A 72,089-nucleotide genomic window follows, 5' to 3' on the forward strand; every position below is an offset into this window, starting at 1 on the left:
TTGTCAAATTAGTTTAATTATTTGAAGCTCTTTAGCATAATTACAGTGTGTTTTTTTCTCTTTTAGAATCAAGTACCATCACCCAGAAGCATTAAGCAAACTAAACAAATAATCCTCCGTGTTTTCCAATGTGCAATAAACAACTAAACACCAGACTCGTCTTTTTCAAGTTTCATGGCTAAACTAAATTGATGTGACCTCAATGGTTCCAGAGCTCGGAGAGGTTGAGGTGGTTTTACATGGAAATGCTTCTACCCTTTCTGCAGCCAGGGCCTCATTATCCCCGACTATAACGGCCAAACAGAAAGAGTCAAGTAAGAACATTTTTAAACCCTTCAGATCCTCACTCGTAGTGTCCAAGCCTATTAGATCACTGTGACACATGGAAATGAGGTCATGTACTCTCTGTGGGGCAATCCTTAGCCATATTTCTGGGATTTCTCCTCAGAGGGAGTGGGAGACAGAGAAAGAATGAGATGGTGAGAGAGAGAGAGAGATGGGGAATAAGTCCCAGAGAGGATCATTAAAAAGTGAAAAACCCTGACCAACTGGTCCTTTCAGCCCTTTGCGTCATGACAAATGTTCTGAATATATAGATCTGAGAGAAGCTCTGTGTTCCTTTCAGAGAGAGGATGAATCTAAAACTTTGGTCGCTGCTCACTACTTCATTGTACTACAAATAGCCTTTGATTGTGATATTTTACATTATAACTTGCATGCATAAAACATTAATTAGCTTAAGCAAGGGCATGAGGCTGGTTGAACTGCTGTCACCTCTGACTTTGACGGCTCGAGCAATTTTGGTCATGTTGCTGCTATTTCTACTATAGGAGCACTGTACAAAGGCACATAGGCGAATATGGTTGCTGTATGCTGCACTATGGCGCAGATTTACCAAACTCTCTACTCCAATATAACAGAGCAGATTTTGCAACAGCACCATCATTTAAATTTCAGGAATAATCATAGCTGAAATGCTGGGATAGCCGCCATTGGAGCATGTGCGATCACCATCTTTTAGAGGTGTTAACAATCTGATTATTTCTCCTCTCAAGCTATTTGGTAAAACAACACATCCTAACATCTCCTCTGCCCTGCAGCTGATGCAGCATGGAGACACTGTGAGGTGTTTCCTGAAAATTTAAAAAAGGCAACAGAGGGGACAGTTTGGTCGAAGAGGCCTGTTGTTCTGTTAATTTCATTCACTTGACCAAACGTGCAATAAAGAAGAAAAAGGTCATTTCAAGCGATCAGATGCCATTACAGTATAGCTTTAACCTTTAAAAAATGCTGAGATTCATCTTCTGTATGTCATGTGTCTTTGAGAAGAGAAGAGGATCAAGATAAGACATACTATGCAGTAAATGTTATTAATGAGAGCATTAACACACACACACACACTCACACACACACGGTGTGTTTAGACAAATGCAAAGAGAAGCACAATGGACAGAAGTCTCATACCACAGTGAAACCTACCAATGGCAGCTGGAGAGCAGTGATTTAGCCTTAATTGCTGGATTAATTTTGATGCTCATCCATCCTGATAATAAATCATACTTTCATTTCAACTATGACAACTTCTGAACTGATGAATCTAAAATGAACATGACCAGTGTATTATGACATCTGGGTTTGTCCCAAGTGAAATGTGAGGAGTTATGTGTCATTCTGTCATGGATATGTGGCATGTTTGATCATAAAAGGCATTCACAATAGATCTGTGCCGGTGTCTCCCTGTCAATGTCACTATCAGGAGTCATGCTATAGGCTTTAGCTTCTTGATGTGCTGCACATGATCATTTATTCACGGCATGGAGGCACAAGTGAGTTCAGTCAGAGATGAGGCAAAGATAACACTTGATTACATACACACAAAGGTAGTCAGGATGTTTTTCTTAAAAACAAAACACAATTTTAGAATCAAATAGCTCATAATACACTGTGGAGGAGAAAGCCTGACCTTTATCCTTTTAGTTAATTTTGCAGATGCTCTCCCTGCATCAACTTCAGATGGATATTTCATCAAGAAGGTGGCATTATAAGCAATCCTGAGCTTGGATTGTGATACAAACAAGCTCTTCACCAATAGACGAGTAATTATATATAAGAGATTTGTATTTTAACAGTTCCTAGGTGCGTTGAGAATTTGTCTACCTCATCAATTAGAAATAGCTTGTTAATAACACCTAAAACAGGTGCAGACTCCACTCTGATGGTTGGTCTTTCTTAGCCTCGCCGTAAAATGAGTCACACGATTCTAAAATGTAAATGTGCTACGCTGTGTGTTGATTTCTAACTGCCTCCACTATCATTACGAGCCAAAGTCTGTTCATTTAATTTGAAAGTCCCAAGTGCCAGAATTTACCGATATTGAGCTCCTTACAATTTTAGCATTTTACTCCCATGTCTACTCTAAAGTAGTAAATACCATAACCATCTCCTTCGATAGTGCCACTGCAGGAAAATAAAAGCCTTAAGGCTGCCTCCACATTTAATACTCTACAAACAACTTTTATTGCTCCTTTATGCCTCTATGAAGTAGTGGACCTGCTTCACAAGTGATTGAAATGGCTATAAATGTTGGGTTGCGGCAAAAGGAGACAGGCCTCCTTTCTAAGAAGTGCAGTGACTGTGCCTGTACTCTGTCAAGCAAATCTACACCTCGTTAAATTCACCAAAATCTGTGGCCATTTATTCTTTAATTAAAAGGAAGACCCAAAGAGGCTTGCCCTTCTACTTGCATTAAAAGCTTTTGATTATGCAGTCAGTCATGTTTAATTCACAGCATATTTCAGTGTCAAAAGATACATTGCACAGTCATGAAATATTGAGAAGGCCCCTGGAGGCAAAGATCGCAAGCTTGCTCTCTCAAAAAGATCAAAAAAATGAGATAACACACCAGCGCACATCCAGGGCAGCGGTGTATCTCCTTGATCCTCTTATCTCAAGCTGCAACGCAACAACATACTCCATCGACAGAGCATGACCAGCATGGATGTGAAAGGAACTGCTGCTCACAACATGGTCATACAGGCACACGCACTCACAAACACACATGGGCGACTGGGGGGCTTGTCAGAGATAAAGTTACAGTACATCACACACACAAACAGCGTCGCCATCCTGCTACTACAGCTGCTCTCTTAGTTCAAATCATATGCAAATTAGACGTAATGAAAGTGGTATGGCATTTGCCATTGCCATACCATAGCATCAATCATGTAACAAAGAAATAAAAGCCTTGACGCTGCAGAAATTGCAGCTGAGGACGAGGGTGCAGAGGAGGAAGAGTTAATTGGTACAGAACAGAGTTGCCATATCGTCACATGTTGGCTTCAGTCAACAGAATACAACAAAATCTGTTATGAATACTGTCAGGAATGCACTGGATTTGACCATCGCTGCCCTGATACCAACCCGAAAACCTAAACTTAGGTAATCATACTGATACAGAGTACTGATCTGACACGAGTGACTTTTTATCCCAACTTTTAAGTCTGTATGGCAGAAACTGATCATCACTTTTCCACTGTGTGTATATGGTAATGTGAGGCAGTTACTACACATCAATTCTTCTATTCAGATTTTTTAGGTAGAACGCCATCTTGCCCTAACTTAGCTTGCCTGCCTGGCTGCCTGCACAGAGGAGCAGCTGTGTGCATGCCCCTTGAATCGGGTTGTGGGTTGCCAGGTTGTGGTGACAGATGTGTTGAAGTTACATGTAGCGTGTAGACAGTGCATGCAGATTGTGTTTCATACATTATCTGGTGACTGATGTCAAATAAATATACAAAACATATGGATTCATGAATGATTATTGAGAATAAAGTTTGAGGGCCATGCAAATTTTGGGAGTCTCCCAGAAGAAACAACAAAACAGGAGATGGCTTTGAATTCTGGGATAAATGGCAGTACCAGCAGGTATGGTCATTGCCAAGTTAAACATGGAATAAAAGTAGATTAATGTTTGAAAATGTCAAAAAAAGAAAAAAAAAACTGTACAAAACTATCATGCTTCATATGTTTTGTTTGTTACGTCTGGTTTCAAAGGCCTCCTACTACTTTCAGGTGAAAATGCATTTATGGTCACAGACGTGCAGGAAGTGATGTGTGTTGGTGGAAGCTTGCGCATCAACGTTGGTTCATCACAGCAAATGAATGAAGCAGAGCAACTGAATCAAATGTGTATCAGTCATGGCTGATATCCAATCTGCTTAATAAGGTCAGTGTCAGTGATGTGCTGGAATGGATCGGTGCAGCCTCATGGCGCACAATTTAGTGTTTGGCCAAGAAAAGGCAAGGACAGACGAAGCTCACATTTCAACCCTTAAACATCCCACAGATGGAACAACTGAAGCCACACAGATCTTTTCACTATTTTATTAAAATGTGAAAGACGAACCTATTTTACTGTGATTGTTTACTTTAGCAAACAAATGTGAAAAGGAGTTCTTAGTCGGGACGCAGTGTAAAACGGGGGTGTAAATCAGGGTTTTATAAACAAAATCTTACACAGAATCTATGATTTTCTGTTTATTGTTAAGTGTGCAAAATTATTAAGAAGTCAACTGCAAACCCTGAGTATCACAGGTGAAAGAAGGAAGCAGATGTTTTCAAAATGAAATTATTTAATTTGCCCTTAGCGACGTAAATGTGACGTTAAATCTTCATATGGATTTCAAGTCATGTCGCCCTGCCGACTTCTGAATAAGGAGTTCAACACGCCTTTCAAAATCAAAATAAATGCAGCGCATTTCATTTTTACAAGCTTAATATAGGTAATCTTGATTAAAGTCACCCTCTGGGAGAATCATTCAATGACACGTCTGATGTGTTTTGGTTGATGGCATTAGAAGAACGATTTAAACTGCATCACACATGTGAATCACAATCTCTGGTTAAACTGTTTAAATTCATGAGGTGGTTAAAGAAATGACTTTCTTGTTACAGCTAAGTCATGTCACCACCGTTGCTTTAGCCATTCTACCTTATGTAATCCCCAGGGTTGATTAATTCAAAAAATAGATCTCTGGCAAGGGCCAATCTCGCCATGCTCTGCTCTTTTCACAGAAAAAGCTGATCTAAAAGCTTGCCTCCTAGAAATCTCCTCTGAAACCATGTGTGAAATTGTTTTCAATCTAGACCGTGTACATTGACAGCTAGTAAGTAGGATTTTTGGAGGGTTTACAACACAGATTATACCTGTCTCCACCTCTAACATGATTGAAATGTTAGGAAGAGGTGAGCAAAGTCAACTGTAGCTAAAGAGGACATTGAAATACACGAAGATGAAAGTGACATAAGAATGACTTTCATTTCTCCTGGTTTAGCCTGACCATAGTTCAAAATCTGACTGCGGAGTTTAGAAAAGGGCATAAGTTCATCGAGGTGGAAAGTGGGCTTTTGAAAGGTTGCTGTGAAGGTCAGGAAGGCTTTTCATAAGACTGCTGTTTTTCTGCCGTTCCCTCTGAGCTGAACACTGGGGGAATATTTGTTGTCTGAGCAATCCTAAACATCATAAAATATTTATGAAATCTTTTTCATATCTCACTGTCATCTATCTATAGGGGTAGCAAGACCCCCGTGGGGGTTACCATATACAGTACACTATGTCTGTGCAAGTGAGAGACGGAGCTGGGGGGTAGCTAACACACATTTCTAGGCACGCCTGTGATTTGCAGAACTACTAACTTAATGAAGTATTTCTAAGTTCAGTTGTAAGTTCAACCTTGGCTCAATTTCAAGAGAAGAGAAGAGGTCCCAACAGACCATCAGAAATGTTTCAGGTCGACCATTTTTCCATATTTGGCATTGTAATATTTCTGCATCCTCCATTTCCAACCTTACCAAATGTGTTTTAGGTAAGAAAGTTATTAGTTTTTAACCTTTCACCCTCCACTGTTCACCATCAGGACTCTTCCACTATGTAGAATTTCAATGAACTTTACTGGCCCAACTGCTTAGTTCTCCCAGGTCTCACCAACCCTCCACATAAAAACCCACTTAGCCTGTCAAAGTCAAACACACACTAGTTGCTCATCACGAGCCGATGAAGGCGACAAAACATCTACCAAACCGTGGATGCAGTTGTATATTTTTAGGAGCTGGTATGAAAAACAGGGATTAAAGACAAATGAATGTTGTAGTTGTATTTGACAGGTGGTCAGAGGCACGGCTCCGATGAGATGCAGCAGATTCAGAAAGAGGTTCCACCCCACAATCTATCAAAATGTTCTTTAAATCCAGTTTATTTTTCCAAGCGACTGAGCCGCACAGGAAATAGCAGGCGTTTCACAACATCTGCGTAATGCTTAATGCCTAAAATAGGTACAGTACATTGTGTTCTCGAACAATCCAAAAACATTGGATTTAAACTGGCATCAGGAGCCTTCCTCCTCCACGTGTTGCTGTGAAATCACCCACAATGCCCAGCCTGCTAACCTTTGGCCAGAGATGCTGTAAATGGGAACAAGCGGAGATAGTATGGAAAGGGAAGTCAAACAGTCTGCAGCCTTGCCCCTAATCCCATCACTGAACACCTTTCAAACAATTTACATAAGCAAAGTCCAAGTCTTGGACTAAGCTCTTTCAGCTCATGCACTACACTTATCCTCTAAAGTCATCCACTTTGGGCTGAAGTCATTTGGCACATATAGAGAGACAAAACAGCTCCTGATCCTGGATTCAAGAAGGGTTGAGGCTATTCTGTCTGACCTGACCATGTAGAGTCTGCTGATTGTTGCAGCGGCTTTAAGTCAGCATGGCATTGGCCCCTGGGAGGTGACACACACAGTCTTCCTCAAAGGCCACAAACAGGTGAGGAGACTTTATTTGGCTCTGGCCAGAGGGTGTCTGTCTGCTGACACGTAAGCAGCAGCGTAAGGACCCATGCACGAACGGCGATACAAACACTCGCCGACTTCAGCATCTGCACGCACACACACACACACACACACACACACACACACACACACACACACACACACACACACACACACACACACACACACACACACACCCTCTGTCCTCTCTCTCCCTCTGTCTCCCACGTGCACGTGCAGACACATGCACACCTGATATGAGTCAGGGCTGAAGAGGAGCAAGAGGTAGTAGGCAAGGACAAACTTTCCCTCAGGTGTTTGACTGTCATGGCAGCAAATGGGCAGCTCAAAACAATAGACTTGCACCCCTCGCATTCAATCTCGTCAAAATGCTTCATGCTCAAGCAGTAACAAATACGGATTTGTTGTTTTGAGCATTGATGTGTCTAAAGGAATGACAACTACACAATGAAAAGCTGAATTATGTATTTTTTTTAAAAAACATTATCCATGTAAAAAAGAAATCTTTATTTTACTTTAGTTTATTTTAGCACTGGGTGATGCAGATATACAAACTGAAGTGCTGGCATACAAAGTCAGCGTGTGCTTGGGGTTTTTAGGTTGTTGGGGGTTTTTTTTGATAATTTTGTTTGTTTGTTTGTTTTGTTTTCATGTCATCTTCTCCCTCTGTTGAGATGTCCTTGAGCAAGCACTTATGCACTGCTCCAGTGAATGTGCTCTCTGGCTATACAAGACAGAAGCCCACAGCCAGCTGCACAGTTAGGCTTTGCGTCGTGTGAATGGGTGAAACTGTATATTGAAAAGAGAAAAGGTCACTGCTACAACACTTGGTTCTAAAACAACTGGGACACTGTGTGAAACGTAAATAAAACAGAATGCTTTAATTTGCTTTGGTAAATTGTCACATTCTGTTTTATACACGTTTTACACAAAATCCCACTTTTTTTATATGAATTCAGATTTTCGGTGGTCTGAGAAATAACTTCAGCTTGAAGAAGAAAAATATTCATTTGAAAATAATGAAAAACACTGCAAACAGATATATGGTTGTCATGCACTGTATTATATACTGTTTTTATTGTTTATAATATAACCATTGATGTTGAATTCTTTCTATGAATGCTGGGAAACATTTGCTGTGACAGGAACATCTCAGCCTCGGCTACAGGATGTCATGTGAATCTCAGGACTGCCTGTTGTCATTATTTACAGTGTTAATAAAGCTTTTCTAATGGCCTAGTTGACTGCTGCTCCTCGGCTGTGTGTAATCCATCAAAGAGTGATGGATTAGAGAAACACACACACAAACACATGGACGTACGCCAAAGCACAGATGTTATTATGCAAAAAAAATGGAAGATGCTAAGATTAATAATTCAGTCTTTTTAAATGACAAATGGGTTTTATTGTCATCATATATTCTCACACCCACTAGTCCAGACACACATTTCAACACGACACACACACACAGACCCACAGTGCTTCCCAGCATAATCTCATCTTAAATGTCACTTAAACATCAGCTGTGGGAGGGGCGCTTCTTCAAACTGTCATCACTGTGCACTACAGCAGAGGGGGATACGCCTCTACTAATTATGAGAAATGAGAAATGTCTACATTTACACATCAAATATGATCATCCACAGTGGATTTTGCCCATCTGAAACATTTGTTGACGGTGCTCCATGCAAACATTTCATACTCCATCATACTCCCTTGTGAACAAACCCCTGAGATATGCTCCCAACCTACAGGGGGGGAACCACACTCCCTAAATGAGCACCCTGTCCTAAGGTAAGGAGGACCACATAACTCTTATTCATTCATTTATTTCTTTATTTCTTTATTTATTGGGGGGGGGGGGGGGGCTCCAACACAACACTTCAGGAAGGGAGAGAGTTCAGCCTGTCCAAGAGTTTGGTTCCCGAGCTGTTGCTGTGTAGAGCAGTCAGCCAGGCAATATGTACAGTATTTGGTATCGATCCACCTCCTGAACTAGCTCCGGCTGCTTCGCCAACAGAGCGGAGACGTTCCAAGACACTGTTTTTGTTGCCACAGGCAGTCACTGACTGTCAGTGCACTAGACTCTTTGCTGAAACTTGCAGGTGGTAAGCCCACACACACTGGTCTTACATTGCTCCTTCAGGCTTTGCCTCAGTGGGCCTCAGACTATTAGAACAGGTATTAAACACTTTCCACCAAGCTTGCCTCCCAGTCCTGGATTTCTGTCATGATTGAAAACATTTCCTTTAACTTTCAAGTCTTGGTGGTCCAACCCTGCTATTGGTGGTTGGCAATGTGAAAAATTTGTCAGTCTGTCAGTGCATCCACCCATAAAGCAGCTGGTTAGACTGCTATGAAATGTATTGTGGTCCCAAGAGAAAGCATTCCCAATTATTTTTACAACCTTTCAACACCTGAACTTAGTTGCTGGTATTGTTCCTCCTGTCAATATACGGGGTGTACACCTATTTCAAGTGGTGGTGGACAAAATCCACAGTCCACATTTTGTGCACAAATGCGTTGTAAAGTTCAGCTTAAGCTATTACGAGGTTTGAGCAATCAGAGTTAGATGAATCAAGTTTCAGTCTCTTTAGTGGGAAATTCGCTCTTTGTGCATTGACAGTGCTTGCTGGCCGAGCTGTGGCAGAGAGATAGCAAACCTAGCCACAAATTAGCCTCACCTCACCCCTTTGGGTGAACTTAATAAAGTTTTTGGTACAGGACAAGAACTGTGGTTTATACGGGCATGTTTTTGGAACGCCGGGCATCATATACAGTGTTCCAAAATATGACTGAAAATGGCTTCAAAATAAAGGAAATTACTGCAAATTGACCTGACCTGACAAAAGCCCTGCACACACACACACACACACACACACACACACACACACACACACGAAAACACACACACATGAAAGCACACACACACGAAAACACACACACAATCCTACAATCCTAGCTGAGTCAGTAGAAAGGCAGATCGGACACACTTGCCAGAGTCTGATCAATGCACCTTATAACTAATGGAAATAGGCTCTTGATAGGAATCTAATGGAGGCTCACTTAAGCAATTTATACTTAAACATGCTATTACATGCTGTTCCTGTAAAAGCAGCACATTACCAGGAGACAGCACTTACTATGGATTCCTGTACCTATTCCCCCGCAGCTCAACAGACCTCTCCTGCAGTCGGTCAACGGGGAGGTGAAATGACTAACCTCTCTATAGACAAATGGAAATCTGCTGCCATCTATCACATCTTTAATTGTATTAGGTATTCACTGTTTGCTGGATTCTATTTACAACAAACAACCTTGTAGTTCTACTATTAGACCAGATACTCAGTCTTGGATACACTTAATTGGATGGAAATTAAAACATAAAATGTCAACATTCAGATGTCAACGAGAGGAAGAAGGTTTACATGTTTTCCTATGGCCTAAATGAGCTTAAGGGTGTTTTTTTTTGGAAAATTTAAGGCTGCCTCTGTGACCAACAAGCTACCAGGTTTCAGTCTGGAAAAACAACTACAGAATCGATGGAGCTCGGCAGGTGGAACTCGACAAATCAGTGACTCAATGGGAACAAGTTGCATAATGACGTGACACAGCGTCTCTCAAAACTTGTGAACAACTTTTTAATCTGCAGCATTTTAGATTGACGCATTCAACTCTAAATGATGCATGACTGTGTAGCTGCGTGGCCTGTTTCTCACTTTAAATGTCCTCAGATATACTCCACCGACTCAGGAGAAAAGACCACTGCTTATGAAGTTAAGGAGCACTCAATTTCTTGAAATTATTGCAGCATGGAGGCTTAATATATGAGGTGACTGAAATATTTTCATAGTACTCCTGTATGAAATTGTATGATCTGTAATACCAGCACGACAAACAAGAATGTACACATATCTCCTCTGTCCACAAACTCCAAAAACTGTCTTGTTATCCACCAAGTCTTTGCAAGGATGAAACCTCATTAAAGGGACAAGAGTTGCATGAGACAGCAAAGGAAAGCTTTCTTAAAGCCTGCCTTTGAAGTTGAAGTTGAAGTGCAGCGTAACACACGCACACGTACACACACACACACGTGCTGCCTTTAAAGGCGTTTGCATAGGGGAAAAGCATACACTCAAACACAAACAATGCATACCACAAAAAGCACACAGGATGGAGCCGAATGCCACACAACAACCGCTAAACAACAGCTGAATCAATGCTGCTGCCTGGGTGCCTTGGGAGCAGAGCCTAGAATAAATGACTCGACATCAAAACCCCTCACATCTTCCATATCCCTGCAGACACTTCACCAACCCACCCACCCAACCAAACAACCAACCAATGGAACAAAAGCATTGTGCTCCTCGCAGAGGCTGTTCATTAACAGCTTGTTTGTGTGTTTGTGGCACCCTGCACTTCAAAGCCTCATCTGATTCCTCCCACCATCACTGAGAGAGAAAATAAGCCTTTGTCAAAGGAGAAGGACAGCCGAGCATCATCCATAAGTTACAATTTTGGGTAACAAGCAGACTGGCCTTGCAAATCCAAAAACCCAGACAGAATTTTCATGAAATGCTGACCTGAGAGGGAAACTGTCAGACTTGTGGTCCAACAGCAGCAACAGAAAGCAGATATCTTAAAATACTATCTTTCGCAGTAATTAAACCACTCTTCAACTCTCGTCTTGCTCCTTAAAAATGAGGTAAATGATGAGATAAAAGAGAAGAAGAAAGCAAAGAGTTGTAACTCAGACAGATCGATAGATGCAGCACTGTAGACGGACACACACAGACAGACAGACAGAGGATTAATCAGGACCACACTTCCCTCATCTGCCCATCTTGACACACCAGATTGTTTCATTTGACATTGGGAGGATAAACACCACCCCCTGCTGGTGACTGCTCTGGCCAGGTGTTGAGGGAGCTATTACAGTCCGGTGAAGACAGCTTGAGGCACAGGTGGCAAAACAAATACGGATGCTGTGCAGCCCGAAATGGCCAGTCACACTTGAGGACTTCATTTGTCATGTGGAGAGACGGAGTAACGACCGTCTCCACTCACCTTTCATTCTGTCTTCATCAGCCTGAGGTGACCCGCATATGGGGAAAAGAGAGGAAAATGAAGAAAGGCGAGGCGAGGCGTGATGCATGCAACAAGTAAATATAACATACTTTAAATTGAAGGCAGCTGCTCGAGAAGGCGCACCACTGTGGGAAATGAATAAAGGGCCCGGCCTATCAAGACAATCGAGCAGGCAGGGATTTGATGGTTGGTTGAAGGTTACTCCAACATGAATGTCAAACAACTGCAAGCCAAATGACACACATTTACTAAGACATGCAAGAGCAATTCTGCGTTGTCATGCCAAATGATTTCACTTGCGTGTACAGATTTTCAGCGCAGATTAAATCCTTTGTGTTTCAAATAAACGATGATTGAAGATTAGTTACACAGGAGAGGACATACCCCAATCCGAACCACTGAGTCAAAGAGCCAAATTTAACAGAAAGGCATTTTTTTTTTTTTAGGTCAGGGCATTTCTCTGCCTCCAAAGCCACTCTCCTTTCCATAGTGCTGATATCTGTATGTGACACGAAGCGTTTCCAGATGATAATCTTCTTAAAAACATCCGCTTAAACATGCATATCTGGAGCATAAGATATAATCTGATTTTGCAACATTTTTGATTTGTAAATAATTACAACCACTCATCTTCATCAAGGCAATCATTTCTATGCAAATCGTCAAAACAGAGGAAGAGATATTAGACTGTGTGTGTGTGTGTGTGTGTGTGTGTGTGTGCTTGTGTGCTAACCCTCCCAAAATTTGACTGTAAGGTGTATAAATCGTTTTTTATGTCTTTCAGCATATTTTCTATATCAATGACAGACAAGCTTTGGGAATATGATTTTAGCTAATTGCTGGAGATGAAAGAGGAAGGGAAGGGATTTCTGATGACATGGGGATTCACTGAAGAGAGAGGGGATGTGTATTGTCTCAAAAATAGAGCCTTAAGCTGCATGCTTGCAGTGTAGACAAAATAGATTTCCTGTCAGGAGTCATTCTTTTCCAGATCTATACAGCTTACCTCCATTAGTGTGTACTTACTGTATACAATAAATATGCAAGGGATTAGATTCTCCTCTGTTAGCACTTCTCAAAGTTCAAAAGACACGTGCAGGTCTGAATCGGAGAACTCTGCCTAGATGGACGAGGAACCACTTATATATTTCAAACTAACATATGACTACATGAGTTATCTGAAGGCAAAACACACCATGTTTGCTGGAGAGACAAATGGACTGATGAAACTTTGCCTCACACTAGTAAAAGGTTGGATGGATGGCTTTAAAGACAAACTGTTAATGTGTTGGAAAGACTTGTAGTGAAGTAATTAACCCAATTTGATATTCAGCCATTTATATTACTTATATATCAGATGCAGGAGGCTATACACAGGTAAACAAAGCCAGTACGAATTCTGAAACACAAACCAATTTTGGTGCACAGACTGAATATTATGATATTAGAACAGTTTTGCTAAGGCAAGTAAAGAGTTGGTTAAGTTTAGAACACTTAAGGAGGTTTTCTTGTAAGCAGAGCTATGTTTACATTCAGTGTTCCCCAACAACATGGGGACCTACTTGTGGAAACATTGTTCCATGGAGCTACTAGTGTTCAAAGGTACCCACCACAGGGTAAAGTTAAATAACCTGACTGACAGCCTTGCATGTTTGCAGCAGCAGTGTGCTGTAAGAGAACCTTGAAGAAGCAATTATAGTAATAGACAAACGCATTCAGGAAATCTTGAATTCAATGTTGCATTGGCTATTAATGCCACAGTGTGCTTGGGCTTGGCCAGCTGTGTAGATTTCTGGCACAGCTTCCACTACATCAGATGCATTTCTACCCAGTTTTGTGCCTAAAATGAATCAGTTTGAGGCTAGTTTTATGAAAGCAAGAACTACGAAATAGTTTCCTCCCCCCTCTGGTGTGGTGTCTCATTAAATGAATAGACTTTAACTGCCCAGTGGTTTCAGCCATGGGTTTGACAGTCAATGTAACAATAGCTATCAAACCACTGCCTGTTTTTCAGGACAGGATAGGACAGGATAGTGAAGATTTGCAGCTTCATATTTTGTCTTTAATTTGCCAAACATCAAAGCTGTGCAAGAAGAAAGACAATTACCTTTTCCACCCACATGTTTTCTTTTTTTCCCAGGCAGCAGCTTGTCCTGCTGAATAACTGTATGGATAAGCTGAAAGGTATCTTTTGTCTGGGCGGTTTGATAGAAAGACACTTATCTTCTCAAGGATTCCCCTGTCAACTCAGCATAATCCTGCTCTGAACTTTTAGGAGCATTATGAAACTCATAAGCCTATTGTCAGGTTGTCAGGTAAAAGCAAAACAAATATGTGTGATGATGATTCTGCATATTCTTCAACAAATCAGCATCTGAAATGTTTTCTTTGGAGACATCCAGGCCTCTATTTTATCAGCTATCCTATCCACTCAGTCACATCAAAAACAAAGTCCGCTTGTATGTGCATGAACAATGAGGGAGGATGCACACTTGATACTTTTAAGTCAAGCTAGAGGCTCTACTGATGGTGGTCTGTTGGTCAGTTGGTTTGACTGCCATGACATTTTAATATTTGTGTTCCCCAGAGGAGGGATCCAATGACTTTGGTGATCCCTTCCTTTAGCGCCACCCTAATGCTGTTAAATATCTAACAACCTGTTGGATGGATTGGCACTGATGTTTTTAGATATTCATGGTTTCCAGAGGATCCAGGTGAGTTACTTTGAGACCCCCTGACCTTTCCTCTGGCACCACCTTGGGATGTTGTTTGGAATTGTTCCTGCTAAGCACATGAGCATATAATAATGGTGATCAAAGGTACTTTAACTGCTTAAAATGCTGCATTTAACTGGCTTTGTGACAATAATGTAACTACTACCAAAGCTGTGAATGACAATTCATCATAAGCGTTCCTTTTATGACCATTCTGAGAGAATTCTGAAAAGCACAAGCTGACTGTTGAAAAATGTCGATGAGCCGCAGTGAGCAGATGGCTCGTGAATAATGTTGCATATACAGCGAGTCAAAGAGACTCAGATGTTTTTTGCAGGAGGAGTCTTCTTAAAAAAGTACAAATGAATATTTGACTTGACAAAAGCTGTCAAGGAAGCAAAGTGATGCAGGTCAAGACACCAAACCCTCAAAGTGCTCCAGATGAGCAGGTCGCAACTTTGCACGGCAGCTTCCTGCCATCAGTGTATCAGCGTTTAGGGGAGGCAGTGAAACCAAGAACGAACAAAAGAATGAAGTTATGTGTGGGAAAGTTTTGTTGAAAACTACTCTTTTTAACATTTATCCTTTATAGTGGTAAAAGCAGACCATCCTGCATGTTGCATAAAAGACTGTCATTGAAAACACAGGCCACAGCAGGAAGCAGGGAGACATTATCCTCGCATTTCTTCTGATGGTTTCACCAGCTTGCTTCAGGATAATGTATGTCAGTCACCTGAAATATGCATGAGGGCCGCTCTTATGAATCTGGAGATGTTTGTTATTCCATTGTGGGTTTCAAAAGTTAATTCTCAAATAAGTGTAAGAGAGTCAGCTAAAAAAAAGTCAGAGCTCTTTTTTTTCCCCCCTGAGTGTTAAGAATTGCTCTGGGGAAGAGTTTGTTTATCGTTGTGAAATGACTGAGAATGCAAGCACTTAATGAGCAAGAAAACGGATGCTTCTCAGGGAGAAAATCTCAAGTTAAGGGACGTGGGTTTGCGTTATGTCTGTATACAGTAAGTCTAAGAATATGAGATTATATGCTTTCTGTTTATTGTGAGTGCATGATTCCAATCTATATTTGTGTATGTATAAAAGACCGACAGAGCTTTATTACAAGTGCGTGTTTCCATCAAATGCTGTTTACTTGTTATGGATGCTATTATTAGTTTTAATCTTCACTTTAAAATATGCAGTTCTGACCAGAGGCGCACAGGCAATTACTACGACTGTTCTAGCCTTTGAGGCCACACATGGGCTCACCTTAATATTAAACAGCATAATATAAATGTGTTGCTCTATTGTAAACTCTATACATGCAGATTTCTCCAAACCTCTGATCTCGTCTGCAAGTTATGAGCGCAGCAGAAAGGGCAGAGTGGATGAATAATAGCTGGAGCCTGTTGTGAAGACAGCGCTCATCCTCAGTGCAGCTCGTACAGTTAAGACAGTGGAATATAAGGAAATATTTTTAACATGATGATCACTTTCATTTTGAACCTATTGCTTTTGTTTGAAGTGTAATAGTGTGCGAGAATATTACAGCTGCTGAATGTCAAGACATTTTAAAGTTCTATCATTAATTTTCACCTGGAAAGGTTTTAAAGTAAACCTTTGTGAAGTGTCTTTAAAGCACAAAACAAAACAACACATAAATGTTAATTTAAAAAGAATTTTTACACTTTATATTAAGGTGCATACTCAACATTAACTACTTGCTTATTAGAATTCATTTTCATAGCGTATTGGTTCTTTATTACTAAGCACTTATCAATACCTTATTCTGGAGATTTGCGTTATTAAGGGTTAGGGTTAAGCTATTAAGATTATAATTCATGTACAACAACTTCCTTACATAGTATCAATAAGGAGTATTTACATAGGAGGTTATTGAGGGAAAACATTTACTTAATGGTCTTGTCGTTTTAGAATATAGTCTTGCAGAATAAGCCATTAATAAGTGCTTTATAGTCACCAATAAATAGCCAATATGCTACTAATATGTATGCTGATAAGCACTTCAGTAATGCTGAATATGTGTACCAAAATATGAAGCATTACCATATCATTAATAAGTAAGACACAAAATATTACAGTATCTGTATTAACAGCTAAATCAGGTCAGAAGTACATATGCAGGCATGTTCTTCATAGACAATCATTACTGGTGTGTACAATGAAGATGTTTTTGTACTTCTGTACTTCTGCATGTTTCTTTGGAATTTTTCTGCACTGCTCTAGACATCCAACAAAAATGACATAAAAGCAAGATTTCCTTTTGTGAAAACTGTGATTCATGCCTGTGTTTTTTAGTTAGAGTTGTGCTCCTCACATCTTTCTGTGTGCCGTCTCTTTGCAGCTCCGTGTGCCTCGCACAAGGGAAGTGAAAAAAAAGTTATTATCTATACACGTTGCGCATTATAAATGCAGTCCATTAAAATCCATGACAGTGAAAAATCATTTCCCTAAATAAAAACGTGCGATTGACAAATGTTTGTGTTTAGCTCTTTAGTTGTGCTGTGCATCATTAATGTCAGGAACATCAAGGCTAACAGTAATGAAGATGATAATTTATCTTTATCATGTCCTTTGTTACTTTTTTTTTTTTTTTTTTTTTTTTTAAACATATAGAAAGGGGCTGAGACCTTTGTTCCTTTGACAGCACACAAAGAAATAAACTGCAAGAAAACAAAGACAAAAGGACTGGGGATGAATACTGGCTCAGATTTCACACTCTGAATGAAAGAGGGTTTGTAGATCAAGGACTTGCATATGCATTTGGTTTATTCTATTGATGAACACCCTACAAACTGACACTGGTGATCTACAATTCATTCTATTCTTTCAATCTTTCAAGGGCGTCTGTCTTTTAAACAAGTATGGGGATGCAAGTCGCTTCAAGCCTCTTCTTTTTTCCCCCCAGTGTTTGAAAAAGCTTTGTAGCTGGCTCATCATGGATAAGTATGTTCATGAGAAATGCCATTTGGTGGCTGCCTCTGTCTACAGAGCCTTGCAATTATTCCATCATTAGCAGCACACTGATAATCATGGTGGTATTCGTGCCATTTGTTCCCAGCATGCCATTCCTCCTCTGTACCAGAGATTGTGCATTTTTTTTTATTCTCCTTACATATCCTTCTTCTTGGTATTGCTATGAAGCAGAAGTTTCTGTATAAGCAATGCAGAGCTAGCCCATGTGACAGCATTCACAGCTGCTGTTGCTCCCATGTAGCAAAGACCCTTATGTGGCTCCCCAATCAGATGATAATGAATGGAGCAATTAGCAGTGATTATTAAGTGCTTTGTGGGGCTTCCCTTTACCAATTTATCATGCAAGCATGTTCGATTTATCAGACCACCTCGAGACATACGGTATGATGATGACAGGCAGCCACACACAGTAGCTGGGTGCTCCCCGTTACACTTGGCAGAAAGTGTGGAGGGACTGCAACGATGCTAAGTCCTTGTCTGTCTATTATGTTGCCAGGATTGAGGACATCATGCCTCGCCTCCCAACACCATACGATAAGATAAGGGTACAGTATTTACTCACTAAAGCATACACAGCACAGGTAAACATGACAAAAACACAATCCTGCAGCCTATTCGATCTGCCAAATGAGCCTTGTTGATGAGGAAGCATACCGTCACTCCATCCAATGATATATACTATTGATTCAGTCATACCTTACTTGTCCACTGCATGCAAGGTTCATTACGTTACTCAAACACCCTATGAAGGCTTCATTAGGCTGCTGTAGCCATTGTATAATTTATGTTGAGAGTTTGCTTCTGCAGACCCACTGAGTGTCAAGGTCGTTTTCATCCGAGCTGTGACCCAGAAGGGCTGGCTGTCCCGCAGGATAGACTGATGTTTGTTTTGGAGTGCCTGTTGTGTTTGATCAGGATGGGAGGTGGAGAACAGATAACAGGTCGACTGGATGCATCCCCCAAATGACTGATTACTGTCCTCCTTATGCTGCGCCTGGTCACTTAAGGAAGCACCGCATCTCCTTCTTCAGAATCAGCTTGGGTGTGTCACAGTCTCATTTGATATCAGTCGTGGCGACCAGAGGAGAAGTGAAGGGTTTGTGGGAGACGATTTCTGAGTGTTTGATGTAACCGCAGTGAATCAAGATCAAAAGCTAGCGGTGGTGGTAATGATACACACTTGGCAATCTGTCAAGCTGTGTTGTCTGGCAGAGGCACATCAGACTAATCACTCTTGAAACTGTCCCTCATTGTTGCGTTGGCAATATCCTGGACGTCATATTGATCGCATTTAATGCCTCTCCAAGAACTTGCAAACTGACACTTTCTTATTTAAAATGTCAAAGCATCCACTGCACAAGCAGAACACTGCTCATAAAGGAAATCAATTCGGGGTGTCAAAAAGTTCTGATCCTGACAATGAGTTTGGTGCTGAGCCAAGTCATTTGAGATTAGCTAGAACTTTCTTGGGTAAAGCACTGGCTAAAACATGAGTGTACTGAAGCAATTCAGCACCAGTTTATGAGAGCGTGGCATGATTCTGACTTCTTTGTTAGCATGTTGGGTTGCAGAGTGCCAGAGCAAATGGTCTACAGGGGAGTGAATTCAGGTTGAGATCTAATGCATTTAGCTCAAGCTCTTATTCAGTGACACTGCAGATTGACTTAGCAGGTAGTAATTTACTCTCTTGCCCAAGGACAGGCCGACGTGACCAAACTTGAGCTTCGATGAGCAGTTTGCTGAGACAGAAATTCTGCTATCTCATTAAAACCACAGCTTGCACTTTCATGTCAAGCAAATGCATCCTCAATAGCCCAGAAGCTGAATGTTAGCCAAACTGCAAAAACATGGAGGTGAGAGCCAACTAAGCCCGCTGGACCAGACCAAATCCTTAAACTCCATCCTTGGATATACAGGTGATCCTTAGAATTTTCATACCTCACGTACAAGTTTGGCACCGCATTAAAAAGGGCCAGAATTGCTGTATTAGTATTTGAGCTTCGATCATTCACACCTGTCCATGATTCTCACTGGCTTAAAGGCAGTCAGCAGTATTAATGTCCATTTCCCCTACAAGTCCCTATTTTCACCATGCTGCTATGATGGCTGATGGCGTGCTTGGTTCTTAACATTAACTAGCCAGGACACCTAAGTTACCATCCTGATCTGAAATACTGAATGGTTTAACTGCATTATGTGTCTTTAATTGCTAATTTACACATCAAATATGTAACGCTAATCATTTGAGGTAGTGATTTAAGTTAAACCTGATATGATGTACTTTCAGGAATAGTTCTTATTCAACCGTGCATGAGGGATTGAAGGTGTTTCGTTATTAATAAAATGCTGGCAGTTCTTTGAAAAAGACACTGAGGAGGGAAAGTGTAATACGAGCAACAGGACAGAGACAGTGAGCGTAAGAGAGACATACGGGGCAAGAAAGTTAGTGTGCTGGTAGAGGTAATCAATTTTTTACAATATCAAAGGCTCAGACAGGCATGAAACAGATATCAAACTGTTTCAAAACGTCCACGGTGAGGGGAGCAAAAGGATGTAACCGTATTAAAAAAAAAAAAAATCAGTCTCAGCTTGCACTGGAAGATATGCTGGTGCACTCCATACTAAATATGCTTGACCTCGATGATTTCCCCTGACTTTCTTTCACACCCAGTGGTGCAAAGTTGAAGTGAAGTTTGTAGAAAGCCGTCCCCTGAGTCTCAGCACTGGGGCGATGCTTTCTCAATTCTCTCTGCCGTGAAAAAGTAATCGAAACGGCCCAGTGTCACTTCAAATAGGTCTCCATTACAAAGCACTCTTAAGGAAAGGAGCTCAGTGTTCATCAGTGTTGGTTCAATGTCTGTGCACGCACATGCAAATGTACATGTGAGTGTACATTAAACTGATTGTTCAGCTGTGTTAATATTAGTTTTTAATAAGTTTCAAGAGTTCTGCACTTTCAGTTAAAGGCACCAGCAACAGATTGTCTAACATGATGAAGCTTTCTATGAAGGTATGAGGGCTATTCTTTGTACTTGATACGAGTCCAAATCCCATTTACATTTTCCTTGATCCACTTCAAAAGAGGCTTTTACTTTGATGAGTCTTAAGTAGTTGAAGTTCTTAAAGTTTACTGTGATCATTCGATTCTGACTTCTGCTTTGGTGGGTGTGGAAACATATTAATAATGCATCTTGAAGCATCATCTTTATTGCATCTGTTCGGAATTTGCATATATATTGGATTATCATTAGATTATTATCACAGCCGCCATCACGACATAATTTATAATTAATGAGTAACAAGTGACAGAGTTTGCTGTGAATCACATGACGCCAGTTAAGAGATATTAGCTAACGGAGGAGGTTCAGTTCAATATCAAAGGCACGAGGCAATTGTGTTGCACTTGCATCATTATTAAAAGTAATATTCAAGTTATACTCAACTTTAATTAAAGAGCTCTTGTTTAAAGGATCAGTTTAGATTTTTTTCAACTCTTTCATATGCTATATTGAAACAGCACTGGTCGTTCTGCACAAAAACGCATCCCAAATCGTCTGAAGCTAATACAAGACGACGAGCTAATATGAGCAGCCTGTGTTTGCCAGATCAAGTTATTATTAAAGTTGCGGTCTCCTTCGAGAACATGCTGGAAAAACAGACAGAGAGCATTTTGTGTCCGTCCTTACAATTGAGAGGGTGTGAAGTTAAATAGGAGAAGCGGCCAAGTTTTAAATTCACAGCTGAGGTGTCACATAGAGACATAAACAAACAGTCCAGACCCACATGGGGTCTGAGCACGGTTAGCTAGCTAGAGTTCACATCAGCACGGTTAGCTGCATTAGCCATCTGTGTCAAATAAACACAGCCTGCAGAAACACTCCAGCAGTGAGGTGAAAGTTCACTTTATGAGAATCACGAACCTAAGAATTGGAAAAACTCCAAAGCTATCCTTAAACTTTTTTCCCATGATGATACAGGAATCAAGTTACATCCAGTCCATCAGAATCACTTTAAATTCATACCAACTCTCTGACTAGTCTTACATTACCTATGGTGTAAAATGTGTTTTGGTTGAAAGGGAAATGGTACTGTCTTGAGGAAAACCCTGCAGAGAAAGTGAAAGGGAAAGAGAAAGACAGCGTGAACTGGCACAGAAAACCCCCAACCATAACTGGGTGTCCCAGAACATGCTAATCCTGACAGATTATGGTTCAGAATCAGTTTGATTGAGGTTAGAGTTCAACACAAGTTGAACTCTGAATTAACGCCTTTCACCGGAAAGTGGGTCATTCAACTAAACCCTGAGCACAGTCTTTCAAACACATTTCAGCAGCAACATCAGCAAAGTGAGCAAATATCATTTAGGTGCCACACATCTGAGGAGTGGGATTTGGCTTGAGAAGGCATCGCTCTGTGAAAATGAAAATCCCTCGATTGCTTTGTCTGTTGTTCTGAATTTGCTGCCAACCTGTTGCTCGCTTTTTGTCCTTCTTCAAGCAGAAAGCTCCAGGATGGAACCAGCGCATTGCATTGCTGTGCCGCAAACAGGAAGCAGGAACAGGTTAGTTCACATCTGTGTTTGGAGATGAGGAGATGCTTTAATCTGTCAACAGTTAAATGTTCACTTTTTTTAAGAACTTTCTCTAAAGGTGTTTTATCTCCCATTAAGCACATTAGTTCTTTAAAAAATAAACTTTTTTACGATTGAGGAAATTTTTTCCACTAAGTTTCCATCAGCCTGCTCTAATGCGATACTTCAAAATGTGCATAAAAATGCGTTGATGGAAACGTTTATTTCCACGGAGCTGTTTTATTGCGTTGATTATGTTTGATCATCTCTTCTTGTGGAGCAGAAAAGGTTCACAGATTTTATTTTATTTTTTTATAACAAGGACAGAAAAGTTTGGTGCAGCATAATGTCAGATTCGTTTTGTTTTAAAGTCAGCTTTGATCTGCATATGCTCTGTGCATAAATGACACCTCAAAGACCCCAAAGACAGTACATGGCGCACATAATGCAACCAAATGCAAGAATCTATTCTGACATTTTCAAGACCTTTCTCTTTTTTTTCCCCTCTCTCACCACCCAAGGTTCATTGTAACAGCCGTGTGACAAACTGTCAGCAAACATCAAATCCACTGTGTGCTGCTGTGCGGTGTCAACAACACAGAAACCTGCACTCGCCCACAATCCGTCAACCATGACGGAGGGACATCAAATAGCACAGCGGCTGCCACATTCATCACAAAAACCTGCACACTGAGACGACTGCTTCAGCCCACCTTTCTTCCACCCACTGTTGTGCTCTCACCTTTATTCAGCCACAGCAGTTGTTTTCCCTCTCTGCATGTCTGTCACTGCGGTCGCAATCACATGTGTGTATATATGCATATGTAAGCATGCATATGCACATGCATGTACACTGACAACATCGCTCTGTTTCAACACGCCCCTGCCAGTTACAGTATCATGTGCAGACGAAGAATACTCACATCTTCCCATGTGTGCAGTGTCTGTTCCTAGACATGACAGGAGCCATTGTGTGCTATTGTATGAGTACTCTCTCAAATGTCAAAAGGATTATGGCTCTGTAATAGTGAGTTAAGAAACCCTGGGTGGAAGAAAACGACATTTTACTTCCAGAGCTTTCGAGACACCGAACTGTCTAAATGTTGCACGATTTTTAGATTTTTAATTTCACTAAAGAATTATTTCAGGTTGACATGTTTTTATTGGTTTGGGGCTTGAAAACGGCAAATTGTTTTCAAAGTTACATGAGTACAAAAGTCACAGTGTCTTTTAAAAAGGGGTGTCCCCAGTGTTGTGCAGAGGCTTGATTAAAGCATTTGAATATGAGCTGTGAGGACAAAGGTCGGCTCAAGGCTCAGTACAACACAAGGTTTATAACTCTCCTAAGAGTGACTGCTAAATGAGTAACCAAGGCCACAGAGGGTTAATGTTACTAATATACACTGTTAATTAAATCAGCAAAAAGCTCAACTCACCTCATACAGCGTGAGGTGGTCTGTCCCACCTGTGACTTTTGTGCTGGAAAGTAATTAGACTTGTGGTATCTATTATCCATTAGGTGGTGAAGGGCACTAGTGGAAATATGCTCACAAACATTAATTTGATCGAATGTTGATGTGCAGCAATGAATTATTTATAATTTTACTTGATGTTGGCTCCATTTTCAGGGTGATGTGGCACTTTTAAATCTTACATTTATTTGATAGGACAAAACAGATTTGGTTTAAAAACCAAAAAAAAAAAAAAAGTCCCATTTTTCCAAATGCTGCCATCTTCTTCAAGGTGAAGCGGTTCCATCCTGCTACAGCTGACCTGTTCTGACATGGGGAGGTGCCTATCGAGGCATAAGGGGCTTGTTATTTTCCCAGCAGGCACCTCATTAGAGTCCGTATGACCTTTTACAATTGAACAGACCATTGGTTGTGCAGCGTTTGAATACAGATATCCATTCTGAAGAAAGGACATTTTGCCTTGTTTTAAGAAAGTGCTGCCAACCTGAACACTGGTTCCCGCTTGCACGGATCAATTATGCTGCACCTCTGGCAAGTTTGGTTTTGTGGCAAAATATTCTTTAGGGTTATGACACAGAATGTTTGAACCAGATTTGGTACAAACTGCTTGTCAGGTATTTCAAGATATTACTCTTTTACTAATACTGACTAATAATAACACGAAGAACACAAGATAAATTGCAAATCCTCTCAAAAACAGATTTTAATATCCGTAATGAAGCGTTGGATTCATGGCGAGCGTGTTTTTCCTGCAATGACCCGAGAATGGCAGAATGCTGTTGTGTCCTGTCCCTGTCCTTGGTAAGCCTGCTGTTTTGCATCTTGCATATCATTAGCACAAAAAGCACTTAACAGTCTCTGCAGGAGAGGTTTGTAACCTACTGTAGACGACCTTCACCTACACCAAGTGCATAATTTGCACATCTTGGTCACAGTGTTTTTAGCTGGATTTATTTTTTTATTCCTCTTTGTACTCGTGTTCATTTTGCTCTTTTTATACAGTGTACAGTGTAGAGTAAGATACTTACGTCTTTTTTTGTGTAGCCCAAGCAGGACTGTGTGATAACATAGGACAATATGCACAAGCACCCGGTATTAAATGAATGGATGTCAAAAACAATCTATTTGATCATGTCTTTGACTTAACATGCTACAGATTTAATCTTTCTCCAGGACACTTCAGTGGATTTAAGGACAGTTTCCTCCATCTCACTGAAGGATGGTTTCTCCGTCCATGAGCCAACCTGCACCTGCTTCCTGAACTTTCACTTCCCTCCAACTAAAGTGCTGTTCATCTGTCATGACCTCATACTGCATCTCTCAGTTCACCTCTGTAAGGCTGCACGCTGTGCTAAGAAGAGGTAATGGACTAACCCAGCCCAGTGACACAGAGGGCCACAACAGCAAATGAAAAGGCTGTTTAAATTTGCCCCCAGTTTAAGATCTCTGTGATATGGTGGGATGCACACATAACTGCAGGGATCAGGAACATCTAGATTGAGGAAAGATGCCCTTGGCTTAGCAATAGACTCTCTCCCTCTGGCATCAGCAATTAAGTTTTTTTCTATCACAGATTTAACTTACCGTTTGATTCTGACAAATCTTCAGTTATATCCATATAAGTGGTTCTATTAAAAGGGGAGCTCCACATGAACTAATTTTAATCACATACATTATTGTTGCCATATAATGTTAGTACAAGCCATTATTCCAGCAACACACACCGTACAGTGAACGCGTGCCAAGTATGAATAGCTTAACACTGGCTGACTCACACACGTATCTGCTGGTAGCCTGATCAGCGCATGAACGAGACAGACCCTGCTGATAACTGTGTTATATTCAGAGTTCAACAAGATATTTAAGGCTGATGAACAGTTAAGTTAACTACAATGAACAGCAGGGATACGGCTATGTGCTGACACTCCCCCACAGACACAGACACGCAGTGGGAGAGCCTCTCATAGCAGAGCTGCTATCCCAGCTATAACCCGGGTACCCACAGTGTAACTCTCTCAAAGGGCCATAAACATACTTCTAGCGACTGTCAAAGCGGCAACAGACTATCTCTTCTTCCAGCAGAGAAACAGGGAGTCCAACAGTTGCTGCACATGTCTGGTTAGCTCTGATTACCAGCTCTAAGTCGCTGTGGTCCCGGCTGCACTGAGTGGTGGTCAGTCAGTATCCCTGTGTCCACATTATGTAGTCACTGCCTCAAACATGCTGGCAGGGAGCATTGCGGCAGAATCAAAGGGTTGAAATGACCCTTTAAACGATAACATCAGTGGCTATGAGGTTCCAGCTGTGGTAGGATGTTTTCAGCGGGAGGAACAATCAAAAGATTAGACACGCTAACACGTCACATTTAGGGTTAATATCTCTGGAAAGCAAAACTATTTCATTAGTTTGTTAACTTGTGTCGATGCCATTCCCAATACTGTGCCCTTTTGTTCCTTTCATATGCAAATATTCTAAAATGCAGTTCTGAATATGTGAAATCTTTCTCTGTTTTCAACAGAAACATTTTTATACCACCACAGGATGGAAATAGATCAATATATCCAATGGTTTATTTTCAATTTCATGCTTTTCTGGTTCCATCAAAATGTGTCAGTGGGTGATAAATCCCAGGCCCTCACTACTGCAGTGTCAACAGGATTTGCTGACTGAATCCCCCGCTGTCATTCTCACATCATAAACATATTCAGGATCCTTATTTATCCTACATGTGCTAATCAGGGTCATGACTTCTGTGTAAATGTGACAGACGGGGAAAGTCTTGCAGGTTTATTTTAACTCAGGGAGACATGGCGATGACGAAAGTGATTCTGATGTGATAGAAAATTCAAGCAGCGGTGTCCACTGTGTCACAAGTACCTGCTTTCCTATTAATAATAATCATATTTATTGCAATAGTCTAACAGCATAACACATATGCATATGGTAGAGTTTACACCCTCATGGAATTACTTGATAGGCTTGCAAGATTATTTTTGAATACATGCTGGTGTAAGAGACTAATTTAAATGCAAACAAGCTGATTCATTGCTTTCTCTCCCCTCAAATATGCATGTTTTAGGCAAAGAAGCACAACTAAGTTATTCACACCCTTGGGACATAAACAGACTTCAAAAGAAGCATGATTTGCTTGGCCATTTCCAACAGAACCAAAGTGAAACAGAAAAGACAACATTTGTGTTGAATTGCAATGAAACAATGTATTTTCCTCAACACATTTCCATACGGAGACGTTTGACTCTGCATAAAAACTGAGGAAACTTTTATAGCACTTTGAATGACCCGCTGAATTATTCTTCTCCAAAAACAATAATGCTGGGACAATATGGCAACCCAGCAGACGACAGTTAATTAAAAGTTAATCAACATGACCGTTCGCCTCTCTCTGTGGCCTGAGTCCTCAGCTGACTAAAGTGACCCTGCCTTTCTGATGGAAAGGATGAAAATGGGCCTTGACCCAAGGCCAACATTATGATGATTAGCCTGACAAGTTAAATTCCTCCCTGGAGGTCTCTAATACAACCTCAATTAAACTGTCCCAGTGCCTGGACAACCCGAGGCACGCCGGACTCTCTGGTCTTCAGTTTATCATCACCGCTCATCATCATGTGTGCGCGATCACGCCCATTTTCATCTCTGGACATTTTAATTTCACACGCTTTCAGTTTTTACTGTTGAAATCCAGTCTTTGATTCATGAGTTACCCGACGCATCAGTGGAGAGTCTTCATTAGAAATGCATGTTACCGCTACTTTTCACTTTGAATTGTGGTCCGTTCCATAGAGTGGTTAAAGACTATCATGAAATAGAAATAACAGTATTATATATGGGGAGAAAGTGGATTTTTAATTTCAGTCATTGCAGGAGCCAGTGCTATATGAAATACTCCTCATGTGGAAATAATTAAACCAAATATTTTTTTTTTTGTGAGGAAATTAAAGAGCAGCTCAACTTTTCTCTCTCTCCTGATTTAAATGTATGACTCTATTGTTTTATTCACATGATTTATTTATTTCCAATCTGGCATGGAGTTTGAATGAACCCAGTCTGAGGTAAGCTCTGATGCAGTTTACAGAGATGTGTTTTCCCTCTTTAGTGTTAACACCTGCAACCCACTCGCTCCTCACACTCCTTTTTAAAGACTGAAGGAGAGCAGGAGAGGCAGAGAGGGGAGGAGATGAGAGAGGATTCAAGCATTATACAAAAAGGAAAACACCAAAAGAGCACCAGCACAAAAATAACTGCAGGACTAACAAATAAGGGAGAGGTGGTGAATCTTAAAATCAGCAGCAAAGCATTATTTAAATCTGCTCTCTCAGGGGGTTTGGTGAGAACCCAAAGCGGTAACCTGATGGAGGAACAGGTATCTCAACAACTTAAAGAGACACCATGTTTGTCTGGAATAGATTTTCTCACTCGAGACTGACAGGGTTGTTTTTTTGTTTGGCTTCTTGACGGTGATACCATCACACCGATGGGTGACAAATTAAAATGAAAACCAACATAGCGTGCAGATAAGGCCGCCAGTGCAGCTTCAACATTCGTCCAGATCGATTCTTTGAGTCTCTGAACTGCCCTGGAGGGACAAACATCATTCGTCCAGCAGATATTTCTTCAGTTTGGGCCAGATGGATAAACTGTGCATGTGAGCACACCTCACGCAGACTTCAGACCAGTCATTTATTTTCTAAAGTGATCTGATGGTGAGAATAGTATTATTGGTATACACTTTATATTAAGGTGCACATATTAGCCATTAACTAGCTGCTTATTTGCATGTATATTAGGAGCATATTGGCTCTTTATTAGACATAATTAACATCATATTTTACATCTACTAACATGAACTAATAGCGCTCCCTCAATAAACTCCTAATTACTGCTAATTGATAGGAAGTAAAAACCTTGAATGAATGAATTCTGATCATAATAACATAACCCAAACCCCTAACAACCCTAACATGTAGAATAAGGCATTAATAAGTGCTTTATTAGGACTATTAAAGAGCTAATATGCTACTAATATGAATGGTAAAAAGCAACAAGTTAATGGTGAATATGTGGACTTTAATATAAAGTGTTACCAGCTGATTGAGTAAGTAAATAAGGTGAGCGACTGAATAATAAAACCTAATTTGTTTTGGTTTGAAGCCAATTTCACACAGCGATCTGTAAAACATCCATCAGAGGTGCATTTGTAAACTTAACTTTGATTACTGATGTGTGATTAGTGTTGTCTCTCTTTTTATTTGCATCGCAGAGTCTCAACATCAGTGCTATAAACTCATTGATCTCAGATGTTTAATGATGACTGAGATGTCACTGTAGATTACTGTTTGCAGGTACAATGGGATGAATTCATGATACAAGCTATCAATAGCCAGGGCTGTGCATATTGGCCCGGTGTAAAGATGGCTGCACTGGCCTTGTTGCATCTTTCTGCGGGCTGAGGTATTGGTATGCAAAAGGTCGGTTAAGGGTGTGCCTGCATCCATTTATGATGAACAGCAGGAGGAGAAATCAGGCTCAGGCACATGTGCCCAGTTTCTCAATGATATCTAAAACATGCACACATGCAGCTTTACAAATCTGAGGCCAAGAATATGTTTACATACATTTCTTTCTGCATTCACAAAATTCTATGCATGTTTTGATGATCAGTCCAAAATGTGACCCAGTCTTAATAGCTGGTGACTGTCGTGGGGCCATGTCCTGTATGGAAGTATGTACATTTTTTTGCTGCATCATTTATGAAGGTTTTCCCTCTAATTTGTCACCTGTCTGTATATTTTTCTGAAATTATTAGATTATTATGCTAATGTGCCTCTGAATGATAAATGGGAGTGGAGGAGATTTGCATTTGAAATAATGCCTCATCATCCGTACAAGCACAGTGGCTGTATTTGGGGGGTTTTTGAGTATTTAGTGAAATTAAAGGCTGTTCAGCGATAAGTGTTATGGCGCTGTAACCCTTGAAAGTACATGCTCAAAAGAAAATCATTACAGGCTAATCTGCGTTCTCTGCACTACTGCACTGCAAACAACGCAGTAAACCGATAAACAACAGCGCTTGTGTTTTACTTGATTTGAACAGTTCTTCACAACACAAAGGATTTCACAGAAGGAAGACATTTGTTGATTGTATCAGAATCTTTCTGTGGCTACTATAACCAAACCAGCGTCATGTAATCAATATCTAAAGACCAATGGACAGGAATATGGCAGGAATATATTGGTGTCACTCAGCAGTGACTTCTCTCATTTCCTCATTGTGCGTCGAGCCGCTCTGAGGAGGAACTCGGTCATTTGCATGTAATATCTTCCCGGGCCAATTGGTATTCTGCCCGAACCCGAGAAGAAACGCAGCTCAAGCTCTCTCAGTCAGTTCCATTCTGACTGGTCTATCACAAGCTAAAGAAGGACAAAACATGCTAGCATGCGGAGATACAGATCACTTTCCACTATCAATTGCCATCGTAACACATACAATATTTTAATCAGTTATGATGATGTTATTACCCTCATTATTGCCTTCTCCTGTCATCCCCATCATCATCTGAACACCTGGTGACCCCGCACTGATGAAGCCGCTCGAAATGGGATTCAGGCACCCTGACCCCGGAGGATCGCGTCTGCAATTAATCACTCAGTGCTTTCAAACACAAACAGCCTGTTAATGTCCATTAGGAGTTTAAATGTGGACACTCTGTTCATGTTTAGGGGAGCTGTTGCTTTTTATGGGACAGTTATGAAACTGGACATTTTGAACGTTCAGTTGATAATGTTTCTGTCACTCTGAAGGCAGGTTGCGTGTGTTGTAAAACTGATAACTGCACATCAAATACATTATAATCAGATAACTTTTACAACAATTACAACAGTACAATTATTTTTTAAAGGTTGCATTTAAGGAATTTTTAGCTCAGCATTCATTCCCTTTATTTTTATCTCATATGTCAGGGCATTGGACCACTGAAAGCTCTGGGTCGAGGGTGACATAGCACTAGTAAGGCAGTGCTTGTTTTTGGCTCATCCATTTGCCAACATGGCGGTCACAAATCTTCTCATATCACTAAACTGTAGACTGAAATATGTCTGTGAAAACATTTTAGGCAAGAAACAGGCAATGCAGTAACGGAATCTTGATTCCCATTTTATCAGCTCTGCCTAGTCTGACAGTTTGATCTGATTTTTGCAAGCCTCGTGTGTCACGTTGCATAAAACTTTGCAGAAAGTTTATTTGCATAAAGTTGAACACGAGTCGTGATTATGCAAATTCAGATACGCACCAAGCGACCGGATCTCTGCTCTCCAGAGAAAATGAATAGGGTTGTTCAACTTGGCATCCGTCCATGGATCTAGTGTGTCTGTACCTTCAGACGTGTCATATATAGTTATTTAAAGGACAAGTTGTGCTACTCAGAAATGCTATCATTTGACATTTGACAGTTAACAACACAAACACATTGTCCTTTTACTGACAAAAAGTGAATGGTAGACATGTAAATAATGATTATTTGATATAAACAATCACTAATATGGTTGTGGGTCCCACAGCCATACAGTTATATCAGATTTCCTATTTTCTTTATTACATGCTCTCTGAGGTGTCCTATTTTGGAAATAAAAAAGATAAAAATGTCAACCAGCAACAACAAATGAAGCTGTTTTCATTTTAACCTCAGATAAGGATGACAAGAGCCAAGTGAAAGGGAATCAAGCTGTCAAAGTGTTTGCACTGAACCAAAAGTAATAAAGCGGTGCCCACGGGACTGTGGCCATACATTTATTCATCTGTGAAACCACAAAAGCACAAGCAAGTATGTAAAAATGGACACAAACACAGATCAGAAGGGACAGAGAGGCAATTCACAATGCACAGTTCAACCTCTCCGCACACATGCTCACTTATTTAGAGGCACATGTACACATGGTACATGCACACATGAACACACACATCGTATAACGCCTTCGGCGCAAGCCACATCTCACATTTTGCACTCTAGTAGCCATGGTCAAAGGAGACAAACAGGTCATCCGAACCAACATTACAGGACAATTTCTGTGAATCCATATAATCTCCTGCATTCGACCAATTACCCACATGTGTGGGCAGCACTGAGGCAGACACAGGGACAGGCGTAAAGATTGGCAAGCTTTGATTCCTGCCTCTTGTGGCCGCCGCTACTGTAGTCGAGCTTCACAGATGTCAGCCACTTGATTAATCCTCCCGCTGGCTGACTCCCTCCCTTTCCAAACGCACCCACCCCCAAAATGTGCAGCACAAACAACAGCAGCGAAGGTAGCCATCCAGTTAGCAGCAGGACGCTAACAAGTGTATGATGGAAACTAGAATAGTGTTTATTTCTTTTTTCAGTTAAACCAATGTCACAGGGGTTGATTTTGAGTGGTTTAACTTGATTACATCCAGTAAAATATCAGCGCAGAACTCATTTGTTGTGCAAGACATTTGACAATTTATTACTGACGGAAATTAAGTTTTCCCCTATGGGAAATTATGTTGAGACACTTCCTCAGTGCAATCATGAGGTTTTAGGAGTCTGTTTGGAGGGACACTGTGATTGCATTCCAAGCTGCATGCTGCCGAGGACAAGTGTAATTGGTTGCTTGCTAATGAACCCCAAAATACCTGAGGTCAAAACGGGCTCTGCCAAACGAGTCTAAGAAGAGGCCTCAAACAGCCTCTGAGTAAATAAAAATGAATGGAATGCGAGAGAATCTAATGATGCACGATTGAACAAAGATGTCTGCATGAGTGAACCTGTTATATATGCTGTATAAAAAGCTAATTACAAATGTACATCTTGAAGTTGTTTGGAACCTCTAACCACAAATCATGTGCATGCCAACATTCTCCAGGGTGAGAAATGGTAGAGGCTGTAGCTTGTATTTCAATGACAGAAAGACACTAGTGTTAATTAAACAATGCTCTGCACTGTAAATGGATAGCACAACATTCAGATGGCTGAGCCAAGTATGAGGAAATGACTGGGATTAAGGACATGGACATGGGGACACAGTAAAAACAGGTGGAAGGCTTGACGTGGTGGAAGGTAGCAGGGATGGGTGATGATAATGCAATGCATCTGTGGAGACTCTGAATATGTGTGTGTGTGTGTGTGTGTGTGTGTGTGTGTGTGTTTGCGTTTGTGTGTGTGTGATTGGCTGCCGGAGCGAAAGCAGGGTGCAGACGAGCAGAGCAGAGGTTCAGTGCGGTGGGAAGGTTTGATTAGATTCTGGGGTCTAGCTTGTGTGGCTAAATTAGCGCGCATGGGTTGCTGTGTGTGTGTGCGCGTGCGTGTATTCGATGACATGTGGTGAAGATGGAGTGAGGCTATAAACCAGGTGGCTGTGACTGTTGGAGGGTTTTAATATATGTGGGGGAGCTTGGAAGACAACAGGGAGCTTAGAAAGGTGGTATTAAAAGGGCGGGGCTGGGTAGCAGGACGAACTTAGAGAGAAAACATGAAAGTCGGGCGTGTCTCAGTGAGGGCTCAGCGTTTGCGTGTGTTGATACTGATAGCGTTGCGAAACATGATCACTTTTGCTGTGTCTATTAGCAATGAGATAAGAAAGGATTCAGCTCTGGCAGAGGGAAAAGAAAGCGTGTGCAGCCAAGTCACTCACATCGGGAAATGGTGTCTTTATATAAGTGCGTTATAAATATGTATAATTTAGAGATGAAAAATAAAATGAACTGCAAGCAGCAAAAGGAATTAGAATAAACACGGCCGAGCTAATATTTTGGAGCCCCATTAAAATTGATGTTTTCATAGGAGCTCATGCCTTGATATACTTGCTTAATGCATCCAGGTCACTGCATCAGCTGATGTTTGTTTATAGAAATAAAAATGTCTATGCAAAGTTTTAAAAAGGCAAATAAAATCCGATTAAGGGTTTATTATGTATCCCAGATGAAGTGGCAACTACGTTATCCTTGATGGAATATTTTTTAAGATAATGAGTTAATGACGCTTATAGTAAAAGGTGATTTTAGTCATTTAACTGATGCCCATAATATACAACAGGATAGTGTGCACGTAGATCATCCCTAAAACAAATGAGTCGGGTTCAATTTCAGGTCACAATTCTGCTCCATGGCTGCTCTGAAATCCTGCCAGGGGAGGAAAAGAATAAAAAGACTTCTCCTCCAGGGATTAATAAAGCATCACAGTCCTATTAATGATAAATAACAATAACAATGATGGTACTATCCTCATGGGGGTGGAAGAGCCCACAGAATGTTCCCAGGACATTTGGTGAGTTTGGGCACAGGCAGGAAATGCAAATAGAGAAGGATATGAAGGGTATCGTGGGATTTTAACTCATTTGGGAGCAGGGGGAGCTAAATAGAAGCAGGAAGCGAGTGGAAGGAAGGGGACGAGAACAGAAGAGAGAGATGAGAGGTAAAATGGGAAGTAAGAGGGTAAGCGGGGAGAGACAGAGCGAAGAATAAGGAGAGACAGAGGGAGAGGGGAAGGAAGGGGTGGTGAAAGGTGGACATCGCATGGCACATGGCACGGTGCGGCTGTGTGTCCTGGCACGACTGCAGGACAGAGCAGTACACCTGCTCTGAGTCCAATCCCTGTGGATCTTCAGGCAGACTGTCATCCCGCACACACACAAACACACACACTCAAAAACACACTCACTCATTTTATTCAGTACACACACGTGCAGATGCTGTCATGCGCATATTTTGATTCTGCATCCACGAAGCCACAGAAATAATGTGTTTTTTCCCACTGCAGGCTGTTGTTTTTATTCCTGTTCTCCATGAGTTGTCTTTTGCTTTTTGGTTATGGAGCGTCGAAGGCTGCACTTATTAGTGACAGCAGCGGCTAAAATCCTAATTTATAAATAAAGCAGCAATTTGCGGGTTCAAGCTCTTTTGCTCTCAATAGAAGGAAGCAGCGCAATGGGCAAAAATTAAAGCTGGAGGCAGCAATGAGTGGCTCTCAGGTTTCACGACGCAAAGCAAAGCCATTTCAGATAGTTTATTCAGACAAGCAGTGAAACCAATCACACACTTGATTCATCACCTGAAGCCTGAAGCATTCCAATAACTACGCACTCAAAGTTACATCATTTGAACGAAATGAAAAGGTGTCTTGGACTTATGAGGAAATATGTGACAGGCCACACCCTCGCACCAATCAACACTTCAGATTTTGGCTAATACTTGCCCCCAGAGTATGCACGCTGAAATTCCGTCCACTGGGTCTGGTATTGGTATTTATGACTCCCCCCTATGGGTCGGGCTCAAAATGCGAATTACAGCGCCACCATCTGACCCATTGGGCTCATATTTCTTGGGAAGCACTTGCGTGTCATTTCCCATTATAGGCTTGAGTTTCATGTTTTTAACTCATTCCAGCTTACTGCAATTTGAGCTGCACCATGAGGCAACAACAAATAATAAAACCGGCACGAACACAAAAGGGTTCTGCCCCTTAAGGGCGTGAACTTTAGTAAAGAAATGAAAGCACACATGCATTTCCAGACAGCACATACACACTACTGCTATACATTCAGGCAGATCCATCCTCCATTCACATGACTCATCTGTTCCCGGCGCTCTGTGAGTGTATATACGTAAATGTGTGGAACACTGCGGCCTCAAATGACAGCATTAGTGGGTCTGATGGGGACTGTTATGTAAAGCAGTATTTTGGGTTTACATTGATAAGAGCAGAACAAACAGATTCCAGAGGATTTTAGAGGATTTAACTAGAAAAACAATGGAGCGGAAGCGCCTTAAGATTTGCACCTAATCATGGCTTAATTAACAAATTATTTTAGATTTATGAATTGAACCATTTGAAAATATTCACAGTCCTCCAGCAGACATAATCCAAGTTGCGATGAGGACTGTTTTCTTCTATGAATGGAACTGGGAGCTCATGCATAATGTTCTCAAGTTGTTAAACTTCTGAGCATCAGATTTAAATGATTAGTGAATCCTTTATTTGAGCATAGTCTGATCACAGGGGCGGCGTGTTCCCTTTTGTTTCTTCTCCTAACAACTTGCTTCAAAGCACTCTTTGATTTCCTTACTATGTTTTCACAAAAAAAAAAAACCCTAATAAATGTTTAAAGACAGTGAATAGCCAGTTGTCTGATCACATTCCCCTTCAGCTAATGATGAAAACACAGATAAAAGTCGACCCCTCCCACCCCAGTTGAGAATTTACAAAATTTCCAAAAGCTGAATTGCTCTCTAATATCAGCGCTCAGTAGCTCAGTAGCTTCTGGAGCAGACATTACTAATAAAAACTCAAAACCTCCAATGCTGTCAGATTAGTCTCAGACATCTCATGAAATATCAAGCAGCAATTGTAATCTGGAGAATTAAATAAACTATAAAAAGTACGCCCATGCTGAGATACACAGTGTTACAGTATTGTTAAACATGCACAATGAATAAAAATAACCGGCTATGGTAATCACCATGAATTAAGCTAATTAAGGCGCTAATTACTGAATATTTATATCACAACTAAACCACTTGAAATAGCATTCGATTTAGTTACATGAACTCCATCTTATTAAGGAGTCACAGAGGTTTTAAAATTGATATTATCTCATTAATATGAAAATATATGCACAATGCTCTCGATCCCTATGGAGAACCTCTGCTTTAATCTAAATGCTCTGTCGCATATTGTTCTCTGGTTGCAGTTTTCACAGGGAGGAGATGTGGAGCGTGCCGTGCAGGAGGCCAAAAACAAGAGCAAAACAAAGTTTATCAGAAAGAATCTGACTTTGATTCGTTCCCTCGACCCTAATGTCTCCCTCCTTTCAATAAGTAGAAAAGTGACGCGGCGCTGTGCTGCTTGGATGGCCTCCTCCCTCGGGCCAAGCCAGGGAAAATGACCATTGTGGACACAGGTTGTTGACCAAAGGCAATCTCCCCATTGTGGCCAAATAGCCCACAGAGATGTAAACATTACATGGAAGAATGGCCTACTGATCGACCTCAGAGATTGCAAAGTGAAGGTCAATGGTTTGTCCAACAGCCTATAAGAGGAGTGTGTGTGTGACCGTGTGAGTGTGTGTGATTGGAGTGGGGGGCGGTTGGCGACGCTGGTAAATTGAACCACCCAGTTTCGAAAAGGACTTAAAAGTGAGTGTCACAAAGGATAAGCTTGATCTCTTCACTGCCGCATACCTGTGGGTAAACCACACAGATGTGCATCCACATTCACACACACGCACGCACACACACAGCTGCCACGACGGGCCGCAGGTGTTGCTGGTGATATCTACCGTCCTAATCTCACGTCACAGACAAGTGTGCGTCTCTAACTGCGATCACGCTCCATAAAGTTCATGCGGTATTAAGTCTTTGAAAGATCACGTGTGCCATTTTGAGCTTAATCTTTTCACTTCTGTCGGAAAACCAACAACGACAACGGACATGTCTTTCAAAATAAGGTTGGAAACACTTTCCCCGTAGGCCATGTTTTGAGTGTTACTTTTTTCTGTTGTTTGTTTATTCTCAGTTCATTTCCCTGTCTGCTTTTAGCTTCAGGGATATTCATTTCTTCCACCTAAGCACTGGAAACTTTAATCTAACAGAGCAATTACAGTAGTGCTACCTTATGTTTAAGTTATTAAGGCATTGTATGAATATGGGTGGAGGCTAAGTCACTTCAAATTTGTGGGGAAATGAGCACCATTTGCATAACTCACTTGGCCGTGCTTTGCAATTATGCCCCCTGTTCCGACACATGCTGCATCGTTCTGCATGTAAATTCAATTCGGCTGATAAGAGTACCTTATGAATATACAGTTAATTGGCAGCAAATTCCCCTGTTCAATTTTCAATCGTTCCGCAATTACCGAAGGAATCATAATGGCTTTTTTCTTCTCACTCTCCCGCTTTCTCTTTCCCAATGACAGTGCAAGACAAATACCAACACAATTGTTCCTTGGGCAGTATCTCCTAAACAGAGGAAGAAGAGGAAGGAAAAAAAAAGATAAAAGGGAGAAGTGATCAAGGAGAAATTTGTGGCTCTTGCCTCCCAGTGCTGTGCGCACACGACTGAATCTGAGGGAGATTGCAGGCGACACGGCGTCTATGAGAGATCAAAGAGGTTCCTTGCTTTGCTTTGCATACCTCAAACACTATCAATAATGCATTTTCCTGCCCTACCTGCCGAGCACAGCGGCCCGAGTGTGCTCACGCACACATGCACACATGCAGTGGCCCACAGCAGTGCCTGGCATTTAGCTCCACCGTCTGATGAGCAGTTCGAGAGCAAAGATGGGCACAGGTTGACAGCTACCTCGGGGCTAGTGAAGGTTGCCGAGGGTAGGTGAGAACTCTGCATTTTAACAAAACATGGTTCAGTAACCAGCGAGTCATTTCTCTGGGGCCGATGCCTTAGACATCTCTATGGGACTTAAATTGCACACAGGGAACTCCTTCAGGTGAGCGCAGGAGTTCAGAGAAATAACAGATGGATTTCTATTCACTTCATTCATTGCAGCTTTTGATCGGATTCATTTTCCTGTGTGATCATTCATGATAGAGTAGAGAAGTGCAACAATAAGACCGGTGAGGTTTGAGAGACAGAAAGGGATATTTGAGTCTGGAAAGTGAATAACTAACTATTTCACCCAGCCAGTATTGTTGAGGTGACCTTGAACAAAACACCTCATCCCACTAATTCCAGCGCAGCTGCTCGGTGAAGGGCAGGACTGTGGTTGCACTGGGCTGTTCGCTGATTGAGTAAAAGTTCGAAGGGCATAAAAACTTAGTGGAAAAGAAAGTTTCTAACTAGTTCAACATTTACTGAACTTGTGAATTCACCCATTTATTATGTGAAGAATAACATTGACAGAGGATGTTTTGCTAAAGGATACTCTGTCAGTACATGCCTGTCGATGATCCCACTGCTTATTCTAATTATTGAGTCTCTGACCTTTCAGGTATAGAGCTGTTTCTTCCCGTTCGGCCTCCCTGTCGCCTGTGGTGGGGATATTTATTAGTGGCTCATCTGCTCATCCAACAGTATTGAGCAGGCTAACTACGATCAATGAACTGTGTGCCTCATGTTGCACGTGTAGTCATTTTTAAATGCATTTAAGTTCAGATTGAAGGAGAAACTAGCTAATAGTTTATATCATCCAGATTGCTCTACTGGTAAAACCTTTGATGGCCAGAAAGAGGAAAAAGTGCCTCAGCTAAAAGCAGATGACAGCTGTGATGATAAGGCATCTAATTCTTTCACTACAGCTAAATAGCAAATATCCATCAGGAAACAATGTAGCATCCATTAAGGGAGCTGATGGATGACTATGAGTCATGGATATCTGTATCCATTTTTCTTGCATAAATATGACAGTAAATCTCCCCGAATTGCACTGACTGCCCCAGCCTCCACTTCTCAGTCCCACTTGTGAGGCTGCAATAGCACAGAATTATTTTACCCTCATGCACTGTAAAACACTGGTCATTTATTATTGCTGTGAAGAGTTATACATTAGATAAATAAATCACTCACCCTTGTTGCACAGTGTCATTTTAAGGCGAGAGCACTACATCTCTTCTAAATATAACTCTGAACGGCCTTTGTGCAGCACACTGCGAGTGTGTCAGTGAAGGAACGTGCAGTGCAGAAAATGATGCAAGCAATTTAAGCCGGACAGATCTGACCGTGGGATGACCGAATCCCCCGCGCTAAGCTCCTCCTGCAGACACCACGAGAGGCACGGAAGTGGCAGGGAGTCGCTCTGTGAGGAACCATGTTGCAGCGCGAGTAGGAAGGTGCATCGGTCACTGGAGCAGAAAGGTGCCTAAACACACACATGCTCAAGCACACGAGTGCGTACACTACATGCTTGTATCATACATGTACAAACACGCACACAGTCACACAAATCGTACTGTGTGTGAATGTGAACCGATTGGGAGTTTCGTGAGAGAGTTTGCCCCTTTCTCGCTGATCACTATAGACACTTATGGCCAGAGATATGCCTATTTGAATAAAACATACAAAAGATACTGCATAATAAGCACTGAGGTTTCAAGTCCACATTTGTGTCAGCACTGGCTCGTACAGTATGTGTATTTGGCCCACATAAGAAATTTAAAGGTATTTCTAAACAGCCATTAAACAGTAATAGAAGGGAAACACCTTGATCCCGCCACAATTACAGGCTCTTCCAGTATAATGATGAGGTCATAAAAAGTGATGAACCTGATAACAATTAGCCTAATTTGTTTCCTAAATTAATGGAGCGAAGACATGCAGCCTAAGCAACAATAGAGGAGGATGTGAAAAATCAAAGTGTAATCACATAAGTCTGAAAGTACTGTGATCAGGGAGGATCTTGACATTGAAGAAAAAGAAGTTGTTTTGTGATACTGTTATTTTTGGTGCCATTGCTGGAAGGTGCGCATTGGAGTTTCGATTTATTTCATGTCGGGCTTCGTGCCGGGTAAAGGGGGGAAGCAAAGACGCGGGTCAGTGTCAAAGTACTGCATCCAGCCATGACTTGAAGAAAGAAAATGTAACACGAGAAAGAGGTTTTACAAAGTGTCTCATTTTTGAAAAAGCTCTCCAATCAATATAATGAAATTTTTTGGTTGAACATCTAACTGATTATGAGAGGGATTTAGTTTATTCTCCAAAACTGTCTTATTATACCGTTGTCTATAATAAATTACTTGTATTTTGACGTCATCTTAGCTACATTGATTGTTTCTGTCAGGTTGTCCACTGGCCTTGAGTTTTGGCTTTTTCAAGCTCAGTCTAAATGCACCTCTCAATCCATCCCCAGGATAAAGCAACCACATAATGAACAATCACCATGCTGTAAGTCCAGGCAGTCAGTCTGATGTGTCTCAAACTTCAATCCAGTGAGAGGAAGTCTGGCCTCCCTCTAGAAAATCACTTCAACAATAAATGTGATCTGCCAAACTGTCTGATGGTTCGGCGTAATCTGTCAGTCACTTCAGACCATCAGAAACACAAAAGTAGTAATTCACTGGAGTTGAACTGGGAGACTAAGTAGATAGATCTGTTCATGTCAGTTAATACAAGAGCGGGAATGAGGTTAAAAACAGATTACTGAACACTGTGTTAAGTGTGTATTCAAAATGCCACCCTCATTCCAAAATCCCACTTAAATCTCTTGCATGGATTTGTGTTAGTGAGCAAAAAAAACATATTGCATCTGATGTAGAGGTGACAGCTTTGCTATTTTTTATTAATTAAGAGGCTTCTGGGTGACACAAAAACAAAAGTCAACTTAAAATAGTATCGCATTCTGCTGGTTTAACATTTAAACTACTACTAACTTCGATGCATAATCTTACAAAACCACGCACTTCAAAACAGTCCTTCCCTCCCTCAGATGTGGAGATCAGTCTTAAACTGATAGCAGCATCCCTCAGTGTGTTACACAGCCTTTAAGTGAATAATTCCTCATTCAATTTACACACACTTGACTTCACCGCAGTTTCTTACATGACCTTAGATGTCATCACTGAGCCAGACACATGTGCTCAAGAACACGTACACACACACACACACGTGCACACAAACACACATGTGCACACACAGCAGGCCATACATATTCATGAGAGATCAACCTCATCTTCTGCTTTCCCCCACTAAGCTTTTGCCCTTTTCTCATGTACAGCAAAGGACAGAGACTTGCCATGCATGAGCACACACTAACACACACACACACACACACACACACACACACACACACACACACAGAGATAAAGCACACTTACAGTTACAAAACTGCAGCATTGTTGTTCTCCTTCTGCCCACTTTATTCATACACAAGCTGTCGGCGACAGCAACAAATGGCAGTGAAGGCTGAAGAGTGCCCCCTGCTGTTACACTGAGACCGAGGCTGGTCCACCTGGTCCTGGTCATTCCACTGCTCTGTCTCTCTATTAGCAGAGGCTTACTTGGAGGTGGAGGGAGGTCGATATCATACTGCAGCTGCCAGAGTAATAAAACCACAGGCAACCCCGACAGAGCGAGAGAGAGAGTGAGAGCGCAAGACGAGGCTGGCAAAGTGGGTGCGAGGATTTAGGCAATGGCGAGAAGAAGAGGAGGTGAGGGCAGAGAAACTCAGAAAGAGAGGCCAGATAAAGAAGAGAAAGAAGAAGCACACAGGTAATTCCATGAAGGAGGTGAAGTCTCGGGGGAGTTGAAAGACATGCTGGGAAACTTAGCAAGAGAGAAGGGGATTTGCGGGAGAAGATGGAGGGTCTGGAGAGGAGGGGGAGATCAGTGGAGGAAAAATGTTTGAGTACAGAGGACACAAGTGCCAACTGCTTCCCAGCCCAGCGTCTAACACCTAGAAATCACTGCACTGTATTTTATATTTGATTCAAATCAACTGGGGCGAAAACATTAAATGTAGGCTATGTTAGAAAGCAGCAGTGACTTTTACAGGATGAGAGAAGGTCAATGATTTTTCTAACATGCACATTGCGGCATTCTGATGTGTGGTGTCAAAGCTTATGTGAAATCCAACAACATGCCTCCCTGTGTAAATAGTTCATTTAATAATATTCCCCTGTCCTAAGTATGAGTCTCATCTAGACACATTTCATCAAGTAAGTTTTGCTAAGCTCAACAAAGTTCAGCTCCTAATTAGATCGAAAATAGCTCAACACTCCATTAGTGAAGGGCAGAGAGAGCATTTCATGTGTTGCTGTGCAATCGTGTGACAAGGGAGGCTCACACAAAGCCCAATTTAGACTTAAACAAACATGAAAATAAAAGCAAGAATATCAAAGCCCAACACATCCCACACAACTGATCGAGTTTCACCCAAATTAGCATTGGGCTTAAACAGCTCTTCTGACTTCGTGACTTCGCATGGTCGTTATCTTACTCTAAATCAGTGTTTTCTATGGCAGACACATTCAGATGTCGCAGCAGAAAAAGCAAAGCTGCTTTTAAAAGCTGCGCTAATTATTCTATTAAAAACGGATCAGATGATGTGTTGCATTCAAGGCGTTGCTGAAAGCGGCAAACCACCAAACTCTGTAGTTCCCTGCACCTCTATGGAGCGATTTAGCATCTTTTAGCTCATTGATTTGGTGTTAAGGCCTCGTTTCCAGCAGCAGCAGTTTTCAGTCACGCAGCTCGGGTAAACCCGCTGAACGCTACCTGCCCAGCACCAAAGCAGACAGCTTTAACAACATAAATAGTAGTTACAGAGCCCTGATATTGTGCATGATTCTGTAATGGCTTACTAGGAACCTTAAATAGAAGCCATAATTAATCTTATCAGTTACACCTGTTCTTCTCCTGCTCTGACAAGTCAGAGCATTGAAAAAAGACCTTTGATGACATCGATGCAATAAGTCGTTTCCTTCCTAAATCCCTTCCACATTATTCTATCTTCCATAATTAGCAGTCTTCATTAAACCAATAATGGAGAGGCAATAAAAAAAAATAAAAACCAAATCAAGCAATCAAACCCCAATTAGTTCTGATGAAGATGGGAACAGGGGGAGGGAGTGGGAAGGATTACAGAAGACGACAGCAGAGGATGGGAATACAAAACAGACGGCGGGTGAGACAGCAGCACCGCGGGACAGTATCCGTCAGTATCTGGCATTAGGAAGTCACAGAGCTGGAAAGATGTACATACAGTCGTCGCTACCAAAGATCAATGGGAAGGCTAGAAGGGCAGCATGAAACTCTGGGTAATTGCAGTGCATCAGGGGGGTTATCATCTCAGGATTCCCCCTCTCCTACCCCCGTCCTTTCTGCTGATGGATGAGGGACTTCTTGGCTAGCCAATGGCCAACAGGGCCATTGAGATGAATCCCGCAATAAAAGGACCATTACTCCTCATTGGCATGACGAGAGGGCCATTCGTAACGCCAAATGGCTTTCTGTGGGACTGCGTGAGGCTGAGCTCCACAATTAGGAGACCTGGATTCATATGTCATCATCAGGCCCAGAATGGCGGAGATTGAGACAGAGCTGCCGATGATGGGCAGGGATTACGAAAGAGAGAAGGAGAGGGAGAGGAGTGATTGACAGAGCAGGACGGGAGAAGAGTGGGAAGACAGCAAATCAGCCACGTTGAAGGGGTTTTTAAAAATGGGGGAAATTAGTGCGGAAATGAGGGAGGAGAGGTTGTAAAGCAAGAGGGGGAGAAAGAGATGCCGGGCTGGCTAGTTGACCGGCTGACGGGGCCCGCAGTGTAGACACCTCTGTAGACTGCTCTTAAATGGCTGTCTGTCAGAATAGCAATGGCCGCCCTCTGTTCCACTCCTTTAAATGAGCTCGTTACGGTTCAGGCCATTACGGAGTGGACTCTGTTTGGAGGAAGCCGAGCTATCATTAGACATTGTAAGGGTGAGGTGGGAAAGAGAAAGGAGGGACGACAGTGGAGACAGAGAAAAGGAGGAACCAAGAGAGGGCGGGTGGAAGAGTGACAGAGCCAGGAAGGCAGAGGAAAGGGGATTAAACTGAGCAAAGTGAGACCAAGAGGAAGAGAGGTAGGGGTTGTAATGAGGGGAAATGTGCAGGATGAAAGGAGACGTAAAGGAACTGAGGGTTCAATTCACATAAAGCGACTCCAAACTTTCACAGCTTCTCTATTCTGCGTGAAGGATCTTGGATATTGTGTTACTGGGGAAGGTGTTCCAGACCGAATGAGGAGCGCTCGGTGTTCAAACGGCTTCAGCTATCATCTCGTGAGTCTTAATGCATAACAGCCAGCGCAAAATGAAAAGCAGGGCAGCATCAACATTCAGCCCACAGATACATACATGCAGCCAAAGAGCACACGCAACACAATATAACAGTCCAGCAGGAGTTGCTGTACAGCATGTATGTCAGCAGCTACAAGTCAATTATTGATTCATGCTTTTTCACGTGTGTCAGTGCACTAGAGCAGCAACTAATAATGATTATGCTCTTTTCAATTAACTGATTAGTTGTTCAGTCTGTATGATTACAAATAACAGTGAATAATGTCACTAGCACACCATAGTACCAAATCGAAAGGTATTTAACTTGCAGTCAGGTAACCAGAGGAGAGAAATCCTCATATTTGAGAAGCTGGGACAGGTCAGTGTTGGGTAATGTTCAGAGCTCCGCGGCACTAGATGTCACAAACTCAGCAGGGAACCTTTAAATTCAGCTCCCGCAAGAAAACAAGGGCAGAGGTGAGAGTTTTGTCTCATGCAGATGCAGAAAACTTGGACAATCAGCCTTGTCTGGACTGCTCTGCTGTTGATATACATCTTTCATTTGTTTCTCTTACTTTTATTGTGGCTTTACTGTCTATAATGCTTTATTTAATCCATTTTAGAAGCTGTCTTGGGACTCAAAGGGGTATGAATTAGCAGTTGAGATAACGTGGTTCCCAGTAGATTAAGACTGATGTGTGCAAAATGTCAATGTTCATTAATGCAAATAAAGAAAATATTCATTTTTTTACAGAGGCATAAAAGATGTTTGGGACACAGTGGACTGCTACAGCATGAGAGCATTTCTTATTGCCACAGCCAGCAATGAGCTCTTAAATTTATGCCAGCCGAAGTGCAGGGAACCACTGCCTATAGTTGTGTCTCCTTCATGTAAGACTTTTGTGGCTGGAGGACATTTCTCCCACTTCTCTTCCACAGAGCATATATTTGCATTCTAAACATCACTTCATTTAACTAAATTTTGGGAGACTGAGATTTGTGTGAGTGAGCTCAGGGGCTGTAGACCCCTGAGGTCTACACACACATACACACGCACGCGCACACACGCAGTGCTGTACAAATAAAAACCGTGCCAATGCAGAGACACACACTTGCAAACAAACAGACCTTTACGGGTGGTTACACAGCGAGCCAGCTAAATGTCAGATTGGCAGATGCTCCATCTCGGCGTCTGGCTCCTTTGATTTTCATCTGTTCCCCCTATCTCACAAACACAGAACATGCCCAAATCAATTATGATTCAACCAAATGTCACGTACAGGTGGTATGCTTAATGACCCTCGGATTAATGATAGTTTGGTTCGAATCAGATGGATTACGAGTCTGTGAATGTTTAACAATCATTCTGTTCATGTTTACAAAGATTCAGCTCAGAGTTTAGAGGAAATCATGATTTCAGACACTCCAAAATTATGAGTCACTCATGTCAAATAGCTCCCCGTTGAATCGTCTCAGTAATTAAATCACTTTATATTAAATGTCACAGATTGTTTTCATTGTCCATCAGGCAGAACCCACTTTTAGCGTATCTGTGCGGTCATGTGCCGTAAAAATGAAACTGGCATGTCTTTCCACATGTCTGATTTTGATCCCCATAAAACAACAAGCTCTGCTGCAACTGGAAGCCTTAGATGGACTTTGACTGAGGATGAAGCTGAATTAATGAAATCCTGTAACCTCGCCAATCTGAAGGAGCAGGAGAGACGTTACCCTCGTTTTAGCTGATATTTCCCATCAAATTACTGTCCGAGAACTGCTCAGGAAAATGTGATTAGTTTTGTCTGAAGGGTGGTTGGTTTACTCATCTGAAATAACATAATGATTAGCTCTGAGAAATGATTATGATAGCAGTAGCTTATGACGACCCACACAACCTCACATTACCCCACCTTCTCCGTCTGCATGCTGCGAGCTTTGCAGATAATGCTGCTGTCTGTCAACAGCTATTTGTGTGTGCTGATAGTGTTTTGAGCTACCGCTGTCAAACTAGAGTGCCTGCTGATAAAGAGTTGGTGGATATATAGTAATAAAACCTCTTCTCTAGAGGGACTCATAATTAGCAAATGTTCAGTGAAGCAGGGAGGTTCCTTCTCAATTTCTCTCTTCTCTGTTGCCACCATCTCACTGCAGCGAAGCTTTAAACAAGCAGCGACTATCCAACTCCATCTTGGCACATGTGTGCAAAGCAGCAGCACAGCCTTGGAACCCCCCTGCCCAACACCGCACTCTAAACTGTATTTAAAGAAACTGACTCAACATGAGAGCCACAGGCAAGAAAAAAAGTGGAACATCAAGGACAGCGTTTTAAGTTTAAATACACAGTAATATTGTTTGGCTTTTCCTATTAAGATCCTAACACTCCTAATAAATGTTGGAACCTCGAAACAAAAAAGCAATATAGCAAAAACCAATTCTGAAAGTTGATAAAACAGAATGCAATCATTTGCAAATGAACTGTGTTTACCAACAAGAGTTTTACGAAGTGTTCCTGAGCCCATGTCCTTTATCCAATCATGTGTTCACGAAGTGTTGAACCTCGCTCCATCCTCGCTCCAGGATGCCCCTTTCATACCCGTGTTCCAAACAGGTGCTTTTACAGCTTTCCACAACTTTCCCAGTCTTTAGTTGCTCTTGTCCCAACTTGTTTGAAACACACTGCTGGCATCAGCATATTTTTTGCATAAATCAAGAACCTAATGAGGTAAAACATTAAATATATTGCCTTCACGGGGTTTTCAATTGAATATATATCAAAAAGAATTAGCAAGTTGTCACATTCTGTTGTATTAATGTTTTACACAGCTTCAAACTTTTTGGTGATCGGGGTTGTAGATAAATGATACACTTTAGCAATAATTTTGCCGGCAGTCCCTCAGGCCATAACTCCTGCTCCCCAAACATCTGCTGTACCCCCACTGCTCAGTAGATCAAGATCTATGGGTTCTCACAGGCAGTGCTACGAGGACAATGTGACTTTATGGGCCACAGGGGTGGTTGGTGGCTGTGCTGCAAAGTGCATACTTTGTCACTCCACCAACGGACTCTCCTGCGAGAGGTCACATATACAGACAGTGGTTCGTCATTCATCTTACACCCGATATGAAGCCAATTGCGTTCCACGGATGACAGCATAGAGAAGTACAGGTTTGGTTCCGTGACCAAATGCTACGTAGATGATTTCCTGTTTGGAGGTACGAATTAGCCAGCATCAGTTAATGCTGTCTGCTCGGTCGCCCTTCCCTTGTTTACACATACAGTGTATGTGGTGCTGATATACTGTAAGACAGATAGACAGACAGAAAGATAGATCAGCACCAACAAACAACTCATTTTGTGCACACATTTTGGGATAATGCCGATAATAAAAGCTATGGCTTGTTTATTATTGTTAATTATTATCCACAAAAACCTCCCAGACTGATTTATCCGAAGACCAAGTACTGTCTGTACAGTCAAACATGGATGTGCCTTAGAGCACCAGCATCCGCAAACTATTAAAAACACATAAACAACGTTGCACTGAGTGGCATTTTTCTTACTTACAAAGACCACAGAAAAACAAAAAGCATAAGTGTTCCCTATCCTGTACTGGTGTAAATGTACTTAACACCTATTTAGGACTAAGAGATGAAAATATGAATAAAAAAAAATCAAGATTAAGAGTACTGAGTATTTACAGATAAAGATTTGAGTTTCTTCATAATGGTGCATAAAGTATTGCAGGCACTTGGCTTGTGTCCACTGAGACCACCGTCTCAAGAAATACAGAGATGAGTTGTTTTATGGGCCTAGAGCTGAAAGGGTTATAGATGTACTAGCTTGTTGCTTTTGAAGTTCGCCTTTTTTCCAAAGAGAGCCCACCCTCTGAGGGAGTAATACTTGGGGACAGTGTTACTTTATGGGATCTATGATGTATGGGCTCACGGCTGTGGGAGCTGGCTCCTCTCCACAGAGCTCTCTGTGCTCTTAGATGTGGTGTGTGGGTTGCCACATGCTGTGACAGACTATGATCATATTTCATGATGAAGAAAAAAGATACACAGCACAGTATCGATCTATTAGCTTATGGCTGGGTGAAATGGAAGTTCCTATTCTTTACAGTCTGGGCTTGTGTTCCTCTCTGATGCCTCAGGGAGGCGGCCATGGGCGTCACCTGTTGGCCCCCTTTCCTTTATCTCTTTTACAGCCTCTCTCTCCATCCTCTGATCTTTTTGAATTGTTCTATCTTTCTCTACACACTCCCCCTCTGTCCTGAAATACTGCAGTTATTTATGGCTTTTCTGATCCCTATAGATTCACAAGATCATGAACATCCATCTTGGTCTGTCCAGCAGTAGAACTCAGAGTCTTTCTGCAAGAGAATAAAGATGAATATGATTTGATGTTTTGGACAAAAACACGATGCGCTGCATTCAACATATTTGGTTTGTTAAATTTGACGCTGTACAATTACTGCACACCTATGGTGCCCTTGGGTACGGGGTGGGACCAATAAGAATTCATTATCGTACTTTATGGGTGGTGTGCGTGAGAGGCAATGGCCACTCACATTCACCGCTTGCATCCCTTCTAAACACAGGATAGGAAGAGCCGTCATGACGCACTGACAGTCTTGAGAGTTTTCCTCAGAAGAAAGTATAATCAAATCAAAATCAAATATACGGTCAGGAGCACACAGTGACTCTTTTTGAGTTGAATGCACATTTTTGAACATGCTTAAGATCCTACAGTCATCACGTAATGCGTAATCACAATAATCCATACAATAACAATATGCCGTTAAATCCCACCACAAAATGAAAGTAGAATTAAGAAGCCAGTCCAGTTTTTTTATGTTGTATTTCTTTACTTTCAAAACTTCCAAAACTTTAAATTAGTTAGATTTGAGTGTTTTCCATGAATCACGATCTTCATGGAGTGATTGACTTCTATTTCTGGGAACACTACTGTAAAATCTGACCCGAACAATCTCTACCACATCATGGTGGTGATGCCACGTGTCTACCTGTATTGTCATTAAAAATGCAGAGCTTCAGGAGACACTCCGGTGACACTCGTTAAAAAGAAGATGACGTGCGCAGCCGCTTCCCCCGGTTACCCGGTGTTTTTGACGGACACAGTGGGGGAGGACTGGCAGAACGGCTGGTCCTGAGGGACTTACTTGTGGAGAGAGAAGTTTTAATTGATCTATAATTTTTGATGTGGCTGCGTGAACTGTTTTCAATGTGTCAGTATCCAACAGGCGTTTTCAATCTGAGAACTAACTTTGTAGAATAATTAATCTCAATGACAAGTTTTATGTGCACATAAGCATGAAGGGCTCTGTAGTTACTTTGCAGCAGTCTGGTGCTTGTTGCTGCTGTGCATAACTGTGACTCGACTGTGCAACGTGGCTCCAGTTAGAGACTGCAGATGCCCGCCGGTGCTTCAGGTGGCTGTGAAGACGCCATCAGCACTGGCTACGGACTGCTGTGGATCACAGAGCTGGATAACATCATTTCTGAGTGATCACATGTCAGCTGGCTGAAAAACGTTCAATAACTAGAATTAATGTACGCCTCCGCCAGTCAGTCAAGTCTCCAGCTCGGGTCACAGCGAACTCGACCTTTGACCAACAAAATCTAACCAGTTCAACCTTGACTCCAAGTAATGTTCATGTCAAATTTGAAGAAACTCTCTCAAGGCGCTCCTAAAATATCGTGTTCATGAGAACGGGATGGACGGAAGGACACACGGACAACCCGAAAACACAATGCCTCCAGCATTATGGAAACGAAACACTAAGAAGTTGATTCTCGAGAGATTTATGTGCACATGCCTTCCAGACCTGCGAGGCCCAGTCCTCATCTCTGCTGGACACTGGTGGCTCTAGGCCACATTGGCCACATTAGCACCACGTTTGACAAGGAAAAAGAACGCGTGGAATAAAACAAATGGCTCTGCTGAAAATCTGACAAAGTGCAATGGAATGGAGTACTGTACTCTTTGTATGCAAATGGTTGTTTTTCAGAGCTGAAGGGTAAGAACGGGCTTGAAAGTTGCAACAACATGAAGACACAAAATCTGCAGTAGCTTCTGAGAAAAAAAAAAAAAATCTCTTCTGTTATTTTTACATGCAAAAAAAAAAGATATCATTATTATTATTATCATTACAAAGATGCTGGGTTGTGTGTACATACCCTCATTGGACTATGTTGCTGAGGTCTCACCTGGCTGTTGCTATGTGGCTGCTATGGCAGTCTGTGTGTTGCTGCTGTTTTGCTGGACACTGAGACCTGGCCAGTGTCTCGAGTATTCAGAACCACGGAGAGTGACAGCAGACGTAGTGGTCCATTGAAAAAAACAGTACACGAATATCAATAATTGATATTAATTAATTCCTTTTAGTTCAGTCGTAACAGCTTGCCTCACGTGCGGCTGCTGAACAAACACAAGATATCGTTTTATTATTCCCAAAAGCCTCACATGCAACCAAAATCCCAGTAACAGGCCAAATATGTCACAATGTGCGGTATGGTTCATAGCTATTGATCTCGACTGTGTGAAACAAGCCGCACACAGCAGAAAGGTTTTCCTGTTGTTTGTTGGGGGTGTGTGAACCAGGCCATAGCAGCAGGGTGCTTCCTCTCATCTACACCTTATCTCTCTTTTTCGCTCTCTCAAGCCCTGTTATCGTTCTCTCTTTATCACACACACACACAAACACACACACAAGCAAGGTCTTTGTCACCCTTCTGTTTACTTCTGTCACCTCATCCTTGTCTCTTTCGGTTTCTCTCAATTACCTCTCTGTTTCTCCGTCCCTCCTCTTTCATTCTCACATTACCTCTCTCTGTCTCTCCCCATCAGTCTTTTCCTGTTGCTTTCTTTCGTCGCTGCCTTCATCCACGTACTCCTCCACTGTGTTCTTTAATTTCCTGTGCATGAAAGATTCATCTCGCCGCTTTAATAATAAATAAGGAGGCACAGTTGAAAAGTGCAGAAGGCACCCTTGACTATAGCGGCGAGGATCCAAAAGACAGGGGGAGAGTAATATTCTCGCTCTATCTGTCCCCTCTTCCCTCCATCCCTCCTCTCTATTAATCTGTCTTCCTTTGTCACTCTGTCTCTTTCTTCTTCGCTGTCCCAAAGCATCCTGAATGAGACTCTCTGGATAAAGACGAGGCACAGTAGATGGCGTCTTAGTTATCCACAGTATACTGACTCAGTAAGTCACTCAGTTAAACACCCAAAAAACGATGCTGTCACACTGACCGTTCGTTTGTTTTCAGGTTGAAACCAAATGATATTTTAACTTCAAATACAAGTAAAGTGGGATTGAGCACAAACTCCGTCTGCTGATATTGTTTTTGGGTAACTTTCCAACCAAATGTATTTTCAATAGATGAGAAGATTGGATGTAAAAGTTTGGATGTAAACATCAGACTGTGGCTTGACCTTGATTGTACATACCAAACATTTAAAACTGCTTCACATCAGTTGTGCATCAATAACATTTAACTTTTAACGCCATTTAACGACATAAAACTGCATTTTGGGATCACTTTCCACTACATTTCCAATCCATTACATTTAACGACCGCATGCTCCTTTTTGGGTTGAGAGACTTCTCTTACCTCATTAAACCTTTTAAAAATTCATTGGACTACGTTGGAAACGCACTGGCACCAGCTTAAAAACAAGGCTGTTTTTCTTTGTTCTCAAAATGTTTACAGGAGTTGCATGGTTTTACAGAACTGGACAAAAACAAAGCTGTTCAAACAAAATGCTCAAATGGGATTGGCATGAGCACACTCCCTCTATCCGTGCTCATAAACATATTTCACCCTCTCGTCCACCTTCCTTCCATCCCTTGGGCAGCACCTGGAGAGCACCCAAAAACAGGTCTCACAACAGTTTCTAGCAATCCCTCATCCCAACACACTCCTTCTAACTCCAGGTTGTGGTCCAGTACCCCAGGAGCCAACGTGGCTTGCTCACCAAGAACAACCTCGTCGCCCTTCTGCTCCTACAACCCTCCGCTACAGCCTGCCCAGGATTATTAAAGGAATCCAAATCCGGAAAAGAAAACATCTTCTCCCTCCTTTTTTGCTGAGAGCAGAATCCCCACAGTATGTGAAATAAGCAGCTCAACACCTAAAAACATCTACTTCCATGTCCAGCTTCCCCTCCTGCTCTCCTGAGGCTTGCGCTGAAGTTTGGTCGATCATTCGCAGCAAACGGAGCAAAGCACTGCCCCGCATTATTTATTCATCAAGGTGTGTTTACATCAAGTCATTTACTCTTTAAAGGTTGTTTGTTGAAGCGTTCATTGAGCTCCACACTCTGCTGATCAAACTGGCTGTTTGGATGCTTGAAATCACCCGTTGGCCTTAAAACCTCCCGATGTGGTCAGCCATCACAAGCAGCCACGCTGGAAGTATTTTCTAATTTTAGGAGAGGAGCTCCATCTTTGTTTGCTTTTCACACATACACACACTTTCACAAACCTACCGTTTGCACTCCCGTGTTATCTATGTTTAACATTTGCTAATATACATTTCATCTGTGCAAATATCTGCAATATTACATAATATTTTACTGTGCTAATATATTCTTTTTCTACTTTTTCTTCTAATTTTGACTGTACAATTGTACAAAACACAATATTTATTATCCATACCTTCCATGTGCAATTCAAATATACTCTTTTTGTATATAACATACATATAGTTGAGTTTTATTTTGTATTTGTTCCTTTCCTGCATCTCCTTTTTATTCTTGCTATTACTGCTGTCTGTAACATCTTTCCTCAGTGTTTGATCAATAAAGTTATATCTTATCTTTACTTTACTTCTATCTATACTTTTGTTACTGGCACCATGTCTTACTCTCTTACAGTCTGAATTTTGCAGCATTGCTTCTGTCAACAGTTGAACAGTTATGCAAAAATAATGGAAAACCTGAATCCTAGAAATTTGCCTCTGGCAGTTCTGTACCAGATTTTTGTTGTTACTGTTGTGTTAATGGTCAAGTGAAGTTAAAAAAAAAAATGCTTGTAATTTGGTACTAGATTTAAATCTGCACTTTGAATTAAGTCCCAATGATCTGCTTCCTGTATCTCATGCTTTCCAGCCCTTCACTGCACAGTTTATCATCATTAAAATGAAGCGCTTGAAGAGACTATGATTTCTGACTGTATGTAAAATATGGCTTTGTATAAGCACAGCATATTATACAGTAAACCAAGGAGGACTGACAGTGAGAGTGTGCCCTAGAAATGCAAAGGGTAAAGCAGCTCAGAAATGCATTTGATGCGCTACATGCCCCATGATCATCCCATCAACTTTGCTCGATGTTGCGAGAGAAATATCATAAATGGATTTCATTGACATGCAATATGAGATTTATGGAAAAAGCGACCATTCACTCATCATCATTAGATCTAGGGGGAGATGGGGAAGTAACACAGACCTTTTTTTTTTTTTATAACTATCACAATGAGGGGGCAGGAACGAAATCCTTCTGGGACACCCGGACGTTGAGATTTCTCATGCCTCTTTAGCTGTTTGTTGCCTACAAAAAGCGACACACGGAGTTGAAAACATCTTTTCAAGGTTTTGTGGCAGTCTATGGAACTGAGGACGGAAAATGACACGCCATCCAAGTCACTGCCAGCCATTTTCTGTTGATGAGATGTTTCATGCTTCTTTAAGCACAGATTGCAAAATAAGAGTCACGTCGTGTCCTCCGGTGCTGAGGGAAATGATTGCGGCCTTGCGGGCAAAGCTGCCTCGGAGCATAGAATGAATGTGCCAGTGAAGCATACCACATTAAGATGCTATGGACCAGGGTGCGCACTTATTCTGCTGCTGATAATGCCCTTTAGTGAAGTAGACTCACAAAGAACTTACCGCAGTGACAGAACATCAAGACAGGCAGTTAAAACGTTCAGGACATGATACATTTCCCTCCAAAGATTCGCTGACCTCATTTGATTTTGGTGCTTTTTGTGACGAGTGGCTGTTATGACCTTTGGACATATCAAGCCTGTCAGAGGTCATTATAGAAAATCTAAAATATGACGACACTTGCTTCTTAATCCTGGATGTACACACTTATTTGAGATACTGATACAAATAGTCTTTAAGAGATTCACACAATAACCAGATTAATGGTCAGCCCAGGCTCAAATGGGACCTTATCCACGGTCCTGAAATGCAGCTCCAAATCCAAGTGTGCCTGAACCCACTCATTTATAATTCAAATACCTATCAAGCACTTTAAAACTGGCAAAATCATAATTCAAGGCAAGTAAATAAATAAATAAAAAAGATAGCCATGTGCAGCTCCTTCAAACAGCATGTGACACTAAACTACTGGCCAAGACAGAGATGGAAAAAAGGTCAAACATGGCCCAGTGAGGCCATAAAAAAAGAAAATGTAATGTTAAACAGTAAAACATTAGATATTAATATGAAAAAGGAGAATCGATGGATCAAGGAGAAAAGTGGATCATAAGAATACGTTCACATAACGGTACTTTTAAGGAGGTATGTTCAAAAGGAGTTTGCTCACTTCAGATCCTGACGTGCTGAGTAAAGGCGCTGTCAGATGGTGAGCATTAAAGCTCAATTATTAATTTTTGATTTTGATCAAAGTCAAAGCAGCAGAGCTCTGAAATGGAGAGTGTATCTATGCTCCCTGGATCCTGTGTTCACCTGGTGAACATAGAAATGAATCCCCCAAATCCTGTCAGCTAAATGGGTTCTAATGGTGTTCTGAGACAGAAGAACATGTGCATCCCATTAGAGTCGTGTATCTGTCCACCTGATGAGTGCAGGGCTAATCTCACTGTTTTCTTACTGCGGGGAAAAATTTCCGGGTCTCTTTTGCCTGCGAGACCTTTTTCACTGCTCACTCATATTATTTATAAAAGCAATTCAAGTCCAGACTTACTTTAAAATGAAGACGTGTCACAGAAGGCAAAGACTGACTCATCCCACTTATGTTGCCAATTTCATCTCAACTTTGTCCACTATAAAATTGCTGGGAAACATGACTTTTCCAATAATGGCCATCTATACTCCTCCTAATTTATTTTCCAATTACCAGGCAGGGGAAGAGCCTCTTGGCCCTGGAGATGAACACTGGCGTGATGCTCCCTTTGAGATTCATTTAGCAGAGGTTCGACCAGAGCTGACGTTTGTCAGACATGTTGGTCAGTTGTTGTCGAAATGCGGCTGATTAAACCGCAAAAGGGAGCATAAATCCAGAACGCTGCTATCTGATGTACCATCTCACATTTCCCAGGCTGTATGTCCTTGTTTGTGAAAGATAAAAATAACATATCAGGCAGCATCTTTGTTGTGACTCTACTGGGGGAACTAAACAAACATTATTTTGTGATGACTAAGAAGTAGCTGATACCGGTTTGCTGTTTAGAGCTCCTTCAGCTTTGCAAGTTTTTTTTTTTATCTTTTGTTTTGTTTTGTTTCCCCGAATAGTTCATGTTATGGGAGACTTCCGGTGCTACTCAAAGTCATTTTGCTTATAAATCACTTATTTCTTAATTGCAGCCGAGGCAAAAAATATACAGTATCTCCCAACAAATAGTAAGACAACATGTGACAAGAAACGTTCTGCTGTTTTGTCTAATGTGCTTTTCCAGTGGTAAAACTCTGAAACACAAAGAATCCAAAAACAGGCTGAAGGTTAAGTGAGAGTGATTTCATTGAACCAAAGCTCTTTCACGTTTACGGCGATTATTATCGAAGAGGCACTTTGCATGTTGTTAGTGCAGCGCATGCCCTGTTGTTTGTTTGTTTGTTGGCTTCCACATGCTGCAGCATGTGGGACACAGAGGAGTATGCATTTGTGTCAAGAGCAGGATAAAGTCGAAACACTATTGTTCATGTCAATACTCTCCCCCGGGTATTGGCCAGAGGATTTAGAAAAATGAGAGGGACGGACGGAGGAGTCGGAGGAGGGCAGGATGGAGGGAGCAGAGGGAGGTCAGGAAGGAATAGACGGAGGGAGAGAGAGGGAGGGGATGGGGGGGAGAATGAGCAAAGCTGTCTGTTTTGGAGCTTTCAGGTCTCAGTGCTATTTGATGAAGATGAAGTGAAGTGTTAAAAATCAATAATCTGCTCGATATGTCCTCAGAAAAGGTTTGACCACTGGGTCCCCAACAGGGGGGTTCACTTGAGATGCGGGTTGAATATATTGTGAGACTTTCCGAAGCTTCAGTCAATGCCAGTGGTGCTCAAGCAGCAAACGAGTGAAATGACAGATAAACCTGAGCATGAAGCAATCAAATCTGACCTTAAATTAGATAAAATGGAAGAAATGATGGCATGAGTGAAGAGAATTGCAACACATCGAAAGATAAACTATAGCTATAAGTTTGAACACATCAGAGGTACATTAGTACAACCCAAAGATGTAGCTTGGAACTATTTGCACAAGATGGAGTTCATTTCCAATCCGGACCAAACTGCAGTGAGGCACACATTGTCCTCCAATGAATGATGATTTACTGGATCAAATGTTCACCCAGATCACTCAGTCATGCCAGCTTTGGTCAGTGCTCATCACTCTTCTGGATAACGATAAAAAACGAGGAAAGACCACGAAAACAATCACAGTTTATTACTCTGAACCCTCAATATTGCACTGGCAGAATTCACCACAGGGACGTGCATCATCAACAGGGGTTCTGTGCTCTACTGGACTGGAGGTTAGGCCTCATCACGGAGCCACTGGGCAATGGTCATGCAAACTGGGTATTGATCTGAAAAGAGGAAGCTATAAATACACTGTGAGATCATATTAGCCTTGCTTTGTCGAGAGGCTGTAAAACACGGGAACGTCAAGCTGGAGGGACGTTGTGGGGCATCAGGCAGAAAGGATGGTGTGTGCATGGATGTATGTATGCATAAGTGTGTAGCTGCAGATATAGTGCATTGTAAAACATCTCAGGGAGCTGAGAGAGAGAAGAAGCTTCAGAAGAATTCCGAAGAAGTCCCAGGACACTTGACGAGGTCTCCTGAGAGTCAGTGGCATGGAAAATTAGACCATATCTACTGTACATATAACTGATGTATGATCATTTTAATTGGTTACAGTTGGTTTTCATCATTTTTCACTTCACTGCATTCATCTCATCTAATTAACACTATTAAGCACTGACTTCTGAAGGCTGCTTCACTCTGTCATAGTTTACATCCATCAGTTTGCATAACTGAGCTCATAAATTAGACATCCTTCATTCCAGTTTTCAATACAAACCATGCATGCACCATACAATGACTGAAGATTACGGGTGCCATTAATTTGGTTCTGACCAGAGAGTGATAGTCAAATGGCCACTTTGCTTCGTCTACAGTAGTGCACAGAAGAGTGCTCGAATCCTGTTGTCAGGAAACAGTGAAGATGGCAAAAGGCAGAAGAAACTAATCCTTTTGTCATCACGTGAAAACTGTGTTTATGGAAATTAAATAAACATTTTCTAAGGTTCTCGTCATCAATGCATTTCCACACAGTGCTAATTGACTTTCATGTTGCATGAAAATGTGTGGCGCGTTCAAAAATGTGAAGTTCAAATAATTTGAAGTTACAGAGCTAAAACTCATAAAGGTACGGTCCTCTGAAAGTGACACAAAAAGAGAAGAAAATAAGTAATAATGCTGCACGCAGGCACAAAGGTGAAGCTTAACCCTCTGAAAATGAGGAGTAATGCTTCACCATGAGGTCGGGGTCAAGTTGGAACCACTAAAGTGCTTCCTTCTGCCTCTGAAGTTAAAGAATGTGACTTCCACCCCAGAATAACATATTCAAACCTTGATGTATGAGTCTGGGAGAGCCTTCAATTAATTTTCCATGCCAGGTAACGTGAAGGTGTCATAGCCTTGGTACATTAAGCGGAACTAAATGAAATAATGCAGACATTATGGTTCATTGCAACAACTAGGTTCCATATCACCTGCAATCTATTTTGGCTAATCAATCTGCCAGTGCTTCCACAAGATTAATTATCCCGGTCTGGATCTCTCAGTATGAAGCTCTAACTCCTTTCCTTCCTTATTCCACTTCACCACACCCTCCACCTGCTGATACTTCAATAATTAGTAAAAGCACAGTCTCTGGAATCACAGTGCACACTTTAGTGGACGCTATTGGACCCCATAGTGGCTAAGACTCCCTGCGTACGGCTGCCGGTCGGGCCCCAGGGGGTTGGACCCCCCCAGCCCCCAGAGTACTACATCTGATCAAACAGAGGTAAGTATTTGATACAGGCTATAAGCTTTTCAGTGCCATGGAGATATACACATTGAGGCCTAGATCACAAGCATTTTTTTTAAAACACAGCTTTTTCTATGCATTTTGGCCTTTCATCCACTCACAAACACCGGTTAGGTCACTGAAAACTGAGCTTTTGGAAATTGAGAGGATGGTGTTACACACTGCAAGATTTACGAAGACTTGAAATCTTGCTGCAAACCTCTCAAGTTATGACAACTTAAAAGTATTTCTTTACGAATGTTCAAATTGCAAAACTAGAGTTACTGCCTCACAACTGCACGTCTCTGCCAACCAGGCAAGTCACCATCTTAGACCACCCAAATCTAATCAGCTCATCTTTGAGTCCAATTTGAAGAAATTCCCTCAAGGCGTTCCTGAGATATCGCATTCACAAGAATGGCACGGACAACTTGAAAACTTAATGCCTCCAGTCATGGCTGTCCCCAGCGCAGAGGCATAAAAACTACAAAAGAAAGCGAATCAGTGCACATTTCTGTCAGGTAATGTCATGTCAACATTCTGAAGATTGTATCATCAAAGGCATGCCAGTTACTTCTCTGTAACTCTAGGTGCAGCATGCATTTCTTTGCTGTTTGCTATCAGATATGGCATTTATGTGCATGTTTGATGAGCCGTTTCCCTCTCTGTCCACACATCTTTTCCCAGGCTTGTGTTGAATCAGAGGAAAGTGGCTGTGAGTGGCAGCAAAACACTGAGGTGCATCAAGGCTGCCGAAAATAAGAGAGTGCGATGCTTCAACTCTTTTTTTTTTGTCAGCAAAGGTAAAAAAAAAAACAAAAACATATTTTTAAGGTTTTAAGAAGCATATATTCAAATGGATGTAAAATCTAGTCACTGGAATCTCAACAAGCTGGACCGGCAGTCTTTATGTCCTCTTGTGAAACACGATACAAATATGTAAGAGCGCCCATGATGTGATGAAGGAGAAATGGTCTAATATTAAATGGATTTATGGTTATCTTGCTTCTGGAATTATGTATCTAATAAAAGGCTTTAAATTCAGCTTTAAATCAAATCAGATCGAGAACATTGCAAAGTTTTTCAATCCAACAAGCAGACAGGGAAGGAGGCAGTCATGGGATGTAATCAGAGCACATATTGCACAGAGTAAATCACTGGCTTCATTGCCGCTCGTTGGCGTCGCTGTTGACTTACACGATTCCCTCTGGATGACTGCTAAAGTGAAAATGCTGCTCTTGCTGCTCCGCCCTCATGATATACATACTACCTATGCAGCTGTTCGAAGGCATTGTTTGGGGTCAGTGTGGGAATAAGCATGAGCACGTGCCACCCACAAATATTGCTCTTCAACCACAAAGTCAACACTGATGGAGGTCATAATGAGAAAAGTGTCACAGTTTAGAACACGGCCCGCTTTATTTATGTCCAATAAAGTCTGAATAAATCTCTCTCATTCCTTTAATCCGTGTCGGCAGTAAATCACCCGAGTGCGGTGTTTGAGCTTCACAGTTATGACCCGTTGCAATTGATTGAAAGTAGGCAGTATTTCACATTCCCCTAAGCCTCGTGCTATCACCTGACGTAAACAATCACATTATTTGCCTACACAGAGGGCTCTGTAATTAAATTAATGAGGCTGTGGTGCAGGAGAAAGATGTCACAAATAATGACTGACTCACCTCTCACCTTCAACTTCATTTTTCTCTTTGGTCTTCTTTCTGAAAGGCATAGAGAAAAGAACAGGAAGTTGAACAAAACAGTTTACAACAGCAAAACAACAGCGATCATATTCACCCACAGTTAATATCTAACTGGGAAGCTGCTGAGTGCAGTTAACTCTGCAGTCAGCAAGTGTGGGTGTTTATAGCAGCCATTCCCAAACTGAGGTTTGTGACCCAAAATGGGACCCTGGGCCGCCTCTTGGCAGAGTAAAATGCATAACAATACTATGATATGACATTTTTCTAATTAAAATAGAAGAGGAGAGGGCAGGTACTCATAGAGCTGGAGTTCCATCCGGTAACTAACATTTCTTTTTTAACACATTGGTGTGTTCAGCTCAGATTCTGTGTGCAGGGCTGCAGATTGCATTTACTCAGCATAGTTTTGACAGGTGGAGAGTCAGTAGTGTGTGTGTGTTATGTTTGTATTAGTTAAGTGTGTGTGTGTGTGCATCAGTTTCCATGCCATTCAGGGTGTGTGTGTGTGTGTCTGTTGCTCGTTTCTGTCAAATACTTTTTAATTCAAGGTCTGTTGTGATCTTTGTCAGTAATTTATAAATGTAGATGTTATTACATGATGCTTTTTTGTCAGTTTGGGTCACAGGGAGACACCAAACATCTCTCAAGCTGAAAAAGTGCGGAAACCCCTGGTTTATGGTGTTGTCGTCAAGGTTCGATTCTGTCAGAGACATGCGAGGCTTCTTTATCGCACATATTATAAGACATACTGTGGCCCTAAAGCTTTCAGCAGCTATTATTACAGCAGATGGAAAAGCTCATTAAAAATCCATTCCAAGTTGTTTATCCTCTTCAGTTTAGCAAAAGAGAAAACCTTTGACCAAAGCAAAAGACCGACTCTGCAGCAGGAAGCTGCAAAACGTACAGGACGAAGAAGCTCCCGTGAGATCAATACCACAGGCGCAGCACAGAATCCATTTCACAATGGTTTGTTGTTGCAGAGCTGTGAGGTGACGGTGGTATCTATGTTTAAGGATGTGACACATACATGTGCAGTAGCAAATTTAACCCTCAGTCTTCTTTTATAAGAGCATAAAACATCTGCTCACAACTGCTGTTTTTAGTCTTAGCTCTGGCTCTCCTCATGCACCAATACCAGATCATCTGCTACCAAGAAAGTGACTTGATGATAGAGAAGGACGTGGTGTAAGTAATTATTAATAGCCTGCTTGCCTCAATCTCAATCTGTTTTTTGTGCGTCTGTCTCTCTTTCATGTTTGTATTTTTTGATTTGCTGGACAAACAGGAAGTGATCGGACTGTGTGTGTGAGGCATGTGAGACAAACATGCAAGAAAGGGATGTTTTTAAACGTTGAAGGAAACGTGTAGGAGGCTCGCTCCACATGTAAGACCTGTGTCAAAGGTTTGTTTCATCATGCTCTGTTGGATCGACATTTTACAAGCTGCTGACTCCCTTCCGAGCTTCGCCTCTCATCTCTTTTCATGAGTTGGAGAGCACTTAAGCAGATGTTCCCCGCCATCCTGCTTCGCTTTCCCTGTCGCACCTGCCCCGATGCCTCTGCAGCTGTTTCCCTGGCCTTTCAAAGAGCACGCATAGCAGTGCGCAATCCACCCCTGATGTGATTTTGCTTCTGAGCAGCTCACAACTCAATGAGAATTCCTTTCTGCTCATCCTGCTGAAAAAGGGAAATGTCAGACTAAGCAGATATGTGCTGCTGGTAGAGGATTTCTGCCGTTTGCTGGTGTTGCTGGACGCTTTCTTGAGGGTGAAAAACAGCTTTTTCCCCCAATGGAGTTATCAAGAAAATGCTCCTATCATGCAGCTCTGCTTATCAAGATTCACTGCACCAGTTGACATTGTGTTAAATGGAAGGGTTGAATGAAACCATTTACCTCTCTGAACACATTTGCTGTGGCAATCCAAGCACGGCATCTAACCAAAGCCGTTTGTCAAGTCAATATTGTTGGGGGAAATCTCTAGGGGAGATGTGCATTTCTTTGTTTTCTTTTGAACCAATTACAGTGACTGATGACGATCGAACCCGGGGCAAGGATTTCGACAGAGCTTAAGAAGCAATTAAGGGTGTGCCAAAGTAAGGAGGAAACACACCGACTGTCACCCCAACAGACAACGCCAGGATTCAGAGGAGCCACTGTTCAGTTCAACATGAAATTGATTTTCAGGCAGTGTAGGGGATGAGAGGTGTTACTTAACTCGATATACATTTCAAAAAGCTAAACCTTTACTCTGACTTTTAAACGACTAGTGGGGGGGGGGGGGGACGCTTTCAGTTTAAAAATGTAATTGCTCTGAGACATTCAAGCGAGCAAGTGCACCTGTCAGGTACCATGCATTTGAAAAGCTCTTATTTCCATTTCACAGTTATTGTTGTGTGTGGCTGCAAAGCCGTGGATTGGTGTACAGGTATTCTTCTGCCGCCAGTATTTGCCACCATTTTATGTTGTCAGCTAGATGAAAAATTGAGGTAAGGGTGGGTTGATGAGTCAATCTGCCATGAGCCCCACACTGCATGAGAGCCTTTAACATTAGTGTGGATAAAGCCGATTAGTCCTATACAGAAATCTGAGATATGCACATAGAATACAGGTAAACTTTGCACATGTGCAATGAATGTTATTAACTTCATAAAAGTAGATATTATGTGTGACTTTCGGTATTGAATTGTAATGGACTGTAAAGGTGTATCTGTATTTCTGTTCCTGATATGTTAACAACATATATGTGAGGAGGTTTTCATTCATTTGTTGGCATTCAGGTTTTTTAAGCTCACTGGAATTCCTGCACCTGTGAACAAAGCCAGGGCATGGTGAGTCCCGCTGAATTTATTCATAAGAACACGCAGTACATGTGCTGTTTGTAGTATATGGAGCGTACTGCATAATCATTTGTGAGATAATGAGCATATGCATACGTTTGCCTGTGGCACACATATACAGCAGATAATATGTGACAAATCCAGGTAACACACGTTCAGGAAAACTGCACGAAACACCACAGTGGTAACATTTTAAATACTTTTCTGGGTTATGTTGTGTGTACCTTATAAATGCATATATTAGTTCATGAGCCAGCTCCTAAAATTTCACTTCAAGGTAGGAAAACTGTACATTCTGAGCTGTTGTACATGTTTGTAGTAGATATTTTGGTATGATAGTTGTGTGGCAGCTTTATTGCAGTCAGCTCATGGAGTTTCCCACCCACCACAATAAAATGTACTTTTAATGTGCCAAACTTTGTCTTGCCTATGAATTATACTGTGTGTCCACTTGAACAATATCACCTATGTGATATCATGCTCTATTTGAATAATGAAAATGTGGTTGAAGTTCCACAACTTGTGACTTCTTTCGCTCCCTCCAATCTTCACATTCATGACCACTTCCCGTCTGTAAATGTCACCGGCCATTTCCCGGCCTGTGCCCTTTCCTCTCCCCTGAAATCCAAGACAGCAAGTGTTGATATACATTGCTCTGGTGTCCCCAACAGAAAGAAACACCATGTACAATAGACCAACACTGTGATATTATAACCTGACGGGGGGAAAAGTGTCAAGCCCTGTGGGCGTCTGTGGCATTCTCCATCTCACGAATGGACCACTTTGCACTGTTTATTTTATGGCGTCAAAGAGAGCCCAGTTTTTTATATTAAAGGTGTCAGATGCCTCAAGAGTCGCTCTTTATTTTCACTTTCTTCCATCGGCTGAACTCCAAAATCCTCATTCTCTCATCTTCATTGCCTTTTTTTGTTTTTTCATCTCTTGTTCTAACACATACCCTCTCTCATTTACAGGCCCCTTGTTCTCACAGTGGCTTGTTACCTTGTTTGCTGGGTGAAACTGCTGGCTATTGGTTTCGGCGGGATTATGTGACACGTCCATGTGTCGTGTTGTCCCAAAGGGGGTTCCCTTGCCAATCATTGAATTAATGAGCCCCCAGTGTGTGGGCAGTGTGTTTGTGTGCTTGTAAGGGACACTGAGTGGTGTATGTGGGTGTTAAGCCTGCATGAGGGAGGTGTTAATGTAAATGTGTGTATGTTGGAATGAGGTTGGGTGTGTGTGAAGATCAATGTACAGGAGGCCGAGCTTGTGTTACTCTGTACGTGAGAAGCCAGTGGACACAACCACAATCAGGACACCACAGATAATTCATGTGCAAGGAAATGCAAATTCTGCATAATTATGAAGGCTCTGAAAAAAGTAAAATTAATGGATTAACAGGTGCACTGACATCAGTGTGTAATGACCTACTTCCTGTGGAGTACGGTACATAATGTATGACTATTTGAGGTGTGTTTTAACAGGAAACGGGAGAGAGCTGGGGATCAAAGGGTTACTTTTAATGCTGGCACAATTAATCTCCTCAATAATTACTCATTTATCAAGGAAAAATAGCGAATGTGCTAGTTGTAGCTTCTCAGATGTTACAATTTCCTGGACAAAACAAGCTATTTGAAAATGTCACATTAAGTCAAATTTTGATCAGCATTTCATAATCTAAACAGTTAGTTGATTAACCGAACTGATGACCAACAGATTAAACAACAAGAAAATAGTTTGTTCAGTCCTTCTGACTCAAGCACATTTTAGGTTTTCCAATGCAACTGCAGAGGTTTCCTGCATCAGCAAAGCACTGATGCCCCATTTGCAGTTCTCTGCAGATACTTCTACATTTATCTGGGTCCACCCCAGTGGTGTCCTTGTCCATGCATGTGTCAATCATGCTATGTGCTCCAGAGGTATTACTTCATGTTCTCAGTTTGTATATAGCACACTTAAGGACAAGAGGTGCAAGCAGGAAACACAGCGACTGCCTAAATCATGTAGAAACCATCAAGAAAATGATTCCAAACAAGCAAGTGTGAGTTCAAAGACAATGGCTTTTTAATCATTCTGCAGTGGAGTGAAAAATGCCACAGTTTAAACAATCCTGGTGGGATAACACTTCCTGCCAACAATTCATCCGCAATTTGGCATTTGTCCATTTTCCACTCAAATGTGATTGAAGAGAGGGTCTGATGAAACGGAGCACCGAGCAACAAAGAAAATGTCCAACGATGTAGAGGAGCAGTAATTTCAGCGCTGACACTTTCTTTGTCTCTGAAATTGAGAGGTGCAGATTTTAGATTTGATGAACTCTAATAATTGAAGCTTGATCCATCTGATTATTTCATCTCCTTATTTTCCCCCACTGTGTTCATGGGGTTATGTAATTACTCTGCAACGGCATTTGCCCTTGCAATTTGTACAGACACACATAATATTCTGGCTTTGCAACCAGTGCTAAAATTAGGATATTGAGGATTGCCGTAATTTCAGAGACACACTTCAGAGAAGTTCTCTTTTACTGAATCGGAATACTGTAATCAAGAAATGAGAAAGTTTAGACCCTTTACAGTCCCCTGATGAATCAAATAAATTATATGATGTTATGCTCATTAACTGTAATGACTGCTCTGTCAGTCCAGTTCTCATTCTCCGTTTGTGTGTGTCATCAGCCTCAAACCACGCATCCCTGCTAAAAAGAGTCACGTTCTGAAGCTAATTAGGGCCCCATTACTTATTTAAAGGTAACTTGTTTATGTGAGAGCAGAGGTATAAATTATCCAATAGACGATGTCTTTGGGGTATTTTGTTGAACAGAGCTTTATTAACAGCAACTGGTGAGGGCAATTTAATGGCAACCCAATTATTTCTAGAGTCCCTGCTGTTGCCAGTGCCAGCCAGAAGCAGCCAGCTAGCACCCATTTAGAGAGGCGAGGGAACTGTCGGACTTAATGACACTGTTAAAAAGATTCTCTGTGGACAGATGTGCCTTTTATTTGGACCAGGGGACAGTTTTGTAGTAAAATGGGAGAAACCCAGCCAATGGGAAAAAGAAAAAAAAGGAAACTCCTTTTTTGTTTGTAGTGCAGCTGAAGTAGCAGGACTCACTCTGCCTAGATGGACCCTTTACTCTAAGAGTGAATGCTGTATTTCTTTGTTACTCCAAGAAATGCGGCTAATATTGAGTGGATACTTAAATGACTGTCCATTATGACTCAAGATACGACTGTGACTCTTAAAAGTCTGAGTACTACAGAGATTTTCATTTGTCACTGGAGCATTACGCTGCAAGCATTATGTCAAGTAACTCTCTCAATAAACATTACGATTCACAGTTTTTCTGAATCGGTCAATTTACACAGCGGTTGACCTTGTGGAGCTAAGTGCTCTTCAAGTGAACACCCACTCAAAAGCAGAAACACTCTAAGTCTCCTTCAGCATAAACTGTTTACAATGTTGGTGCGGTAGCGGCCTTGATTATCACTCTATATGTGATACATTTTGGAAGATAAGACCAAAGACACGAATAACCATCATTAAAAAAAATAAATAAATAAAAATAATAATAATAATAATAATAAGGACAGCATCACCTGGTATGTTTGAGTGGATCAAGCTCTCATCTTGTACAACATGTGTGCTGGTGTAATATTACTAACTGACTCTCAAATAACTGAAATGCCTCGTCGACGCTCCCATTGACAGCTACAGACGCTCCTGACGCTGGTTTGCAACATGCGATGTGATTAATCAACGTTGACTTTACTACAAACTATTTTGCACCTTTTCTTAGATCTGAAGCGCTTCAGTGTTTCGTACGTAACTAACGAAGTCTCTCGCCTTTTCATCTCTATCTCCTCTACCCTGGAGTCACCTGGCTTTGTGTTTCTCTCTTGCCGCCACCTGTTCTGTCAAAACTCCCTCCTACTCGCCAGTGTTTTCCATTTCATCTGAAGACTTCAGAGGTCCTCCAAACAGCTGGTGCTGCATCTGCCCTGGAGCAGAATGAATTGCACACATGCACAATAATGTAAATGATTCGCTCTTGCAGCAATATTATTATTCAATGCGGTGAATAAAGATCTTAGCAACTGCAGTGTCATGGGTTTCCCTTTGAAGATGACACGCTTGATAAATGTAGCGTAAGCTAGCCTTGTGGTTTTAGAAGACGGTTCATTTTTGTTTGTCAGCGCCTGCCATGTACTGCACTGTATGCTAAGTCTCCAGTCTGTATTTCTTCGTCTCTCCTTCCCGGCCTCCGTCTTCTGGACAGCCTCATCAATTCTACATTCACTGACTTACTGTAGGTACGATAACCAAAACACATTAACCACTATGACAGCTGGAACACAAGGCACAAGAGGTAGATTAATCAACCGTGCACTTAGCATTGCCAAGGTGGCAGCATCCCAAGGCTGTGTGAAAATCACAGAATACAGACCATTAGCCTAAAACACAAATTCATCATAGAGCAAATCTGGTGGCTATCCCCAGAAACACCGCTGACAATTAGAAAGACCACTGAGAATGCGCTTTATTGGTTTTTCAACAGATTGAGTTTATGCTAAGGTTGGGCTTTGTGCCAGTGGCATTTTTCAGCAGAGAGTAGACGAGCTTGTAGGCGAGAGCCATGGATCAAACAACTTAAATTAACACGGGGGTCTTCTCTATCGGTGCTTATTTTCCTAACTGGAAAAGTACCTCAACTTTTAATCTACGATAAAAGGTGCTTAATACAGCACTTGTATAGCAGTTTCTTGCTGGTGCTGTTTTGGCCTGTTGACAAATGGGGCATTTGTCTTCATTGGTTTTTGTCCTTGATAAAGTCCGTCCCATAAAATTGATCAAAAATGATATTTTAAGCACACATCAGTGTATAATATGTGTAGTCACAATTTTCACTGTGTGTCAGTGAAAACTGCTGAGGTACCTTCTCTATGTAAGAGTAACACACGCACGTACACTGAACCCCAAAAGTATAATTACAGTTTTTTTTTTACAAATAGTTTGGCAGCAGGCATTTTGCTTTATACTCTCAGCCAGACTTTGGCTCCATGTATCCTAACGTTTGCTTTTTGAATCTGCCAGTTTCTTGTCATAAAAATACGACGTTACAGAGTGCCTCCAATTATCTAAAATACTTTGGCAGAAATACTTTCTCCTCCATTAGACCTTTGCTGTATATATTTCTCACACGCCCACACAATGCACTAACATGCAGACACATGAGCATACACTTCACAGCAGGTTGCATGCACACTGCATCCTCCCCTTAGAGAGACAGATGAAGATGAGTTATCACTAGACATTTCTCTCATAGCTGACAGATTCGACATGGCAATAAGCACTGGCTGACTCCTATGTAAATTAAGTTTAGTCGCTGTAAGTTCTGTTTTAGCTTGAGGTATTATCAAATGGAAGGAGAGGGGAGAAAGTGCTCAAGATTGTTTTTCCATTTCTAACTCCCATTTCCTCCCATAACATGCTGACTGTCACTGGGAGACCTGCAACACCTCCTGTCTAGTCCTCCATTAGTGTCAGTGGTACAAATACTTGTGAATTTCCTCCACAATGTGACTGAAAATGCCCCTGGCAACAGGCGTCTACACAGTGTCACATTGATTCTTCACACGAAACGGAAACCTCGTCCGTCAGGAAAATGCTGAGAAGAGAAGAGAAGAGAAGAGAAGAGAAGAGAAGAGAAGAGAAGAGAAGAGAAGAAGAGAAAGGTCAAAATGAAATAAGTAAGAGGACCCTGCTGCTTCAGTAGCTGCTACATCCAGTGTAACCTTTAAATAGTTAGCTGTCAGACTAAACATAATGGCTGTCATATTAAGGACAGATCAATCAATCACAGTCTACCACCCTCTGTTGCATCAGAAACCTAAGTGTAGTTGACTCGTGCCACACAGACCTGACAGATTGCATGACAGTGAAAAACAGATGAGCAGACACGGCGCAGAGGCGAACTCTGAGTCTTAGACGTTGTTCTCTTAATCACTAAAAGAATTTCCTACAAGGAAACACACACACACACACACACACGCACACTTTCGGGAGTGATGACAGAAGGAGCAACTGACACGACTGTGAAGGATTTGTGGTGGATGGGAGGAGGGGTCGGGGGGGCTTCTGTTCCTGTTCCTTGTCAGGCTGCAGGAGGAAGCAGAGGAAAGAGGCTAAGACAGTGTGATTGAGCCGCTGTGACACCCGCAAGGTCGATTCTGACTCTTTTCTGCTGTGGCAGCGTTCTCGGTCTAACTATCTGGTGCATGCAGAGGGCCTGGCCAGGTTTGGTGCATGGAAGAGGAGGCCAAGAGGTAATAAGTGTCCATACAGGAGGGACTATGATCTGGTCGAATATTACTGCAAGTAAGACAGGACTGAGAAATATGGCAGAGGTAAGACAACAAAGAGATTCATACAAAAGTAAACATGTCCTCATCCATAAATGATGCACAGGCTTCTTAGGGAAGTGTGAAACAAGATGCATCAACTCTCACCTTTCAGTAAACTCATACAGCACTACTGATGTTGTTAAGCAGCTGTTGCCTTTGAGCATTTGAAATCTGCAACTGCACCACCTGCATCAGGCCAATCCTCATCAAAGCAGTGCTGCTTGGTACTATAGTTGGTCATATGTGGCAAGTTTTGCGTCAAGTTTACTCAGAGCACTAAGAGAAAAGGGCATTCAGAGTTTGGTAAGGACAGGGCATTACTGTCTATGGACAGATGGAACAGCAATAAGGGTAATACAAGAATAATGCCTTACTTACATATAAATGTTTTGTGAGAGAGCTCAGCTCATGCAAAATCTCTTCAGGGACCCTTTGAAAGCCTGCGCCCCCTCCGTCTCTGATATCATCTAAGAAGGGTTTTCAATTTTTAAAGAACTTCAAAGGGTTGTCCTCGAGACAAAAACTTATAGCTTCGATAGGGATAAGACCCATTATGCTCTGTGTCCACTTTGAAAGGTTAGGAGCTTATCAGAAAACCTGAGGGAGTAAAACACATCTCCCTGCACCAAAAAGAAGGATCGAGCAGTTTCAACAGAGAGATTAAAAAGGTGTGATGCTGTGCGAATCTCAATACTGCAAAATGTAGATCTGATTTTTGGGCTTTTTCCAATGAAATTTGTTCTGTTTTTACCAACGTTTTCCCAGAAGTCTTCACACAAAGACGAGCTTATGCAGAATACAAAATATTACCTTTCTGGGTTTGGTGGTGGATCAGCAACAAAATGTCCTCAACAAATTTAGAATACAGTATATTCAACAAAAGCAGCCTCAGAGAGAGACTTAGTTTATCAGTGTTTTGTGTTCATCAGAGCTCGTCGAAAAAAGATGTATCAGCCATCAAATAAGGAGCAACATGACCCGTTTCAACCCCTCTGGTTTGAGATGAATAGGCATGAGGAGACAAATGAAGCCTGCTGGGTCCTCTGGTGTCCTTGCAAATTTCTAGACCTTTAAGGTGCTGTATTTGAAATGATCACCCTTTAGCCTTTTCTGAGCGCAAACCCACTTCTAAGCAAAACACACAGAGGAACCAGGGTCAAAGGAGCGGCCTGTAGGCTAAACGACGTGGATTCGAGACCACATCTAAACCAGTCTCAACCAGAGACAGAAGCAGACACACACAATTTGATAATTCTGAATATTCACTACAATCAACCACTATCATCATGAGAAGTGTTGTCAAAGATATTACCATGTTTAAGTTTTTCAATTTTGACTTTAAAACTAAAAACTGCATTTAGGACGCTGTAGCAAGGAAAAGGGTATCGGCAATGGTCTACATCTGTAACACAACAGTTTATGCCCACAGGTCACAGCTTACGTCGACGCCAAGAGCAAGTACACTCATCAGGTTAGGCCTAATCACCTCAGCATGATGCACTGAGCAAAGACCCACAGCTTATTGATGCTCAGCTCAGTTATGATGGCCATCGAATGGAGCGGCCATATGTGTGGGTCAGCTCTTTATGAATTCCTCATGGTGACGGGGCCTGGTGGGGGAGGATTTATCCGTGAAAACAGATGGGCAGGAAAAGAAGGAGGGAGCCATCAAGCTGAGAAAGCCCTGCTGGACGTCTCCTTCTGGTAGAATGAATTACAGACGTCTGGCGATGCTTAATGTCAGAATGCAGCACATTATCTCTGATTGATCATTTTTATATTGACTGCAGTGAATTAAATTTAAGTGCGTAGTTAGATTCATAAAGAGCAGAGACACATGGTGGAGAGGTGTAAGGAGTCTACTCAAAACTAGTTTGCATCACAGGAAGTAGGCTGTTGGCATTCTCAGCCTCCTAGCTAGCAACCCTCAAGCTCAAAATGGCAAGTTACCCCAGCGCTAACTTGGTCGCTAATAGTGCGAACATACATAAGCTATCAGCGGTCACCTTTTCTTGAATGCTAAGGCTCCCCACCTCATGTACAAACCAGAGGGTTGTTCCTGCTCTACCAGAATGACAATGGTTCAGCCAGACCTTTCACCGGCGCCGGCACAGCACTAAAACAAAGTGTGGAGATACGTCTGGCTATGCAAGACTAAGCCAAACTTCAAAAGTTTTCTTGCGTTTTCATCTCTGTAAACTTCAGACATCCAACTCCCTTCAACAAGAAATAGTGGATACTAGATGGCAGAAACTGAATTCTTTTGTTTCCTGTCATTTACTGTTTCACATGCATCTCTAGCCTTCACTATAAGAAGGCTTCAGAGCTGTGCAAAAGAGAATAGTTTCATATTTAATCAGCTCCTTTTATGTGTTGACAACAAACAACAAAATCAACAATACATATAGTGTACGCAGATGCACTGTCTAATTGCTGCATCTTCTTTGTTTT

The sequence above is a fragment of the Chaetodon auriga genome, chromosome 15 (genome assembly GCF_051107435.1).
Source record: "Chaetodon auriga isolate fChaAug3 chromosome 15, fChaAug3.hap1, whole genome shotgun sequence".
In the NCBI taxonomy this organism is placed as follows: Eukaryota; Metazoa; Chordata; class Actinopteri; order Chaetodontiformes; family Chaetodontidae; genus Chaetodon; species Chaetodon auriga.